Here is a 72,089-nt window from a genome sequence, read left to right on the forward strand (position 1 = left end):
GAGAGTGAATATCATGAAGTCCCAACTTGTTGCGTAGCGTCACAAACTGATCCTTTTCCAATGCCTTTGTAAATAAATCTGCCAACTGGAGGTGTGTAGGTACCTAAGATGGACTAATCATTCTGGCTTGTAACTTTTCTCAAACTATATGACAATCTATTTCAATATGTTTTGTACGTTCATGGAAGACAGGATTTGCTACAATATGCAAAGTAGCTTGATTATAAAAGAATAATTGTGTAGGAGTTGATGGTGGGATTTTCAAATCTTGTAGAATATAGCGTAACCATGTGAGCTCTAAGCATGTGTTAGTTATATCTCGTTATTCTACTTCTTCTGATGATCTTGAAACATTCGATTGTTTCTTGGACTTCCATGAGATAAGAGAATTTCCTAGAAAAATGCAATATCCTGTAATTGATCTCCTTTTGGCATTGCAACCTCCCCAATCAGAATCACAAAAGGCCTTTAATGTAAGATCATTTTTGGAATGAAATAGTAAGCCTGACCTGGAGTACCCTTGATATATTTTAGGACCCATACAACTACATCACAATGAGGTTTTTGAGGCTCATGCATGAATTGACTTAGTGTACGAAACAGAGTAGACTATGTCAGGTCTTGTAACAGTAAGATAAATCAGTCTGTCGATTAATCTTCTATACTTGGTTGGATCATTCAATAATTCACCATGTATAGGAGTAAGTTTCAAATTCTGTTTCATTGGAAACTTGTCTATGCGTGCCCCTAGAAGTCCTGAGTCTTGTAAGATGTCTAATGCATATTTCCTTTGAGACATGAAAATACCTTTATTGATCTGGAAAACTCTATAGCCAAAAAATATTTCAAATCTCCAAGATCTTTGATGTATAAGAGTTTGAGAAGGAACCTTTTGAGATGCTCAATTTCTTTAAGATCATTTCTTGTGAGAATTATATCATCAACATAAATTAAAATTGCAGTAAATGACGTACCTTGGGCTTTGGTCAGAAGAGAATAGTCATCTTTTGATTGTTCATAGCCGGCCTTTTGAATGGTTTCTAAAAAGGTGAGAAACCAATTTCTTGATTCTTGTTTGAGACCATAGAGGAATTTGTGTAGACGACATACAGTGTTCTCCCCCTATCAGTGAAGTCCAGGTGGAGGTACCATATATACTTCTTCATTCAAGTCTCCATGAAGGAATGAATTTTGGAAGTCTAGCTGGTAGGCAAACCAATTGCGTGCAACAACAACAGTAAGAAGACAACGAAGGATAGTAAGTTTGGCTATAGGAGAAAATATTTCCTAATAATCAGTACCCTCTACTTGAGTGTACCCTTTAGAAACTAGACGAGCCTTATATCTTTCAATGGTACAATATGACTTGTACTTAATTTTGTAAACCCATTTGCAACCGATGGGTTTATGTCAAACAAGAAGAGGTACCAAACTCCATGTATTATTCTGTTGGAGTTGTTCTAATTCTGTATTCATGGCTCGTTTCTAGTGAGGATCAAGAATTTATTGATCATATGAGGTAGGCTCAGTATGACCTGTAATGTTAGCTAAAAAGGTACAATGTGTGGATGATAAACGAGAGTAAGAAAGAAAATTGGCAATAAGATAATGAGTACCTGACGAGAACTTGGTGTTGGGTTTGATTGATTGACTTTTGATGATAGTATGTAGTCTTTTTGCCATGCCATAGGTTGTTTAGGATGGAGGGATTGTCTTATGGGAGGTGCAGAAGGATTTGTTGGGGTGGAAGAAGGTGTCATCGATTCCGTTGAAGGATTTATTATAATATCTGGTGCAAGAATAGGTTCAACCAAAGGTGAGGTTTCAGAATTTATAGGTTCGTCTTGTGATAATTTTGATGCTTCAATGGGTTCGACTGGAGATAACGATTGAGAAGATGTGGGCTGATGTATGTCATGGTATAGGGTTGGTTGAGGTGAAATATTAGGGGAAGATGGTGCATACTGCCAATTATTCGTGCACCCTGAAGAAAAATTTTCAAACACAAAATGTTGATTTGGTGAAGTTGAGAAAGGAAAAGTGGTTTCCAAAAATTTGACATCTCGGCTTACAAAATATTTTTTAGTATCCAAATCATAAAGTTTGTAGCCCTTTTGATCAGTATGATATCCAACAAAGATGCAACGTTTTGTACAAGAATCAAATTTATGAGAAGGATTAACAATTGTTGCGTAACATAGACAGCCGAAAATTTTTAAGTGATCAAGTGATGGTGGATGGTTATATAATAAATCAAAAGGTGATTTAGAAGATAATAATGGTGATGGAAGCCTATTGATGAGGTAGACAACAGTCAACACATGTTCTCCCTAAAAAGAGAGAGGTAAGTGAGATTGAAATGATAATGCTCTTGCTTCAACTAGAATATTACGATGCTTTCGTTCAACTACTCCATTTTGTTGAGGAGTAGAGACGCAAGTCTGTTGACATTCAATGCCTTGAGACTGGAAGAAACTTCTCATAGATAAGATTTCTCCTCCATTAGCTACCCTTATGGTTTAAACTGAAGCATGAAATTGAGTACGTGCAAAGGCAATAAAAGATTTTACTAGATTTTGTGTATTAGATTTTTTTCATAAGAAATACCCAAGTGCATCTTGTAAAATCATCCACAACAGTAAGAAAGAAATGATCCCCCGAATGTGTGGATACCCTGTGTGGACCACAAATATCATAATGCAATAAATCAAATGGATTATGACTCGATATTGAACTTACAGAAAATGAAAGTCTCATTTGTTTCGCCATTGGAAAAATGGTGCAATTATCTTTAAAAAAGAGATTATGAGAAGGCAACAATGAAGAAACTAATTTAAGATGTGGCGATGATGGATGACCAAGATGCATGTGCCATATATTTGATGGTTGAGAGACTTGGTGAGAGGTGGGTATCTTTTGCAATGGAGACATGTAATAAAGATCATCATGCTATTTATCCAAGCCAATCATTTTCTCCGTAGACATCCTACAAGACACAAAAAGTAGAAAACAACATAGCACAACAATGCAAGGCATTACTGAGTTTGCTTGCTGACATTAAATTTAAGCAAAAATATGAACCACATAAAATATTTTTTAAGGTGATATCTTTGTCGAAAGGAATAGTGCATGTGCAAGTGATGAAAGCAGTAGATCTGATGGGTAAATTAACAATTGGTATTGATGGAAATTCTGTGTGTGTGAAAAGTGTGGAATCAAAAATTATATGGTCAGTAGCTCTACTGTCCAATATCCATGGCTTATGAAATACAAAATTAATTGATGCATGTGGGAAAGAGGATAAACTTGTTGCGTTTGCATAAGTATCAACATTACCAGTAACAAAATTTTGATTCATATTAGACAAAGCTTGAGCAATTTGTTGAAGTTTATTTGGAGAAAGTCCATGTGAATAACCATTGGTATCTTGAGAATGAGTTCATGTGAAGTTTGAGAAGAATCCTGAACATTAGCCGCTGGAACAATATTTAATAAGTCACCTTGACTTCTACGTGATGGTTGTTTCCCATTTTGGTTGCTTGATTTATCTGAAACTCACGTACCATTTTTGAATTTATACCTATCCTCTGTATGACCTCTTTTTTCACAATAATTACAATGAAATTTTAGAGTCCTACAATTATCAAGTGTATGTCTCTCTCTGTTGCAGTGTTCACAATGCTTGTTTTGGATTTGTTTAAAAATTTATTTTGACGACTTTGAATAGTAGCAGCACTAGAGAAATTTTCCACTTGTTCTGATGCCATACCTCGCTGGGTTCCTTCTTGAATAACAAGCGAGTAGGCTTGACGAACGTTAGATAATGGTGACATCATGAGGACAATTGAACGGACAACATCATAGGTGTGGTTGAGTCCCATGAAAAAGTTTATTACACGATCTTCTTCTATTTGTTCAACATGTTCTTTCATCTGATTGTAAGTAGGTATAGATTTGTGCATATCTAACTCGTCCAAAAGACTTTTGGGTTTTGTAAAGTAGGCAGAAACTGTCAGTGTACCTTGCGAAAGAGATGCCAATGATTTCTAGATCTAATAAATTGCGGGTGCATTCTTTTGTGAGAATTGATCCCTAAGATCTTTCCACACTTGATGAGCGGTCTTAGCATGAATAACCCTTTTGGGTAAATCATATTCCACGGAGTGTGTATGAAAAAATCATACTGTTAGATTGATTTCATTGAGCATGTTCGATTGGTTGTTCGATTTTCGAAGGTGATTTGATCGATCCATTGATAAAACCAATTTTATTTTTGGCTATGAGGTCATGTATCATGGATTTAGTCCATGATGGATAATTGGTTCCATTCAGCTTCGTTGGAACGAGCAGGTGATTTAGATGATCTGAAGGATGAACAAAGTATGGGTTAGATAGATCTATACCAGCACTTCGCTGACTGATATTTGAAGTGCTAAAATTGCAATTTGTTGTGTTGTCATCATTGTTTGGCATTTGTTTGAAAAGTTAAAGGCTGCACTGATACCAACTTACGAAATAGAGAATGCATAAACTTAAGAAAGAGTAGTGAAATCATATAGGAAAAGAGAAATAGCTGAAGTTGTATGTTGTATTTACAGAATACCAATACATATATACAGCCATTTCTCTTCTCCTATATATATATGTTACAAATCAATTAAGGTCTAGTTCTAAAGCACCAAATTTGTGATCCATATTATGTGGGATCTAATTTACACTAAATAGGAAAGTGAATATATGATAATATAATATTTCTTAACACATTCTCTATGTTCATCTAAACAACCTTAGGAAAATCTTTTTCCAAATCCAATAGCACCTTCACACGAGCACAACTAGGCCTAGACTTATTGATAGTGGCTTGATCAATTTGTATTAGTTTACCCGCAACAACAACTAAAGAGAACAAACATTCTTTGACAAAGAAAGTGGGCAATAGGTTAGTAAAAGAGATTCACGACATGGCCATCAAAGTTTCTTCGCTAATCTTAAATCTAGAATCATATATCAATGTGAGCATTAGGTAAGAATACCCGTCTTTGCATTTGATATAGAAATATCCCATCGAAACCATACTAACAAAGCCCCCATGTTTTGTCAAACGGATGAGAATATATTTAGTATGAAATATATAGGCCAATTTGACAACTCCCCTTACAATCACATTGTTGAGGAATTATCCTTCTTAATTCTTTTAAATCACTCCAATCATGTATAAATTTGTCAATCACTGTGAATTGAAGCTCTTCAATTTGATTCATTCTATCAACCTCTTCCTCCGTCCATTTGATTTTTGGGATACCCCCAACCATAGTAATATCTCTTCTAAGACTATTATGACTTTGTTGAACCGATTTGTTGAGAAAATCTGGGAAAGAGATCTCTTTGGGCAGACTAAGATTTACCAGCTTAGGAACATTGGTACATTTTGAAGGTTATGGTGGAAATTCTGAAGCAGATTTTAGTAGACCAAACACCGAAAAAGGTTGGCCGCCGGTGGCTGAGTCATGGTTTTGTTGGGGTTTGGTGACTCTTTTTTCAGAAAAGAACTCAAAATTTGTGTCACATACCTCTGTATTTTTCTGTTGATTATTGATATACGAGGTATACTAACCACCCATCAATGAAGGTGGATTTGAATTAAAATATATCTTTTCCAAAACAAATTAATACTAATTTCCTTTTCACTCTGTATTCATCGTTCTTTTTTTCTCTATGAGGATATTTTTAAATTTATAATTACTTACAAAATATTTTAGGGATTTTTAGTAATTCTAACAAAAGAATAACTTATCATCACTTTTCTTTTACCAAACACGACAACTGTTTATAAGAAATTTCAACACTTTTATCCTAACACATAACTAGATATTCATAAAATCAGTTTCAGTATTTTAAAATACTTTTAAGCATTTAAAATTTATCAGTTCTTTACAATCAGCTAATTAATCCAAATGGGCATCCAAAGACTTTTCCATTCCCTGATCCGTGCCTCCTTACTTTAACTAAGGCTCTAGTCTCGAATAAACTGCATGCAAAAATCTCACTGAAATGCTTCAATATATGCCTACATCTCCATCGTTAACCAATACATTGTTGCCTAAAAGTTGAACTAATGAATGTATAATTCTGGTTACAATAGGCATAGACTGCCATGGCAATTTCAAGAATCCAGGGAATATAGTAGAAATACAGATAATTAAATCTAGGAAATGATTAGGTTTGTCACATGCATGTATGCGAACGACAACGCGCCATTGCTAGCCTAGGACACGTAATTTTAATTAATTAAAAGTTACAAACGACTATCGCTTTATGACATTTCTCATTCTTTGATGGGTTCAATATTTTGAAAAGTTACAATAACGTGACATATTAGACCAATGGAGATGTCTCTAAGTCAAATGCTTGATTAAGAAAAGCACTAGCTATCCACAGCTTTAAATTGCCAAAGTTTATGTCCACCTCACATTCTCTCACCTGTTTATCCATTTACACAAAAACAAAAACAAAAAAAGACAAACGATCACTATACATATATTTCCAATAAGCGAGCTAAATATGGAAAAAGGAATAATTAATAATCAACTAATATTAAAACTTACATTAAGAGTGAACGTCAAAATATAATCATTGGTAGAAGTAGCCAAGTTGGAACTTTGAACATTGAATCCAGTGAGAGACTCAAGAGCTTTGAAAAGAGAAGCTGCAATTTTTCGCCCTTTGTTGCAAACTAATCTCACGTAAAATCCTTTTTCTTCTACTTGAGTAACGTCCATCTGCAATAGTTTTTCATGTTTATTATCACATATATTTTTCACTGGTATTAAAAGAGTTAAGAAATATGTGGTTTTAGTAAAAACAGACCTTTGTTATCCTCTTGATTGTTGGATAATAGCTCGTGAAATTCATTTTCTTGGCATTTTGAAATAGTCCACTTTGATTATTGTTCATTCCGTTGATTGATGACTCAAACTCTGCTATTTCTACTTTTAGTTTCTTGGCTTTCGTTTGCAGTCCTTGTACGTATAGTATTGCATCTCCTATGATGGAGGCTTTATCCATCTGCCCATAGAAAGATTCTTCACTCAAAACTAGAGTTTAACACATCAAAAGGGTATCGCAAGCCACATCAAAAGGGTATCGCAAGCCTCTTCATGGATAAACAAATCATGCACCAACAGTGTAAAGTTCTTTATTTTTCCACTTCATCCTCAAGAGGATAAATAGTATTCCCATTTATCCTCCACTAGATTTATGTGATACATTTTTTTTTGATTGGGTTAAAAAAGAATGACGTATTTTTATATTTAATAACAATTTAAATTTACCCTTAATAAGATGATTTCTAGTCATACAAGCATTTATAACGTGCTTTATAGCATGAGTTATAAAGGTTTTTATTTTTTTATTTTTTTCTTAAACTCGATGTCAAATCAAATAACATCACATGAATTCGGACGGAGGAAGTATTTAGTAGTAATTTAATTAGAACTTAATTATCATTTTACATGTATTGAGATTGTTTAGTCACACTAATACAAGTCAAATGCTTTATAACCACACTAATATTACAGGCTCATTTTGGACAACTAGTTAAAAAAATCTTGCTTTTATTCTTAAACACAGATACTTAATTAAAACATCTTCACATAAATTGTGATAAAAAGGAATAGATCGTAATTCGTACATACCTTTGTGATATTAGGAACTAAGGATCGCAAAGCGTAAAGCTTCTCCTTCATTCTTCCTCTCCTTTTCCGTTCGGAAATCAAAGTTCTCGACCGGTCAGTCCTCGTGCTTTTTGTTGTTGGCGTTCCCGAAGTCACTCTCGCGGTTGAGGGGGGAGCCGTTGTGCCAGAAGATTCATCACAATCTTCCTCATCTTCATCGAGCTTCATTTCACCAGGAAGCGAAGTATATAGCGAAATAGGATCAGGCAAGCTTGTAGCATTCCAATCATAGAAATCCATCGATGTTGGCTCAAATTGCGCATTGGCCGCGGAAAAACAACCTGTGATATATTCAAAATCATAGTTTGGGCAAAACTTTACTATAGGGTCAGCAGTTTCACCCCTAATAAGCTCAATAAATTGTTCAAAATTATCCTGGTCCAAGAAATTAATAAGCCCAATATCGTTAATATTATTTTCCATTGGCATTATTGATGCATTGGCACTCTCCATTTTTTTTTCTGTCTGTTTATAATATTGCTCCCTCTCTTGTAGACTTTAAGTATGATGGGTGGATGGTGAGAGGTCTAGGGGGGATTTATAGATGGTGAAGAAGAAATTCTTAATTTTATGTATATTATAGTGTATGAATGGAATCGAATATAGTTTTCTTGAAGTAGTTAGAACTAATATTATATCCTAACAAGAAATACAAAACTAATACTATAACCATAGGGTTGTTGACAAATGGTAAAGACAATGTTTTAATTTAATGTACTTTCTGTTCTTAGTTTTATTAAGGCATCAAATGAACCTTCACCAGATCCGAACTAGTCCTAGTTTTGGTTAAGCATTGATGATGAAAGGGATGACGTCAAGATCTATTTTACTAATCTAAGATAAGATTCTTGTCAATTATTTATTTGTGCCTTAATTTATTAATTAGTATTAGGACTAAGACATTATTTGATATGCTCACTACTCTCACTTTGCTACTCCATGCCCATCCCTATAAGTATAAAATTTATACATAATAAGAATGACAACGAGGCGGGGGCGAATTTTGTTCTATTCGGATGCAAGGCGGGGAGGTTAAAACTTTCTTATAAGAATTTATTATAGGTGCGGAGAGGGGTGAGGGTTCACAGTTCACTAAAATTAGATATGAAATCATGAAATGCTGAATTTGTATGTATGAAATCAGCATGTAACTAATTGAGTTATTATAGAAGCCTAACAGTTTTTTTTTCATTTTCCCTAAATGTTTGTCCTATTTTTTCTTTTTTCTTTTTGGTATCACAAATGTCCATTTTCCTTTATCTAATGTTGCCAGGCGGATCCACGTGTAGTGTGTCGGATGACTTGTGATTAGGGTTTTTTTAGGTTAAATTTTGATATTTTATTGATGAATTAATGAATATAAACACCACCTTACACCACCTCATACAAAGCATATTCCTTACATGACCCAATTTATTAAAAAAAAATAAACAAACAACTAAAAACAAAACACCTAATATCTTATGATTAGGGTTCGAATCCTACTAAGTGTAACTGCAAATTATCTTCTTCTTTTTTTTGTTGGAGCACAGGCAAGCTGAAGTGCTGAACTACTACATACGTTTTTGACTCTTCTTTTTTACCTATTCAGTTTTCACTGCTAAGATTTTGCTCATCTTTTATTCATTGTTTTTCCACTTTTCTATTATTTATTAACTAAACTATAAAAATATCGTAAAAGAGTTAAAAATATCTTTAAATTATATGAAATTGGATAAAAATATTCTCATTTAATAATTTGGTCAAAAAATATTTTTATTGCTAATAGTTTGAATAAAAAATATTCTTATTGTTACATAATGGGTCAATAATATTTTTTTCTAATAAATATATTAGTATTTTTTCTTTTTAAACATATTCTACTTCAAATAAAAATACTACTATTAAAGAACCTTATCTTGTTTCTTTTCTTTTAAAATCACTTTAATTAATAAAATATGCAGGAAATAATATTTTTTTCTTCTTAATCTCATTTTAACAATTAAAATAGAATAACTCTATATACCTTTTTTAATTGATAATATAGATCATATACATAAGATCATAGTATAACCCCATCAGTAATTTTCATTTAGATAACGCTAAATAAAATTCCTAATAAAATAAAAAATATTTTTATTGCTTAATTATTTTCCCAAATTAAAGAAGGATAAAAAATTTCCAATTAAAAAAATTATAAGAAGGTAATTAAAAAGAAAAGAAATGAGCAATATATTTATTTGGAAAAGAGGCATTTTGGACCCATTAAGTAACAGAAGTATTTTAGATCAAATTATTATCGATAAGGTCATTTTTACATCAAACTATAAACTCAGAACATTTTTTGTTCAATTTCGCATAATTTAAAGATATTTTTGACTTTCTCCGATAAAAATATTACAAAGCTTCTGGAAAGAAATCTTTCTAGGCTATCAACTTCATGTTACAGAAAATGAGCCCCCATTGTCTTCAAATCTGGATCCGCCGCTGAATGTTGTATTGTTTTTTATATGCAGAATTTGGACTAGCCTTTAATTTGTGCATGTTGAAAAAGGTTGGCATGCTATGTGGGGAGGTTGAAATCTTCGTGATTGATCCACAACAGTACCGTCTCGCGTCATTTTTCATCCCTACACACATATTATTTGACAATAAGATCACGAATAATAAAGTTTTCAATAAAATCGACTTGCAAGCAATCAGATGTCAAATTTACAGAGACTTATGACTCATCATATCTCTTCACAGAACCAGCTGATTGATATACTCACCAAGAATTTTGGGCATGATCAGTTTTATAAGTTGTTGGCTAAGTTAGGCATTTCCACAATTCATGCTCTAACTTGAGGGGAGTATTGGACGATCTAATATGTTTGCACAATTACAGGGATATGTTTCCTTAGACATATAAATCAGATTATTTGTAATTAAATATAAAAATATGTTTTCTTAGATATAGAGGTACAACTTTTACACAGTACGTATAGATATGTATTATCAGTGAAATTAGTTCACTCGGATAATTTTATTTTACAATAAGAGAAACCTTGGTGCAATTGAAAAGTTGTGGTCATGTGTTATTAAGAGGTTACATGTTCATGAAAATAACCTTTTGCGGATATGCAGTGTAAGACTACGTATAATAGACCATTATTGTGGTCCGACCTTTTTTATCAAGATCCAAAAATCGAGGTCATGATGACACACATCCCAAACCCTATTCCGATGTGTAAGCTTAAAAATAAAAATCATACGAGACTCCCAAAAGGAAGTCAAGCCACAAATAAACGCAATAAAAGGACAACAACGAAATTATCCAAAAACCTGGTATCATAAGCTTAAGAGCATCTAAATACAAATCTGAGTCTGAATACACAGCTTAAGTCTCTGAATATATAAAAAACTGTAAAGGAAAGATGGACTAGCGGCGATCTAGATCCCAAGATCTCACCACCACTGATCTGATGATGATGTATCCTACTAGAATCAACTATTGTGATGGACACCCTGGCTAGTATCTACATCAAAAAGGACACAAAAGTAGGGGTGAATACAATCCACATGTACTCAGTAGGTTTAACTGACTGAGTATAAGGAATTAATCAAAAACTATGTAATAAACTAAGGAGCGCTTCCACCTGCACGCAGAAAAGTCCCACTACGGCTATGCTGTCGCCAATTTATATAGAATGGCGCAAATAAGGTAAACACATGAATACAGTTCAATATCACAATTAAAGAGTTAGAGCAAATATCACAAGTATCAATGCAATTCAATGCATTATAATGATGCAATGATATGATGGTATGATGGGATCAAGGTTGTCGCACAACCTGTCGTATACACCTACCTAGCTGTGTTGCCGAGCTGTGCTACCCATGGAGGTCTCACAGACCATATAACTCATCACAATCCCAATGTATCAACTACCTCGCCACCCAGCTCATGACCAAGGACTCATGATACTAATATCTCATCCACTTTCCACCTACTCATGGTCAAGGATACAAAAGATGTCATATTTGCTTTCTCAAAAAAGATTTCCAGAGTTCTCAACTTCCCAATGATCAATGATAATATGAATGAGGATGAATTCATTTACAACATATAAGGCATTGAGGTAATAATCAACTCAACATATAGTACAAGGTTCAAAGTTCTCAAAACTTCACCTAAACATGATATTCACCCTCAATAGACGGTAATGGGAAGGAAATACTTGGATTTAAATGTTCACCCCTTTCTCGACAATATTTCAATACTCAGACATGCTCAAAATCCCCAACTCAACCCCTCAGGCGGGCATTTTACAATTCAAATAACCTCTTCACGTTTCTAACTCAGTTAAGTCATGGATTACACTGTCTTAATCACAGATAAAATATCACATAAGGCCCCACACGGGCTACACAACACATATAATCCTCCACACGGGCATCACAATTTAACTTATCAGTCCCAAACTACACTACAAATCCATCCCAAAGTCTACAACATAGAATTTGACTAATCACTCCAACTCAGCCCCAAGAAGAATAACCAAACCTACCTCAATTGTCGAAATCTCATTCGAACGCTCTACCGGATGAACAACCTTTGAATTCAACACTTAAAATAACAACCCACAATCAAGAATGAAACATACGTGTCTTAAGGAATCGAATAACACCCATATGGATAGGTTTCAAAATCGGAGGTAAAATAATCCAAAAATTGATCATTTTCGAAAAGGGTCAAATCTGAAATTTAATTGAAAAAATATGTTCTATTAGTAATAAGAACGCATGGTTGAAAACCCCATAAAAATAGAGTAACAAACGAGTTAGAAATCACAAATTTCTTTAAATTTAGATTAGGGAAGAAACAAGAAGTTTTGGAGTTTGAAACTAAAGTTTAGGAGTTTAAATTATCAAATAATTAATGAAAAAGGAAAGTTTTAGGTTAAAAATCACTTACCCAACGATTTTACTCAAGAACCTCATCTCAAAATCGCCTCAATAAGCTCAAGAACTCAAAAATGGTGAAAATGGGATTTCTCCCGAAGCTGAACACTATTCAGGCAAGAATTATGCATTGCGATCGCGAGCTACTAACTCTCGCGATCGGGAAGCACGGGATAGTGACCCACCGTGATCGCATGCCTTCCCTCACAATCGCAAGGAACAATGAAATCACACTTCGCGATCACGTGACCTTAGGTTGTGATCGCGAAGAGTAACTTAAGTTGCACCAGAAATAGAATCTGTAGTTGAAACACGATCTCGAATACTCTTGATTTGACCCTCACAAATCATTGGGAGTCCAAAAAAAATAAATTGGATGTTCTACTACACTGAATTCGACATTTTGAATTCAATAGAATCATTAGATTTTCAAAAGAACTTTTGACAAAAATGCCCTTTAGGACCCTTTATTGGCCTAAAACTCAACTTTTGGCCTAAAAACTCAAAACGATGATTAAGGTCCCAGTGCTCTAAGTCAATGTTCAACTTGAACAAATTCGACGTTTCGGATGCAACGAAACTGAAAGAAGTCTCATCCGACGCCCGGATCTCAAAATTTTGACCCAAGTCAAACCAACCCAATTAAAACCTCACCTTTCAACTTAAGACATCAAATTAACATATCACCCCAAATCTGTTTCCGATGACTCTCTTAGACTAATTTTCACATTTTGGAGCTGATGGAACTGATGGAATCCTATTCCGAGACCCGTAACTTTTTTTGGTATCAAAAATAATATTTTAACATCTTAACTCTATAAAACTCAAGAATTTACCCAATTCACCAACTATTAAGACTTTAACACATTTAACTACATAAACTGATTAAATAACACTCAAGGGAACTAACGGTAGGGGTAAGGTGGTAATTTCGTGCAAATTTTAGAAAATGACCCTCAAGGTCCTTACAACATCCACCACTAAAAATGATGTTTGTCCTCGAACATAAGATAAAGAAAACTACATAGAGTCTAAAAAAGCTGAGGGTACCGGACCTGCATATCAGACTCTAACTCCCAAGTCGCCTCCTCAACACGCCGATGTTACCACTGCACCTTGACCAAAGTGATCGCCTTAGTCCTGAGCCTACGAAGCTGTCTGTCTAGGATAGTGTAACACCCCTTAAAATATTATTGATTCATGGATCCTTTCATTCATGAAGTCCAAATAAATTATCAAAAAACCTATTTAATTCAAGCATGAAACTTTATGGATTTTCATATCATGATTCTAATTGCATAGATTATTAAATATTTGAAGTTTAATCACCTATCTTATGTTAGTTTATGTTGTCTCTTAAATGCATTAAAAAAAATTTGATTTATGAAAGGTCCTTATATTAAGACATAAAAATGTTTTAAAGTATTTTGATTATATTATGATCTCTCATGCCTAAAAATATTTTTATCATAGTACGATCTCTCATTACTAAAGTATTTTGATCATAATTATGTTCTCTAATGACTAAAGTATTTTGATTATATTATGATCTCTCATGTCTAAAGTATTTTGATCATAATTATTTCTCTCATGACTAAAGTATTTTGATTATATTATGTTCTCTCATGACTAAAGTATTTTGATCATGTTCTAAAGTATTTTGATCATATTCTAAAAGTATTTTGATCATGTTCTCTCATGACTAAAGTATTTTTATCATATTCTAAAGTATTTTGATCATATTCTAAAAGTATTTTGATCATGTTCTCTCATGCCTAAAGTATTTTGATCATGTTCTCTCATGCCTAAAGTAATTTGGGCATAACTTTTCATAGGATGGTCCACATTAGGTGATTCAAATTTCTGAGTAACCACAACATCATTACCTACAACTTTCATGAAGAACACTTCTTAAGATTCGGAGTTTAAGTAGATCAAATAAATTGATCTTTGCAAGACATAGTGTTGTGACAGAATGGAGTATTTGTAGAATAAAATTCATATCTCGATGTAGAATGCTCCAAATCGGATGATTCTTGAACTAACTGAAACTAGACTTCTATATCTACAATTCTTATGAAGACACTAAATTCTAATAAGGAATTTATCTTATTCAAACGCAGCTTCGAAAACGGATATTCCGTTAAAAGAGATTTCATCTCACCTACCATAGAAAGATCTAGAACCATTTGACATCATCCATGACATAAAAATTCTTCATTGAATTTTCAAGATCATCCTTTATGATTATGTTTATTTATTGTTAGGTCCCTCCTCCACACCTATAAATACCCACCTTATTTCCTCATTTTATTCACCAAGCTTTCTTAAGCAACTCTTCTCTCTATATACTTCTTTACTCCTTCTCAAATATAGTTTTAGTTTTAGTAGTATAAAAATACTACTCTGGTGATTCTTATACTCCGGGTAGTATACAAAACAAACCGGTGAGAAGAAAAGGCTAGGGGTCCAAGAGTGTTCCAATTCGAAGTAAAGCTTCCGATTTAAGGTATGTAAGGCTTTCATAGCATTGGATTGAGTTCGTCCATGCACCCAATATTTAAATTCATTATAATTGAGTTATAGTTGAGTTTTATCCAAATCTTGAATTCTAAATAAATTAATTCTTCTTCTATTGATTTTGATATATTTATGCATTAATACTATTATTATTGTTATCTCTCATATTATTGGAATTATTGTTCATGACTACTTTCCCATGAATTCTAATTGATTTGATGTTCATGAATATTTTTACACATGTTTTGAGTAAAGATGATGGTTTTTATTATTTTCATTGATAAAAAGAAAGTTATATGAATTAATACTATATATGTATTTTATTGAGTTTTGAAAAAGCAAAAGAGTTGAGTTTGAATGAATTTGAGCAAATGATATTTTGAGCAAGATGTTTTAATGAGATGTAAATGATATTTTTGGAAGTATAATGATTGATGAACATGAAATGAGATGAGTTTGATGATTTAAATTAAAGTCCAATGAGACTAGATGATGAGTTTAATATGAGCACATATTTTGGGAGTAGTATTGAGCACCGAGTTGGGTAAGAGTTTAATTGACTCAAACCCCAGAACTATGTAGCCAGCGTAGGATGGAGGCTATGCCTCTTAAGTCCCAAAAAGAGGACTTTGATGAGTGGATCCAAGATAGTGATGTCCTTTACCCTGGCAAGGTATTGGATGGATGTGGCAACGACATCGCTTCGTTGTATCATCGCTAGCTCATAAGTGATGGTTGTCGATTAGAGAAACTCCCAACTGAGTAAGCATTGCTTATTACTATTATTTTTATTATTATATTTTAAACTTGCATTACATATTGATGTTGAGATGATGTTGAGTTCTGAGCTGAGTTTTCTTGAGAGGAGTTTCTTGATATCTGTCCTTACCTTCCTGCCATTTTACATACTCGTACATTCCATGTACTGACGTCATTCGACCTACATCGTTTTATGATGCAGATACAAGTGTTAGAGATCCTCAATAGGCGCATCGTTGAAGATCATTTCTTTTCGGCTATTTGGTGAGTCCTTCTTGTATTCGAAGGAACTCCTTATCCTTTTATTATTGTTGAGTGTGATGTTTCTTTTGAGGTAGCCATGGACATGTCATTGGCACCATCTAAGAGTATTAGAGGCTTCATAGACAGTGTTTGATGATGTAATCCAAGTAGTTCTCCTTAGAAACTACTTCTTCTAAGAATTATCATTTTTTTTCTTTTAATATTGATGATGACAAGCCCACATTAGTATTCTTAAGTCTTCCGTTGATGAACAAATGAGTAATAAGACCAAGTGGTTCTCTCAGAAGCCAGAGATGATTTATGAGTGCCGGCCACGCCTAGGGTACCCTCTCGGGGCGTGACAGATAGCTACCAGTTCCTCCTCATAAGTCAAATCTGGATCCAAATCTACTGCATCATAAGAAATCACATGTGACTCATCCGGTATATACTTGCGAAGCATAGAGACATGAAAACTGGATGGACAGCTGACAGTCTAGGGGGTAAGTCCAACTCATAAGCCACCTCACCCACTCTCCTCAGAATCTTGAATGGGCTAACAAACCTCGGCATAAGCTTGTCCTTCTTCTCGAACCTCATCACACCCTTCATGGGTGATATTTGAAGCCACACACAATCACCCACCATGAATTCTTAGAAACGAACCCTCTTGTCAGCATAACTTTTCTAACGACTTTGGGTTGTCAATAGTCGACCCTGACTCAAGCGCACCCTTTTCATAGCATCTCTGAGTAAGTCAGTATACAATGCATCAATCGTAACTGAATCAAACTACCTAATGGGTGATCGGCACCTACGACCATACAATGCCTCAAATGGTGCTATCTGAATGTTGGAGTGATAACTGCTATTATAGACAAACTTTGCTAAGGCCAAGTGTTGGTCCCATCAGGCACCAAAATCATCACACAAGCCCTAAGAATATCTTCCAACACCTGAATAGTCTGCTCAGACTGGCCATCGATCTGGGATGAAATGCTAAACTCATCTCTAGTCGCATACCCAAAGTACGCTGCAATACCTCCTAAAAAAAGAGGTGAACACTGAACCCTGATCCGAAACAATAAAGATAGGTACCCCATGCAAACTAATAATATCACAAAAGTAGATCCTAGCTAACTACTCCGCACTATAGCTAGTCTTCACTGGAAAAAAATGGGTTGATTTGATCAATAGGTCCACAATCACCCAAACAGAGTCATACTTACCCAATGCTCTGATAATACAGATACGAAATCCATTGTGATACTCTCCCACTTGAACCACGAGCACACATATAAGATATCAGCCTCTTAGGATACTAACTCGAATTACCCATCCATATTAACTGAGGCAAACTAAGATGAGCTAAGGTCACGGCCTTTGGATAACAATCTATAATTGGATGATAGGGAGACAACCAATCCATACCAAATATCACATTAAAATCAAGCATATTTAATAAGATCAAGTCTTCCCGATTGTCTCTACCCGTAAATGTTTCTATTCATCCCTGGTACACCCGATCTACCACTAAAGACTTGCCTACCGGGGTAGAGACACAATAGGTAGTGCAAGGGGCTCACACACATAATTTATATCCGCGGCAAAATAAATCGACACATAAGAATAGGTAGACCTAGATCTAATAACACTGAAATAGAGGGATGGCAAGCTGGGACGATACATGTTATTCCCTCATCAGAGGCATCTTCTTAGATCCACCCAATATAGCATAACATAGTCTCCAATCACCACTACCACTCTGAGAACTACTACGACCTTGTCTCGAGCTCTATAAGATCCACCTTTGGTACCCTATGAATCATTTCAACAATTGAAACTAGTGTATCACGGACAAACTGTGACCCTAGTTGAATAGAAGAGGAATCACACTTGGGGAAATTCCTTGCCTCATATTCAAACTCATCACAACAAAATATCCTGGAGGATTGAAACCTTGCTGAGGATAACCATAAGATCCACAAATATTATTTGTACCCTGAATCACTGCATGCACTTGCCTATCTTGATATCCCTAGGTGCCATGACCCAAATAACCTCTACCTCTGGATGAATGACCATTGAACTGACCTTGGCAACAAAACCTCTTGGAGCCACCTTGTTTAGCATGTCTGATACTCTCTATCCTCCTGGCATGATCAATAATACTTTAAAAAGAACCACCCAATAACACAAGAGAGGTTGTGGCCTCCCGAAGATAACCGGTGAATCCCTTTACCAACTTGCGAATCTTCTCAAACTCGGTGGGAATACTCGACATGGCATATCGAGATAACTTATGGAAGCGAGCCTCATACTATGATACTGATAAGAAGCCCTGCTCTAGTCTATCGAACTTATCTCTATAATGATCATGAAGACTATATGGCATAAACCTCTCGAGGAAACTTCAGCAAGAGGTACAACACACTCCATGTGCCTTCAAAATATCCAAATTAAACAACCTGTCCTGACACTCAATCAAAAAGTCAGAAGCCATCTCACCAGTTATACTATCAAACTTGGGAGGCAAAGATCCAATGAATCTCTCAAAATTATTTTTCTCTGATGTAGACATAGCAAAACTAGCACAAAAATAGATGAAGCCACAGATCTTGGAGGAATGTAAAGCGGGGCTGAATGGATACCTAAAATCTGATATCTAAACAATCAAGGTCTAACTGATCACCTCTCCACTTGTTTAGCCTAATGCTCCACATTATCATACTCATAAATGGGCTAGGTGGGGCCTCACTAGATCATCCTCAAGCAGGAGCTGCACATCAAGACCGGCCATTACCATTAATATGGAAAGAATAGAATAGAGGTTCATAACATTTGATATGAATAACTCGCACAAAAGGAATCAATGGAAGAAATTTCTCCTATTAGGTATCTTGTAACCTCTCGAATATAAGTACGGACGTCTATGTACCGATGCGCAAGACTCTACTAGATATACTACTCTTTAACTTATGAGATCAGTGAACCTAACACTCTGACACTAATTTGTCACACCCCAAAAACTAAGGTCATGATGACACACATCCCAAACCTCATTCTGATGTGTAAGCCTAAAAGTAAAACTATATGACACTCCTAAAGAAAAGTTAAGCCACAAATAAATACAATAAAAGGACAACAACAAAATTATCCCAAAACCTAGTATTATAAGCTTAAGAGCATTTAAATGCAAATCTAAATCTGAATAAACAATTTAAGTCTCCAAATATAGAAAAGACTGTAAAGAAAAGATGGACTAGCGGTGATCTAGATCCCAAGAGCTCACCACTACTGATCTGATGATAATGTATCTTGCAAGAACCAACTACTGCGATGACACCTTGGCTAGTATCTACATTAAAAGGGACACGAAAGTAGGGGTGAATACAATTCACATGTACTCAATAAGTTTAACCGACTGAGTATGAGGAATTAATCAAAAAATATGAAATAAACTATGGACCGCTTCCACCTGCATGCAGAAAAGTCCCACTGCGGCTATGCTGCCGCTAATTTATATAGAGTGGCGCGATTAAGGTAAACACATAAATTCAGTTCAATATCATAATAAAACAGATAGAGTAAATATCAGAGGTATCAATGCAATGCAATTCATTATAATGATGCAATGATATGATGGTACGATGTGATCAAGGTTGTCGCATAACGTATCGTATACACCCGCCGAGCTGTGTTGCTGAGCTGTGCTACCCATGGGGGTCTCGAAGACCATATACCTTGTCACAATCCTAATGTATCAACTACCTCACCACCCAGCGCAGGTACAAGGACTCATGATACCAATATCTTATCCACTTGCCACCTACTCGTGGTCAAGGATACAAAAGATGACACATTTTCTTTCTCAAAAAGGATTTCAACAGTTCTCGACTTCTCAATGATCAATGATAATATGAATGAGGATGAATGCATTTATAACATATAAGGCATGAAGGTAATATTTAACTCAACATGTAGTACAAGGTTCAAAATTTTTAAAACTTCACCTAAACATGATATTCACCCTCAATAGATAGTAATGGGAAGGAAATACTTCGATTTAAATGCTTGCCCCTTTCTCGATAATATTTCAATAATCAAGCACGCTCAAAACCCCTAACTCAACCCCTCAAGAGGTCATTATAAGTCAAAGAACCTCTTCATGTTTCTAAATCAATTAAGTCATGGATTACACAGTCTCAATCGCAGATAAAATATCACACCAGGCCCCCCACATGGGCTATACAGCTCATATATGCCCCTACATGGGCATCACATTATAACTTATCAGTCCCAAATAACAATACAACCCCATCCCAAATTTACAACATAGAATTTGACTAATCACCCCAACTCAGCCCCAAGAAGGATAGCCAAACCTACCTCAACTGTCGAAATCCCACTCAAACACTCAACCGGACGAACAACCTATGAATTCAACGCTCGAAATGACAACCCACTATCAAGAATGAAACATACGCATTATAAGGACTCCAATGACACCCATTTGATAGGTTTCGAAATCAGGGATAAAATGGTCCAAAAATTGATCATTTTTAAAAAGGGTCAAATCTGAAATTTGATTGAAAAAAATACGTTCTACTAGTAATAAGAAACTCATGGTTGAAAATCCATAAAAATAGAATACAAAACTAGTTAGAAATTACCAATTTCCTTAATTTTGGATTAGGGAAGAAAAAAGAAGTTTTGGAGTTTGAAACTAAAGTTTATAAGTTAAAATCATCAAATCATTAATGAAAAAAGAATGTTTTAGGTTAAAAATCACTTACCCAATGATTTTATTCAAAAACCTCCTCTCAAAATCACCCCAAAAGCTCAAGAACTCAAAAATGGTGAAAATGAAATTTCTCCCGAAGTTGAACACTGTTCAGGCAAGAATTGCGATTCGCGATTGCGAGCTACTAACTCTCGCGATCGCGGAGCACTGGACAGTGACCCATCGCGATCGAGTTCCCTCCCTCGTGATCACGAGGAACTATGAACTCACACTTCGTGATCGCATGATCTTAGGTCGCGATCGCGAAGAGTAACTTAAGCTGCACCAGAAATAGAATCTGCAGTTAAAATACAGTCCAAAATACTATCGGTTGGACCCTCAAAACTTATTTGGGTTCCCAAAAAAATAAACCCGATATGCCACTAATATGAATTCGATATTTCGGACTCAATGGAATCGTCAGATTTTTAAAAAGGAACTGTTTTGAAGAAAATGCCCTCTCGGGCCCTTTATTGACCTAAAACTCAACTTTTGGCCTAAAAACTCCAAATAACGATTAAGGTTACGGATCTCTAAGTAAATGTTCAACTAGACTAAATTCGACATTTCGAACACAATAGAACTGACAAAATTCTCATCCGACGCTCGAATCTCAAAATGTTGACCAAAGTCAAACCAACTCATTTAAAACCTCACCTTTCAATTTAAGACCTCAAATTCACATATCAACCCAAAATTTGTTTCCAACGATTCTCCTAGATCAATTTTCACCTTTTAGAGCTGATGGAATTCCGTTTCGAGACCCGTAAATATATTGGGTAATGAAAGCTACTTTTTAACATCTTAACTCTATAAAGCTCAAGAATTTTCCCAATTCACCAACTATTAAGACTTTAATACATTCAACCACACAAATTGAACAAATAACACTTAAGGGCACTAACGGTAGGGGTAAGATGGTAGTTTCGCATAAATTTCCGAAAATGACCCTCAAGATCATTACACCTTTCTAGAAATCCCACACATAACAAGAACTTGAGTGCATCAGGCTATCTTCTTTTTCTTTTTTAGAGATAAGTGTTGAAAACACACCTAAATTATCCCCTATTTTTGAGTTTCATACCTAAACTATTGGAAGTCATGTAAGTTTCATACCTAAACTATCACTTCTTAGTTTGAGAAGTGATAGTTTAGGTATGAAACTCATACTCCCAATAATTTACGTATGAAACTCAAAAAAGGGGATAGTTCAAATATATTTTTGACACTTATCTTTTTTTTATAACATACATTAAAAAAAGTCCCTTCAATTTACTAGGTAATTCAAAGTATTTGTGCAAGTTCCAAATTGTAATTTTAGGAAAGGGAAAATTACATAAAATGACAATCATTACTACTTTATTACTCCATATGGGTATAGTTTTATTTTATTACCGTGTGTGGGTATATTTTGATGAAATTTGCTACGGAAACTTTTTGATTTGTATCAGAATAAAAAACGTTTCCACTTTCCTTTTTTATTTCTATTATACAGTTCCCTTCCTTTCTCTCTCTATTCAACTCAAAATTCGCTCCTAAAATCTCGTAGTGTAATGAATTTTGAATTTTCACCAATCTCACTCTCCCTCCTAATTTATAATCTCTTTTCAGGTAAATGCTAAATTGTCTATTAGTTCTTCATTGTGTGTTCTTTTTTCATATTTTTTTTCAAATTTGAAAAATTTTGTGTTCTTCAGTGCTTTCATCTTTTTTCAGTTTGAAACTTCAGAATTAGTCTTTTCCAATCGATTGTTAGTGTTGATTCTCAAATAATGAATGTACAGACTCCATATATGAGAGTCACACGAGGTATACCATTGCATGCCCATTCCCCTCAAAGTTTTCCATCATTTTCTATCGGCCTAACACAATTATTGAGAGAAAATACAGTATCAATTGCAAGAAGTAAAGAGATTGACAATGCCAGATCTATTGAAGACTATGAGATCGGGTCCAAGCATAGAAACGACCTACTAAAGGTTCAACAAATCACACAACAAGAAATAGAAAAAGCTGCAAAATCAGTTGAGTCAAAACAAAAGGGCCAAGTAGATTTAAGGTCTAAAAAAAGAAATCAAAAGAAATTAATCCTACTAATAATGAATCAATTACCGAAGAGGATGGTGATGAAGCTTCAGTTGATAATAGTGAAACTGAAAGATATTTTGTATAAACCTAATTTGTATAATACTTATTTGTATACAGTTGGGGTAAACTAACATGTATAAGTGTTAATTGTTTCATATTGTTGGATACAAACAATTTGATGTGCCAAACATATTAATCCTTGTATGTTGTATAAGTCTAATTTTTGCTAAATCATATTTGTATAAAAGAAGCTATATACATTAGTTGTATAATAATATCAATAATATATGATGACATGAAACTGAAAGATCTCAGGTATTTTATATAAACCTAATTTGTATAATCCTATTTGTATACATTTGGGATAAACTAACATGTATAAGTGTTAACTGTTTTATTTTGTTGTATAGAAATAATTTGACATGTCAAACATATTAATTCTTATATATTGTATAAGTCTTTTTTTTGCTAAATTATATTTGTATAAAAAAAAGATATATACATTAGTTGTATAATAATAACAATAGTATATGATGACATATATACGGTCATAAAGTTTATTTATACATATACAATCAATTATACACTACCTAAGCATTTGTGTATAAGAATTGCTACTCCACATTATATGAAGATTTATATTTAAGATTAGTACTGGTTATATATATCTAAATGATATATACTATATATTAATTTATATTTAGTAATAATTTCAATTCTTTTTGTATGTTTTTTAAAAGTCAATTTAATTAAGCTCATTTATTTTTGTTAGATTGTTAAATTCATTCTCAGTAAAAATCCCAAGCACACTCCACACATGTAATGTTATGCAAACATTGACATTATGGATCATTTAGCAGAGTATTTATTTGAATCTCAGTTGAAGCTTTTCTGTGGTACTACATGTTTTGTTCAGTTTACTACCATAAAAAGATGTCATGTTCAAGCACAATTATTTAGGTATTTTATGTTGCGTGAATTGGAAAGTAGTTCAACAGATGGTATCCTCATCTATACAAATGGCACTAGACTATGCTTCATCCGTATGGATTTTTCTATAATTTCTGATCTCAAGTGTGATGATGATGTGTCTAGTTTTATTTTTGACACTGTTGTACCAAACAGAATTCTTAGCCAATACTTTGAAGGTAGAAATTCTATCGGTAAATAAGATCTTATTGATAGTTTTATTGGCAAGGTATGGGGTGATAATGATGATGTGTGTTGAAGTTTGTAATGTTGTAATACATTCATACATTCATTCTATCTACAGAGCCTAGTTGTTCAACAATAGACAGGATGGATTTTTATTTGGTCGAGTCTGGCAGATAATAGACTACACATGGGGCAATAGAGCATCTGTTGAACTAGCCAAAAACCTCCCTAAGAAGATGACAACAGAAAGGAAGTATTACATAATACATGGTTTCCCTCTTGCCATGCAAGTATGGCTTTACGAATGTTGTTCTAAGGTTAACCCAGAGATTGTTGTCAAGGTGTCTGACCACATTTCGAAAATTCTCGACTGGAAAATGAGAAAAGATAAGACTCGACTAGATTACTTCTTGAAGGGAATGTTATGTGATGAAGATAATCCGATAAGTCTTTTCAGATTTTTAAATTAAATCAAATATTGGAATTGTGTATGTACTATTTAAATATCTTATACTGATCTGAATCATTTATTATAATTATATAATTAAATAAGTTTTTGTATGCAAAATATAGTTAGTTATACTAATGTTATAATTGTATGCTATTGGGGTTGTATAATTCTGAGTAACACTGTATAACGAGGTTAATTTACTTACGCAGATCACTTTTTCACAATATAAGTCCTTCTACTATAAAAATTCAAATCCTCCAATCATCGCCTAAGTACATTGTGTCAGAGTCTCATGTTGATGTAGGTGTGCCCAGTAACCCTATTGACCCCGATGATGATTTTGAAGATTCTCCAAATTTAAGGAAGATAAAATTCAAAGAGAAAGTTGGCTGTCGTGCAATATCCGCGCTGAAGAAGTCAAGGCATTCTGTTGTTGCACATGTATAGAATGTATGAATAAAACAAGTTTCCAAATATCAAACTTCCCACCTTCAAAGAAGCAGGGTAAACGCACTCATCAAGCAGTTGATAAACCAACAATAAACCAACGTGTACAGAGGAAAAAGATAGATGACCCTACTGAAAAATCATCATCTAGCAGGTCGTCTGATTTAAGAATATCTCGCAATGAATTTGATTCATTCAAAAAATTGATAAGCTATATATATATATATATATATATCATAGTTAATTCTTATTTTTATTCTATAATCTTAATATAGATAAAGAAGGAGTTCAAAGGTCTGCGAAAATTGATACAAGACAACTTCACAGTTGTGTTGGAGGTCACAAATAAAAAAACACAAATTCTAATAAACCAAATGAGGTAACTGAGCAAGAAGTTCCAACATATTCACCATTCAATAACCAGCCCCATTCTCCTCTTTTTGATCCACCATCCGATCTTGGAAGCTCCAGAACAATCAAGTAACATAAATCACCCACAAGTAAAGTCTTTTTACTTATTATTTATACTATTTTATACAAAATTTATGTATATAATGTTACACATACATGGATCATGCACCATATTTTATGACTTTATAATTTACTGTTCATTTATACATTTCAACAATTGTATAAATAAATGCAGTTATACATATTGACTTGTCATCTTAATTTTCTTTATTTGCTTCTATATTTAAGGATTCAAATAATGAGGATTTGTTGCTTGATCAGATCATTTCAGAGGTTTGAATAATCATATATTATTTAATTCAATGTATACATTATCTATAAATTGCATTTATATACATGTTATTCTAACCTTTTTTCAAGATTGTTTGTCCAAATTTGCATAATGAAACAAATTAGAAGCCACAATCCATGGATGAACAAACTGAGGTCAGTAAAACTTCAGCTGTATGTATATATTTATATCTTGTTAATTTAAATCAATATTTTATACTTATACATTTTATTGTATTAACCTTCATCTTTCTTTATTGTATAGTTATATATACAGTTTATACAATTTCATATTTATAGAAGTCCCAAAGTATATTACTATTATACAACACTCTCAAATCCACATTTATACATATTAAATTATACATATACATATATATTTATTATTTCAATTTTGTTCACTTTTATTCATTAAAGGCTCCAGAATTGGATGATCTCTTGCTTGATAAGACCATTTTAGTGGTATAATTATACATTAGTACTACAATTTTAATTATCTTTAAAATCTATATAAATTGAATTTTGTATACACATTACCTAATTTTTTGTTTTTATAAGGTTGTTTTTCAAAATTTGAATAAGGATTCTCATGAGTAACCAGAATTTGTCGATGATCAAATAGATATGAACAAGCCCCCAGCAGTATGTATTTAAAAGTTTATTAGTTATTTATTTTTATTTGATTTGTCAAGTTGTTCTTCTGTACCCTCATCAGAACGGGTCGACTACTGCTGATAGTGAACACCAAAAATTATTGTCACATCTATCTGATAGTGAAAAAGACCCATCTCCAGGTGATTGTCCCAAAGAAGTAACACTGCCAGCCCCAACTAAGTCTCAGATGTATGATACTGAAGAAGACCTAAATCTAGGAGATTATCCTAAAGAAATAACTATGCCATCTTCATCTGTTGAGGAGTCTATTGTATATCCTATACCACTTTTACTTTCAATGCCCAACGCAGACGTACCCAAATCCCATTTTTTGTTGGCGGATCAATTTCTCCCAAGCCTCAATCTAGAAAGAAGCATTGTAGTTCATGAATAGTCCATAGTGGACAATCATACACCTTTACATATTCAAAGGATTAGGCACCCAGGTCCATATAACACATCGCCATACACTATTTCATTTAGATCATATACAAGTTTAAACCATTTTTTCAACAACGAATTTTATACAATGAGTTAACACTGAAAATCAACATATATATATTTCAGGGTGTTTTTCAAAGTCTCCTTCAATTTTTGGTTTGAAACATCCATTCACTGCTTTGCTAGAAGATGAGGAAAAATCTACCTTTATCAACTTCTAGAATTGGTTAAGATAAGGTTTATTGGCCAGGCATCATACCAAGTAATAATTTGATATAAAAAGTATGAATAATTTATGTACATATTTATATGTTGTTAATTTAGATCAAAGTTTTATACTTATACATTTTATTGTATTAACCTCTAAGTTAATTTTTTTGTCTTACTTTACTGGAAGAACAATGAGGACAAATACAAAAAGAATAAAACAGCGTTAAAACAGTGCTTTGATTATGGGGTTGTTAAAACTGACAACAAAAATTGGTTCTACAAACTTGCTAATGTAGGGCAATTTCTCGATGACTCGGTATAATATTTTGTTCATTATTTTTAATATACTTTTAATTTATAAATTTGTATGACTGACATACTTTTAGTTTATTATTTTTAATATTAATTTTAACATTATTATCTTTCAGCACATAGATGTGCTCTTCTACTATATGAGGAAAAAAGCAAAATATTCCACTAGCTTAGCCTATAAGTTCAGCAAAGTTGATAGCAATTTCAACAACTTAATAAGTTGCATCTAGAAAGCATATAACAATGCTGAAAATCCAGCTTCTAAGGTGAGTTTAGAAGAGACCATCCTCGAGTATATAAAAGGATACAGGATGTACTGTACTGTACCATGGCATTCAGTGGACAATATTTTTATTCCAGTCAATGTGAATGAGAGGTTTCATTGGGTGTTGATTATTGTTTGTTTCAACGAATAATGTATGAATGGTGTACGATTCAACCAGTAATGCACTGCACCATTTGTATATTCACAACGAGGTGAAGAAATATGCCCATCTCATTCCCATGTATGTATTTATGTCTGATTTTCATACGAAAAAAGGGTTGGATGTGGCCTCTCACACAAAGTATAGCGCGCACTCTGTTTTTGATTCATTTGACATTCTTTATGTCAATGGTATACCACAGTAGACTAAAGGAGGCTTGTAAGTATATTCAGTTTTTCCTCTTTTATACTATCTTGAGAAATATTCTAACTTGTTGTAAATTTATAAATTTTAGGGATTTTAGACTATATGTAGCAGCTTATGCATTACATTTCAGTTCTGGCAATGGGATCTTAGATTCATTCGATCTAGAGTTGATACGTATGAAATACGTGCAACTATTATTGTATTATGGAATGAAAAAGATTGAATGTGAAGCTATTTGTGACAGTGAGGCACCCCCAAAACCTGACAAGAGTAGGACTGATTATGATATTGGCGAAAGAATCACAATTCAGTAGAATTTAAGTTTTCATTTCAGTTAATGAACATGCACATGACATTTATGCGCTTTTGTATTTTTGCATACATTGCTTGACAATATACTTTTGTCGCTATTAAATACGTTGGTAATATTTTGAATCAACTAATATTTTTAGTGATCGCATGCAATTCATGTCTTCTTTAAATTTAATTATGTTCTTATTTCTATTCAAAATATTTTGTATAATTATAAAAAAGACACGTTGTCTCGAATCAACTTTTGAATAGACTTATCATTAACAAATTTACAAACAACCAGGCAAACAAAGAACTTGTCACGCCCCGGGAGGGTACCCTAAGCGTGGCCGGCACTCGAAGGCCATTTCTGACCTCCGAGCGAACCACCTGGTCCAGTCACACATTCATTCAATAACCTTCTCTTAGCGGAAAACTCAATTAATAAAATACTATTTATAAATTAGGGTCGAAGGCCAAACAACCATCAACTCGACAAGAAATTTTAAAAGGGGCTACTCAAAAAAACAATCCAACATTTCTACACTCCGATCTATGAAGCCTCTATATACAATTTGGAAGGTTCCCATGACAAGCTCATGGCTACCAACAATCAAAATAAAACAAGTGACATCAGAACTTATACAAGAAGAGCTCAACATCCTCCGGAACTAGGAGGACTCACCGCTAGCTGGGAGGGGGTGGGGATCTTCAACGGAGCGCCGATTGATGATCTATGGTACCTGTCTCTGCATCATGAAATGATGCAGGCCAAATGGCGTCAGTACGTGGAATGTACTGGTATGTAAAATGGCCAAATGGAAGGACATAAAGGAAACATCAATTCTATCAGAACTCAACTCAAGAGAAATAGCAACTCAATCAAGTGTCCTAGATCTAAACAAGAATACGGTTTAGACGGGACCAATCACATACCATTCGACTCAATCCGACTCAGTGTACTATCAAGACTTATGTGGGAGTTTCTTTTATCCGATAACCGTCACTTATGAGCCAATGATAGTACAACAAGCCGACGTTGTTGCCGCATCCGTTCATACTTTGCCAGGGCATAAACGAGTCAACCAATCATGGATCCAATCCAACCAAGTCCTATAATTTCAGGACAAATATTTGGGGAAACATCCGACTTTAACGGTTCAATCCCCTCCTATGTTTGGCGACGTAGTTATTGGGTTCGAGTATGGACTTTACTCTTACCCAATTCGGTGCTCGATACTCCTCCCAAGACTCAATGCTCATAAAACTCCATCCAATCGACTTAATCAAATCATATCGACAAGTCTCATTTCAACCTTGTCAACTCATCCACTCTAGCTCAATCAATCGTCTCTAAATCACATCTTTCACGAGAAATTTAAAGGCACGTTTATAGCAACATGTAAACATAACCAACCATTTCCTCTATCCATTTAATCAATCTTTGAATCTCATCACAATTCCAAGGCTTTAAATCTACAATTCAAGATAAGCATCATTTTTAAGAAAATAGCATCCTTTATCATAATCCACATAGCTAAGAAAATCAATAAAACATATTTAACAACTCATCTTCATCAACTCATACTCACACAAAGACTCTTTTGGAAGTTCTTGACTAAACCTCATCAACATAGCAAAAATTACTCTAATAGATAACAAAACTCATTTGAACACAACCCTAGCAAGAAATTCCATTTCTAAGGGCATTTATCCTCAAGGAAGGTATAGGGCTCATGGGTGGACTCAACCCATATTTTAGATAGCCTTACATACCTTAGTGAAGACTTGAAGAAAACCTTGGCGTTGGGTCTTCAATGGAAAGCTTGAAGTCTTGAAGCTCTTGGAACTCTTCTTGTTGGAAATGGAGATGAAGAAGAAGAAGAGAGAGAGAGATTTCTAGGGCCTTTCTAGAGAGAGAGTGGGGGCTGAAAATATGTCCCCAAATTGGCCAAGGATGATACATATATAATTTGGGACAATTCCCAAATTGCCCATTCTCAAAAGTTCTGAAAATAGGCTAAAAATGCACCTGGCGCGATAGTGGCGCGTCGCGCCATTGCAGCGCCAGGCCGATTACGCCTAAAATCTGCACACCTCGTAGTGGCGCGCCGCGCCAGATACCAAACTACTGAGGCATATTTCTAGCGCGATAGTGGCGCGTCGCGCCCTTACAGCACCAAGGCCATTGTTCCTGGGTTATGGAAATTAGGCTTGAAAACCCCTGCACAACTTTTAGTGGCGCGTCGCGCCAAGGACCAAACTACTGAGGCATGTTCCTAGCGCGATAGTGGCGCGTCGCGCCCTTACAGCGCCAAGGCCCTTTCCCCAGCAGTTGCAACCCAGACCCAAAATGAAATTCCTGCCGTGCTAGTTCGTCTTAGGATCGTCATATCTTTTGACTCCAAACTCCAAAATGTACATTCTTGGTGGCGTTGAAAAGAAGACTCGACGACCTTTAATTTGGTAGGTCGTGGGCCACCCAGATTGTCGTCTTTCAAAAGATAGGGTCATTAGAAGTCGATCCCTTTTACGAACTCATCCTAAAGCTTAGCCACGACGGATCTTTTGGACTTAGCTTGGTCCTAGGGGTCCTTCATGACCCCACATCACCTCTAACGCTGCTTAATTTCTCAAAGACTCATCTTACTCATGCAATTGCTTCACAATACTCGAGTTCGACCTTACACGTGTACAAGAAAGGTCCGAATCTTAGGGAAACATTTTGAGGGGTGTTACAGAACTTATACAAAAAATATTAGTATAGAAACCTATACATTTACAAAAAATAAAAGATTCAATTGTATAAAAGCACAAATATACTATATATATTTATACATATTAGATAGGTATAACAAACAAGTGTATAAACTATTAAGTTCTACATATTTGTATTGAATATTACTGAATGAATTATACCTATAAATAGCATGCATCATAAAATAATTTGTATATTCAATTTTAACTTTTTATAAAATTATATATTTATATATATATATATATTCTGTATAAACATACAAATGAATTTCGTCAACAACATCATCATATTCATTTATACATTTTTGGTTTAACCTATATACTTATACAAATATAGTTGTTCCAAGTTTCAAATTAGATTTATACGGTTATCCTTAAATAAACATCTTTACAGAAAAACAACACTTAAACGATAAGAATTATTACTGTTTAGCTTTTCCATGAATTCACAAAATCGTAATGTATCAAACAATTTATTACAAGAGAAATATTCAAAATAGAAATGCAAAGCATTTTCAATTCAACAGAAGTTCAGATTATAAAACCAATCTATCACTTGTCAAATATCTCAAGGCTTATTAATACATGAACGCATGTTATGACCTGCAACTCCACATGTACTATACATATTCTTCCACACACTCCCGAACAACTCTCTTGAACCCTTTGTGTGAGTCTTCTTCCTCGGCCTGCCAAGTCATCTCCTGAAAGGTAGAGGAAGAACTACATTATCCAATGTATTCCAGTATCACCCACACTTTAATATCAGGCAAGGGATATATTGGCGTTGTTACAATCCGATTTTGAAAACTAAGCTTCAAAAGCTTTTCATAACTTGGCAAAAATTCTACTTTAAAAATTATTTTTTAGAAAAATAGGAATTGGAGTCGCCATTTAATTTTAGGAAAATTAAGAAACCATTTAAAAGGGAATTTTGAAAAAGAAACCTTTAAATAAACCAAAGTCGGATAAGGGTTCAAACAATCCTCTAAGGAAGGTTTTATGCACCTTAAAAGATCCGCTAACATGCGGTTGACCGGCGGATTAAAAAAGTTTGGCTAATTTGAAAGAAACTTGAGTCACTTGAAAAGAATTTGTTTTAGAAATAACTAAAATTCTTTTGACACTTTTAAAGTCTCAAAATAATTCTAGTTTAACAATTTCATCTATAGTTAAACTTTTGAACTAAATAATTACTTCAAACTCATAAATGTGGACTAAAAGGACCTTGTTCAACAACTATTAAAGGATATAGAAAATTCTTAAGTCATTCTTACAAAATTCAGAAATTCGTCTAAAAAAAGACAAATTGACATACATAATTAATTCGAATAGATAAGAGAGTGAAATAAAAATAAAATTTTTGAAAATCTCTAATTTTTCCATTTGAGGATTCATCTAAGTTAATTAGAGTTAGAGTTAACCAAATTTAAACAATAAATACAATAAAATAATTAAACAAGGAGTAGAACGAATTCGGACCCTTTGGGCCTAAATTCTTTGTTGTCCAAAATGTGAACTTTGAGCCTATTTTTGCTCAAGTTCACTATGGATCATTGGGTCCAGATGTACTCTTTGGGCAGCTGCTGTTTTGGACTCAACAGTTCATTTGTTACAAACTCTTTCTGCCGAACTTCAATCATATGGGCTTTAGCCCATTTTTATTATTAAGCCTTATAATCAAACTTCCTTTGGACCAGTCTTTTAGCTTCCATTTCATCTTGACGAGGTTGACTCAAAAATTGGGTTTGACCCAATTCAAAATGCAAGGATGAAGGGAAGAGTCCATGTGGACTCGGTTACATGAGAGATTAAAATGAGGAGTATAGATTAGCATTCATCCTTATATAAATATAAAAGTTACCAATTGATTACAATAAAATATTATGAAACAACACATGATTACATTAGAAAGCTTGAATTTATGGCTAACAGGAGAGACTAGAATAACCACCTTATATTCTACTGTTTAACAAAACATTCATAAACAATTAAATAGAATAAACAAGTTTTCTCTACCCAGGAGCAAGCACAAAGATAGAAATTCATTTTAGCAACTAAACCAATAATTCATTTTTTTTATGAACACACACAAATTGCTTATACTACAGCAACTAAGATGGACCTGCTTCATTAGATATCGAGAATCAACAGTTAACAGGGCAGCAGCTAACCAAAGATTCAAGGAAGCGAGAAAAAAAATGATTAACACAATTAAAACATCTGCCTCGTATTTTGCTACTAGAATATTCACCAATATTAAAACCACGTGCTTAACATAAAGAATTTCAGACAAAGAACCTAAAGGGAAACATACAGTAACTTGAAATAAATAAGGACTTTGAAAAAGACTAAAAGACTTGAAGTTACTTGAATTTTAGACAAAGACTCTAAATTACAACTGGTAGATAACTTAGAGCCATTTTTAATCAAAATTTTTGGTGAAATGATGACCTAGACCTGATCAAATCATGCCATGCTGGACAGTGAAACACGAGCCAAAAACATGTTTAAAAAAAGATAAAATATTCATCAGGTCACCCAATAATAAGGAATTTAGGAAAGAACAAGTTAACAAAACTTCATGCTTAAGGATTTCCGTGAAGAGCCGACTAGAGAAAAAACTATGAACTCATACTTCACACATATGAAAGAACTAGGAAAAGAGATTGAATCACATATCTAGTATCTAGTTTAAGTAGAATACTTGAAGGGATCTACATAAACTGACAAATAAGTAAGGCTAAGATTAACACAAGCGAAAGAACTAGCAGCTAATCGCAAAATATGAACATCTAAAGGTTATTCATACCAACGGTGTCAAAGGCAAGTTCAAAATCAGAACACTTTTTATAAAAGTGATTGCCATAAGAATATTAACTAAAACATATGATTCAACATTTGTAAGGGAGGAGAAAACTCTAAATTAATGGCTAAACATGGCAATTGAAAGAACTGTTACAAAGAATAGAAAAGGAAACAAAATTGTATCTATTCAGATCATAATAACAAACTAAAGACTCAACAATCCATAAATAAAGACGATAAGCCAGAATTCGAGCTAAGAACTAACAGAACAATAGCTTAATAAAATAGCAAAGAAAGAGAGAAAGGATTACCTGGTTCTGGGCAGCGAATTGGAACTTGAGCTCTTAGAGACGATTCCACAACCAAAACGTAACTAGGACAGCCGAGAGAGAGGAAAACTTTTTATTATCTAATGAAAACACTTAGTTTTGTTCATTATTTTTTCAAGTAGTTTTCCTTGACAATATAGGTTTTCATGTTTTCAAAATCTTCTTTTAACATAATGTAGATAATAAAATATGCTTAAGTTATATTTAGTTAGAACCTTCATGGCCTAATTGATTTGATTCTTTCTTTAAAATTGAGCTAGTTAGCATGTTGTTAGTCACTTCTAGGATGCCCATCAATTTAATAACTCAAAATACCATGATATATTCCTTGATTTAGTTTCAAATGAGTAAATGCTTCTGTAATTTTATTTTTGGTGCATGTGATATCAATTCAAGTCAATCTTTGGACTTCATTCTTGCATATCGTTGAGTTTTGAGTCTCCTATCATCTTGATCAAATGACTGAAAATTGATACATGGAAAAAAAGGTAATATCTATGATTTGAATATTAATATTGGGTTGTATACACGGAATACAAGAAGAAAATAGTGCCGTATACACTGATATACAGTGTGTATATAATTTGATGTAAAGAAATAATGTTATATATACTGTATATACACTATATATAGTGTATACACAATGATATATAGTATGTACAGGGGAAGAGACACTGTATACAGTGTTATATACACTTTATATACACTGTATATAGTATGTATGCAGTGATATACAGTAGATACATGGAGTAAAACACTGTATACAGTGTTGTATATGCTGTATATACACTATATACAGTATATATACAGTGATATGCAGTAGATACAGGGGAAAAACACTATATATAGTGTATATACAGTAATATGCAGCAGCTACAAGGAATAAAAACTGTATACAATGTATATACAGTGTGATACACAATGATATAAAATGATATACAGTGATATACAGCATCTACAGAAAACAAACACGTGGTATATGGTCTATATACAATTCAATACAGTGTATATACAGATGCGATATATAATGGAATTGAGCTTAAGGCCCAAAATACAGATGGCCCAATAACTTAGTCCAGGCGTACAGAAACTAAGTGTTGGACCAAATTTTCATACTTTATTCATTTATATTTAATTCAGGTTGTAATAATTTATTTATTTATTTACGTTTGTTTATACTAACGTAGAAGTTGATTAGTTTGATTTAACTTAATTGAATTCTCCTAAGGATAAACCAATTCATGTTAATTTATTCTTAAAATGATTTTCTATATTTACTTAGTCATTGATAAACTTTTACTTTATATATATATATATATATACATGTATATTATAATCAAATGTTTAAGTTTTATCAATTTTTCTTCTAAAAAATAATTTCAAAGTCTTCGTTTCCTTTTAAATTAATATTTCCCAAAATTAGTCAAATAATTTTCAAATCGTTGGATAACCGCATGTTAGTGGCTATTTTAAGTGCTAAAACCTTCTTAAAATAGTAATATGAACCTCGTATCCTTTTTCTCTAAATTTTTAAGACTTAAATCTGTTAGAGTCTTTTAAATTAAGTTTTCTTAATTTCTTTAAAAAATTAAGTGGCGACTCCTCTTTTACTAAAATTGATTTTTTCTTATAAAAATGAAATTAATTTTACACTTTCTCCATTTTTCGACATAACAAGGCATACACCACAGCCCCTACGCCTACAGACATTGAGGCCGCAATGCATACTCTAGGGATCACTCCTCCGGATACAAATTGGTACATGGACACCGGTGCCACTTCTCACATGACATCCAATCAAGGAAACTAACTATCTATATATGGAAACTAAATATATACAATTTGTTATAAATCTGTCAGAATATATTACCATATATTCTAGCTATCTATATATGAAAACTAAATATATACAATTTGTTACAAATTTGTCAGAATATATTACCATATATTCTAACAACTCCCAAACAGCGGGTGTTCTTTTCTTAGCCTCCCAAAATCTCTCCCTTTTCAATGTTAACAAGTGCCCTATTTATAGTAGAAAATAGCAAATTTGAATTTTCAAATTGGAGCCGTTTAAGAGGGGAAAAGGAAAATCTTCTCCAAGATATTTTTTGAATTCTCAAAGTCTTTCAAAGATTAAGAAAATTAGGAAGAAAGGGATGACAAAGCGATGGGATTACCTACTCCTAGGCTGATTTGAGGGATATGGATGAACACAAATTTCGCTGGGCAAAAGGGGGATGATGTGGGAGAATATTGTATGTTGAAGGTGTATGTTTGTTACTGTAAGAGTATGGGTTGGGGAATTGGGCCTCAAATTGATCCAATTGTGGACTGAAATGATAGGAAATGTCCAATTAGAATTAAGATTTCAAGGGAACAGTTCCTTTGAGAAAATTTTCATCAATAATTCGAATCTGATGAATACGATACGAGGCGAATCCAAATTAACTGATCAACTTCTTAATTTAACAAAGTAAAATAATTATCAAATTACCGAAATAAAAAAAATACTATTTAACTATAATTTAACCACAAAAAGGAAATCAATACATATTTGAGTTAAAATCCATTTTTGAGATGATTTTTCAAATTACTAATAAATTAATAAATATAAAAATATATATTTTATACTTACATAAAGATAAACATTTTATAGAAAAAAGGCAAAAGTTTCTTGAAAAAGATTTTTAAAAGTATTTTTGATATTTTGAAAATAATTATTTTGAATTATTTGAAATTGAAGAAGCTTGAAAATTAATTTTATTGTGGAGGGCCAAAATTGGGTGTCAACAGGCACCTCATAAATCTTCAGGACAGTTTCTGGTTTGTATAAATCAGAGCAATATTCATCTGATGTTAGGTTTTTCAATTTCAATACAGCCCAAGCTTGTTCACATGGTATTTCTTCATAATGGAACCTACCACAAAAACATATTTTTTTTCTGAAGACACACTACAAAATTTCTGTCATCATCATTCCACATTGTGCACATATTCAGTCGATGGTACAACCTATTATCGCATTAACAAATAATAAATTAAAGCTCTATATATACAATTTTATCTTTATATTTGAAGAACAATATACAAAAAAAAATGCATATCATCATTCTTGTGCACATAGCTTCATTTTCTATATATCTTGATACTTTGGCTTTCCTTTTATAATCGTGGTTCCTTCTTTCAAATATAAGTCTAACCTGCTCCAAAAATTTGGCAACTCTCTAGCTGATACTAGTGCAACATTTATACTCTCTGTAATATTCGATGTCATAGCCCATTCTCGATGAACTTCTACATAACACCTAGCCTAATTTTCATATCCAGCCAACTCTAAGTATTCTTTCACTCTTACATCTACTTTTTCCACAGTCTCCATTAGACTATGAAATTCAACTTTTTTGCACGTCTTCGCATTTTGTAGAATATAGCAGTCACCTTTTCATGTGACTTTCTGTTTTTGTTTTGCACATTACCCCACAAATTCCACATGAAAGCATAATGAAGCACATCAATATACATTCTCATGACAGCCTTTATAATGCTCTCATTTCTATCAAACACAACACACATATTATTGCGTTTCTCATATGCCTCTTTTAGTTGTTCAAAGAACCACGTCTAAGCTATGTCATTTTCAGAATCAATCACACCGTACGCAAGTGGAAATATATGACCTATAAATCAATTCATATACAAATTAGTAAGCACATATATACACATATATATAAAAAAAATTATATATACAAACATATCTATTCAACATAAAATGGACCATACCTGCTCCATCTGTAGAAAACTTCCATCCACAACAACTACAGGTCGTCAATGTATAAATTCTTGTATAAAAGTACTCAAAACAAAAAATACGTATAAGAATTGATCATTAATAGTTTTCTTTAATTGTATATGAGATCCTGGATAAGTAATAAACATCACATACAAATAAGCAGGCAGCTTGTTGTAGGATTTTGCAGGTGTACCCCTCAAAGATAATAATGTCTTCTCTTTAGCCCTCCAAGAACACATGTAATTAACATTAACTTCGAGATCTAATCTCACATCATTTTTAATATCCGCAGCCATATACTTTCGTTTGTGATTTACTAGCTTAGGTTTGATAATCCCTCCAATCACATAACTTGTTAGTTGTTTCTGCGAATACACCTTGCCATTCAAAGGACATGTATGCTTCTTGTTGAAGGTCTTTATTTTGAACATTCCAGACTTATTAATATTCGACGCCTTCATTTGCCATTCACACTCATCATAAAAGCATTCTAGTGTATAGCTACAGGTGAATTTGAATTCAACATATCAATCCACACATATTATACTCAAATATATACAAATACAACACAATATGTGCTTATTCAGTTCAAACATTACGTAATCGCATTTGACCTCTCAATTTTATACTAAAATCGGTGTGAAATTGCATATTGCTCCATAACAAATTTGAGATTTATTTTATCCTTATATACTGGTCCTTTTCGACATACTTAAAACATGGATCTGAAATAACCTCTTCATAACCCGCTGCTTCAAGTCCCCTAAGCAGATCCACCAAATTAAAAATTGTCAATTGATTTGTCTCAAAATTGTCAACTAAATCTGTACAAGTTGACTCTGACATATCATTGATTTCAGTTATACAAATCGGATATTTATTAAAATCATTACTAGTTTTCTTGAGCATTACATACACTCTCACACCTATGTTGTTGTGTATCCACATAGGTGCATTGCTTTGTTCTACCTTCTACTGAATCTTCAGTCTCTTGCTAGTCACATCAACATCAAGTTGATTTGCAATTACATTATACAACTCTGAATATGATGCGTTTTCTTTGAAAACAATCCCCTCAATAGTATAATCAACATAGAAATTTTCATCATCCTATTTACCAGAATGCAGTACCAGTATAGCTAAGGATTCCATTTCTGTGTATTGTTGATTGCAATAAAAAGATAATACATTATACAAATCAATAAATCACACGTTGACACATAATATACAATATCTAATCTTATATACAAACTAACATATACACAACTATATTTCAACCACACTCCACACAATTGTATACGTATACAAATTTGATTACTACACAACTTAATTGTATATGTATAGTTTAAACATCACACAACTTTTCTGGTACACATACGAGTACTATACAAATGTTCAAGTGCTTCACGTTTAGTCCATATTTATACAATTTTTACACAGCTATAGTTTTATACATTTAGTCATAATAATAAATATCGAAATTGAATAATGACACATTTTTAATAAATTGATTTGATCATTTTTATATATACACTTAAGGAAGGTTTATACAACTTTACCTTACTCCACATATACAATCATAACTCAATCAAAGCACAAAACTTGAATTATAAAGTGATCTCAATATATAATATACAATCGCACTAATTTGAACTACAAGATTTCATATTCCTAAAAATCAATTTTTCAATTTACTATAAAAATTGAAAGGTAGATCTCGTGTTCCTATTTCTGTACAAATCAGCAGTAGATTTTACTCCCTATTTATTCAGAATATTCAATCTAATTTGAAATCTGATTGAAAATCTATGCACATTCATGGAGAAATTATGCACGCAATTCATTCAATATACAAAAATAATTTTTAAAATTAGATGATGAATTAATGTTATTTTCTATGATTGACTTACATGATTCGCTGATTGAGATTGCAATTGTTGAATGTTGTGAGCTTCAAAACCCCTTTTCAATGGCATGTTTGCTGAAAAAGAGGAAGGAAGAACGTGGAAAAAATTCTATTGAAATAAAATTGCGTGCAATCAGGGATTTGTTTCATATACGTAACTGATGTTTAGAGCCTTTTCAGTCATTTTAAAAGAAAAAAAACTTTTGTATAATTTTTTACTTAAAATTTAGTTTATACAATTTTAAATATACCATAAAAAATATAAATTTGTCATTCTAAGTAATTAGGCTTAAAATTTTGCCTGAAATTTTTCCTTTAGAAAATCAAGCATTTGTGAGGTTAAAAGTCTCACTAGCTTTGAAAACATTGACTTTTACTTCACTTGAAACATCCAAATCCACTAAGACGACCTTCAATTGCCTTGATCTAATAAGTAAAATATTTAATAATTAGATAGGTTGACCATTTTCATACGTAGAGAACAAGTTAAAGTCAAAGTTAACTCGAAGAGACGACCTAAAACTTAACCGTCATTCAAATTAGTCAAAACCTATATATATAGGAGAACGAAGACAAGGTTATGTGGCACCTCTCTATAACCTTCGATTCTATTTATCTTTTTTCTCCTTTTTTTGGCTTTTTTTTCTTCATTCTTTTCATTAAACAATTTGTTTATTAATTAAATAAATCTAATCAAATTTACTATTCTAATTATATCTAATGAGTTACAAAAAACCTCCATCTACTTACATTCTCTTCTTAAATAACATGTCTCTTCAACTCCTTTCTAATATTATTCTTATGAATTACCCAATTTATAAATAACAATCATCTATGGAGATGTTGAATGTTCATTTCCATTTTCTCTTTTTTTTTAGTAGTATAGTTTTTTCCTTTTTAAATTTTTTTTCATCTTTTTTCATTAATCATGTGCTTAATAATCAAAACAGAAGACATAGAAAAGATAATGTCATGATATGACCTTCACTTTGATGAAGATCATAGATATATTTTTCAAAGATTTATCATTGAGAGATGTTCACATTTATTTGATACGAGTTCATAAAAATGAAGAAGAAAGAAGTTTGATTATTTTGGAAGACTCATCAAGAGAAATGGTCATATTTATCATTGAGAGATGTTCACAGTTATTTGGTACAATTTCATCAAAATAAAGAAGAAAGAAGTTTGATTATTTTAGAAGATTCATCAAGAGAGATGGTCATATTAGTATAAAAGTTTGAATGGTTTTCAAATATTTTGAAGATTCATTAATGTATTTTTTGATTTCAATTAATATTGTTGTATTCTTTTTTATTTTATTACTTCATTTTGAACAAAGATATTTCATCATATATATGATTCCCCTTATTTCAGTAAAAAATAAATTCTGAAACTCTACAACCCAACATATTAGAAAGCTCAATTAGTAAATTTTACTCAATTAACTTTGCTCTTCTTCATCGTACTATTATGCGAATGAAGATGAAAAGATGTACGTTTTTGTTTATGTCTATATCTATTTGCCAAGTTCTAATTAATATTTTAAAATTTTGCCACGGTCGAAAGGTATATTACCTATGGTACATTTTTCATAGTTATTGGATATTATTGCCCCTAAAGATATATGATATAGTCTATCATATTATAAAGGAGGAACATAGACAAGATGATGTGACACATCTCTATAACCTTCATTCATATTTCTTTTTTTTGACCATTTTTTTCTTCCATTCAATTATTTAAATTATTTATAATATCTCAAAAAGTCTTTATATTCAATTACTCAACTTTTAATCTCCCGCTATAACATATCTTCTTTATTAGATATAACGTGCATTTAGATATTCTTTCACCTCCAATCTTCATAATTTTTAAAAATTGGGACATAAGAAGACTTTTTCTTCATTTAATTATTTATTTTATTTTTAACATCTCAAAAAGTCTTTACATTCAATTACTCAGCTTTTTACCTCCCACTATAATATGATAGACTATATTAGATATAATGTGCATTTAGATATTCTTTCACCAACAATATTCATAATTTTTAATTTTTAAAATTATATATAATGCTAAATATGGAGAAGTTAAATTTTTAATTTTAATCTCATTGGTATCCCAACAAAAAGTACGCAGGACCATCAAAACATACTATCAAATGCGCATTCAATGTAATAGAAATAAAACAATTCTTTATTAGAGAATATATTCTGACTTATTTATTATGAATGTATCATCCATCATTAAAAGATGCTAAATTTTATAAGCTTTATTATGTATAATCATTTCAAAATATTTTTTATAATACAATTAACCCCGAAGATAATGATACGATCGGATAATCTAATTACTATATAATCAATTTTTTTTTTCAATTCTAACACATATTTAACACTCGCGCGAAGCACGATCACGTTCCCCAGTTATTATATAGGCTCGTAATTCTATATCTATAATCAAGTTCCAATATTGATTTAGGTTACTAGGTCAAACTCCTATTTTTTATTTTATTTTTAAAACTAGGTCTAAAATCTTCAGTTTTAGCATTCGAATATCATGATTCTATGTCTAAAAGTATTCTCAAAATTAACTATATTCATTATAGGGTGTCAGAGAATAATTACTTGACTTCTCCAGATCAGAATCACTCCCTTTGAACAATCCTCCTTTCCTAAAATGAGAAAAGTTCATTTTGAAATTTGTCATTGTTGTTCATTTATATATGAAATATTCTTTAGCACAATCACGGTAATTGACTAAGCTCTTAGTTGTGATCGTGCTATTGAGGAATGCCAGATTTTGACAGCTTCAATTTAGATGTTCCAACTTGATTGAAATTATCCTGAACCCTCAGGTCACCTCACAAACCATTCTTGCAAATCATAATTAGTAATACATATTTAAAATTTCATCTGGGGTGAAAATACTAGAAATTAAAGGTTGAATTGTTGCATAAATATTGTACTCAAGATTGTACCTGTATATGTTCTAGTCTCTTTTGTACCGAAAAAAAACACAAGTCTCCTCACTCTTTGTTGATCAATTGGTGGCTCAAAAGAATTACCTGTAGCTCTTAAAAACTAGAGTATGAGTTAACTTGTAATTTTTCCTCTTTACTATTCCTCATTCCCAAGAAAATTAATATTTGTAGCATTTTAGATGCATGGAGAAATAAAAAGAGAAAAATAGGAAGACCTAATAGCCAATAACTATACTTATTAAAAATAATTTCTAAGGTCTCCTAAATTTATTTTCGTAAATCTTTAATTTCCTTGTGACTTACGATATCATGCTTACCTTTGTTGTTTCGATTTTTCTTTAGTAGAAGTTGAACCTATTTATTATTATAATAGAAAGATTATTATATTTCCAATATACATTCTTGTTTAACTAATGTAGCGATGTAGGTATCCCATTATTTAATTTAATGATCAAACCACCCCAAAAACCTATGACACACAAGCTGAGCTCGTGGGCGGAATTTTCTATATGAGAATCATTCATCCAATTAAGTATAAATGCTCGTGCCTGCGTTGCGCAACCAGCTGTGTCACACAAGTGCACCGTCTACCTTCATTGAGAATCAAATATTAACTAGACTTATTTAATTTAATAGTGTGATCTCAAACACAATTGGAAGAGAAAGAGGTCTTAGGCTATACTCACTTCGAAAGAAATTATTTTTATTTTGAGATAAAGTATCAAAAACACATTTAAACTATCCTCTTTTTATGAGTTTCATATTTAAATTATTGGAAGTGTGAGTTTCATACCTAAACTATCACTTGTTAGTTTGAGAAACACACCTTAGTAGTATGCTTAATACACTCTCTCTACTCTCTCTATTTTTTGAAAGAACCTTGCCACAAGACATTTCACATAGATAAAATATTCCACCTTGAAAAAATTAAATAAACTATTAATATTAGTTTAGGTATGAAACTCATACTCCCAATAATTAAGGTATGAAACTCAAAAAAGGAAAATAATTCGAATGAGTTTTTGACACTTATCTCTTTTTAATCCAAAGTAACACTGATTTTGCTCACGCACTAGACCACTTCCCTCCTCCCCCCAATCCCCGCCCTTTTGTTTTTTAAATCTTTTTAAATTTCTTTTATAAAATATTTTTAAACAATCATACCTCACCCCCTCCCCAGCTCCTTCCTAAAAAATGTTATTATTTTTTATTTTTTTAATAATAAAATTATACACACCCTATCTAACCCTTCGCTCTTAATTTATATTTTTCTCATTTTGTGTTAGATATATACATATATTTTTAGGAAAATACTTTTTCTTACTTCCATACCGAATATAACAATTTTTATTTTATTTTAAGAGAAGTCTTGCGGAAAGTAAAAAATACTTTCCTAAAATCATATGTATATATCTAACACAAAACGAGAAAAAAGAATTTGAAAATAGAGGGTTAGGTTGGGGGGGTTATGGTAAGAGAAAGTGATGGAGTGAGATAAGAAAAATATTTTATATTTTATAATATTTTTTGGCAGGAGATAATAATATTTTAATATTTAATTTTAACTAATTCTAATAATTTATTTAATTTTTGTTAAGGTGAAATATTTTATCCATGTGGAGTGTAATGTGATAAATTTTTTAAATGAAAGAGAGAATGTAATACACACATCATATGAGAGTGAAACAAAAAATAAACGTGTGTTTTTTAAACTAATAAGTGATAATTTAATCTAATGCAGATGGAGTTGTGAGTATATTAATTCAAATCCTACAATTAGATCGTTCCATAAAATCCTATTTGTTAAATTAGATCGTGATGTCCTCCTTTTCATCACCATTTAATGCCAAACCTAAAATGGCAGCCTTTACCTGGGGCAGCTTCATCTGATTATAAATTTATTTTAATTTAATATTCTTTTTACTTAAATTTAATTTGTCCTAAAAGATTGTCTCTTTCTGTTTTGATCAATTTTAAAATTTTAACTTTTCACCTCATATATTTAAAATTATGAGATCAAATGATATTTTGATACACTTAATATATATTTAATTTAAATACTAAAATTTAAAAATATTATTTATTTTTATAAACTCCATATCAAATAAAAATATGGAAATATAATAATGAATCTAAGCAGAATATAATTTGGATAAATGAAATAAAACTATGGGCTGGATATACATGAAAACACTCTACTCCATTTGTCAACTACTTTAGGAATTTAATAATTACAATCAAAGTTCAACAAAAACTGTTCCGATTCCGTTCACACTAACAAACTTTCGTTTTTTTCACAGCATATATTATTGAATTAAAAATTAAACATAGAGTGGTTCAGTACATGTCGGAACTAATCGGAGAGTATACATTCCAAAATAGAGAAAGGTCAAAACTGTCACCATGAGAATTGATATGATATAATATAATTCTTATTTATTTTTTTGGATTAAAATGTCTTTGGCGTTAACTTTTAGGTGTCGTTTGGTGTGAAGGATAGTATCAAATAATGTCGGAATTAAATTATAATACCACTTAATTTGTTGTTTGGTTGACAAGTTCATGGTAACTTATCCCGAGATTAATAATTAGTATCGAAAAAAGTTATTCCTCCTCTTGAGTGGTATAGTAATCTCGAAATAACTTATTCCGGGATAAAATAGAGAAAATGACAAAAATATACCAACCCTATTTATACATCACTTTTCACATTCATGTATATTCACATTATTTTTAATACCATATATAATAATATTTTCAATCTTCACTACTCCTTATTTTTATGATAATTCTTTATATTTTTTAATTAAAAAATTAGATTATATAAATATAATTTTTATTTATTAATTTATTTGACTAATTCTCATATTTATTTATGTTTTGATTTCTCTACTACTATATTATATATTTTTTAGTCACTTGAAAGCTTGAATTTTATATATCAACTAAAATAAAAATTTTAGTATTTTACAATTTAAGAGTGATATGTGCTTAAATGAAGTGATATAAATAATAAATCCTCTTTTACTTTAACAAATTTAAGATGAAAATTTTATTTTTAAGCTAGCTAAGATTAATATTTTATTTTTAAATACATAAATGCACACATAAAAATATTTAAGCTAAATAAGATGAAAATTTATTTTTAAGAATAAATAACTAAAACTTGCTAAGAAAATATAAAAAACTAAATAAAGTGAAGGGTATTTTTGTAAACAAACAACTTGTTCTTAAAATTTATGCAATGCGCGCATACTATTTGAATACAACAAACCAATCAATCAATAAGAAATAATTCCAGCATAACTTATCGCATCATAACTAATCTCAGCATAACTTATCCCATCATAACTAATCTCATCATAACTTATATTCAAATCAAATGGCATGTAAGGCTAGAAATGTCTTTAGAACTAACGTTTTCGCTCAAATTTGCCTTTGTTTCTGACAGTTTCTTAGAATAAAATAATTAAATATTTCTTTAATATATGGCCTAATTTGATTGGTCTTAGTTTAGACAAAATTATTTAAATAAGCAATTTATTTTATTATATTATCTAAATTTTTTTATCATTTGAAAAAATTACAAAAATTTTTACTTTCTCCTATTTCCGGATACATCACTTTATGCGATGTATTCAGTCGGATACATCACTTTACGTGATGTATCGGACGTTGAGTGATGTATTCAAAACCATGACGTGATGTATTGAGAAGTTGAGAGAAGTATCCAAAACCGAAACGCGATGTATCCGATCGTTTTGGGATGGATCCAGATTCCACCAAATTTAAGAAATTTTTGTAATTAATAGGGATAGAATGTAATTAGCTCTTAAAACTATGAGATTTGTGTAAACCCTACCTAAATTTAAGCACTTCCTTAATAAATCAGTAAAACCACTCATGACCAATTTTTTGACTTAATCAGTCTGAGAATAATATTTAAAAAGTTATTAATTGCATAATATTTTCCTATTGACCTATTTTAAATCAATTCATAATTTATTTGAACTTAACTCATAATCTGGATCAAACTAAAATCCATACTCATTTAGTTTGATTGTCTCATCTAAAAAAAATATCTTTAGCTCTGGACTAAATCATTTCCTTGTATTTGAGAAGGACTTCCTGATTAATAGGAAGGAAACTATTCATATTAATTCAAAATGTGTTATTAATTAAATGTGTTATTAATTATCTAATTGTCTTGTTCATTCTTTTTTTTTGTTCTCCTTTATAATCTCTTCGTAATTAGCATATTAGGACTCAAATCTGGAATGAATTTACGATGTTCATATTCTTTTGATTTATATTATTATCACGGGGGAAAAGGGTATAGAAAAAAAAGAAGATAATTTATGGTTTTTTATTTTGAATTTTTGATATACACACAAAAGTAAATATGTTTTAATTACTTTAATGGAGAAGTGCCTAAAATGTCTCTGAACTATGAAGTTTGGTACAATATTGACCTTTATCCACCTTATAAGTGTGAGCTGTTAGAAATAAGGACAATGTTAACTCAAAAGGTTATTATAGAGGGCCTCTTTTCCAATAAGGTAAATTGAGTGTAATATTATACCAAATTTCGTAGTTTAGGGGAACTTTAGAACCTTGTCCGATTTAAAAATTGTCTTTGTTACTCTGTTTTTTTTTAATCTTTATATTAGAAATGCAATTTTTTTTACTTTTCAAATTTAGCAAATCAAGAGAAATTTATTACTCCCTCCATTTTGTTTTACTAGATTCTTGTACCAAATATTGTGTTCATTTTATTTATCCATTTTAGAAAATCAAGAGAGTTATTTTATTTTTTTTGTCACACTCCGAGTCTACATCCTAGGCGTGACTGGAACTCAGAAACCATTACTGGTTCCCAAGTGAATCTTTGACCTGACTAACTAACTAAGCTGAAGTCTAACTCATGAAAAACATACTCAATGGGCACAATAAATATAAATAAACTTAATAATATTAAGTTTAAAACTCAAAGCTCAAATATATATATATATATATATATATATATTGAGATATGACTTAATGTTTTTAAAACATACTCAAATGAATAAACTGCACGCTGTTTGACTAGTCTATGAAGCCTCTAAGACTGACTCTGAAAAGGGTACCGGACAAGCCCACGACTACCACAAACTGATAAGTAAATAACCTAAAAGTAAAGACCCAAGAGCGCCTCCAAATGCAAAGAGGTCTCACCAAAGCTAGCTATGATCATAGTATGATCAGTTTTTTGAAATTGTCAATATAATCGAATGATTCTATCCGAGGGATCTTCCCCCTTTCAGAATTGAAATCTGATCATGAATGTTTCGCACATTGAAGATCTCTATCACCTACGTCTGCATCATGAAAAGATGCAACACCAAATTGTGTCAGTACATGGCATGTACATTATGTAAAATGGTTGAAAAGAAACTTACTCAAGATACTCAGCTCAAGAAACTCAACTCAATAATTCATGCAGTATAATGAAACAATGCTTTAAAAGATATGCAATAGTAAATGCAACTCAATATGTTAAAATATAATACTTTACTTTTTGGGGAGTTTCTCTAACTGACAACCACCACTTATGAGCTACATGATGATACAACGAACTACTGTCATTGCCATAGCCGTCCAATAACTTGCCAGGTTAAGGGACACAAACTCATCTATGGATCAAATAAAAGTCCTCTTTTTGGGACTATGAGGAGTCGCCCAAATGAACGATATGATCCTATCCTATGTTGGCTACTTAGTTTATGAGGTTCGAGTTGTTCTATACTCTTATCCAAATCGGTGCACAATACTATTCCCAAAACATAGTTTATTATGATCATAACTTAAGTGAGTGTATTTACTCAATTAACTCATTTTGTCTATTTTGGACTTAGCTCAAAACTCAATACTTCTCCACTCATCTTTTCTCTTTAAAGTAGATATGATTTCACTCAATGAATGCACTAAAAATATGTATCAAATTCTCAACTTGATCTCAAAACAGATGTTGAAAGTATTTATACTCATGCTCAAAATATGATTAAGAGACTGCTCAACTCAACTCAAGCTCAAAATATGATTAAGAGACTTCTTAAACTCACCTTATAATCAACTCTTTCTTAACCAAATAGAGAAAATAATAATTCTTTTATCTTAACAATGCATGAAATATTTAATGCAAAACTCAACTAGGGTTCATATGAATGTAAACATGAATCCATAATCTCAAAAACTCTACTCATCAAAGTATAATCAAATATACAAACTAGAATTCAATAAGGAATTATATGGATACTCAAGAATTCACTTTATCATAATTGACACTCGAACTCAAAGCTCAACTTTGACTATATGAAGATGTAGGGCACGAGAATGAACTTTGTCCAATGTTATGATAGCTTTACATACCTGGAACAAAGAATATCTAAGCGAAATTCGAAGAAATGGCTTGAAATCCTTGAACCCTAGTTCTTCTCTCTCTAATTCTTGCTCTTAAAAGATTTTTGGTGTTAATGAGAAAAAAAACCAATAGGTACTAATAAGGGACTTATTTTGGTCCCAAAATATATTGGGTTAATTTTAAGAAAGGGTGAAAAATACCCAAATACCCTTCATTAAACCTGAGAAAAGTCGACCATGGATGCCTTTCTACAGACCGTACAACACTTCACAGCCTATGACGGTGTCCGTGGAAAGGGCCACTGGCTGGGATCCTTGGAGGTTGGGTCTACGGGTGACTCTTACGGCTCTTATACCCTTCTACGAATAGTGGAAGATGAACTGATGGACGTGACTTTGGGGTCTAAGGACCCCCTTTTAACGAGTCCTGCAAATCCCTACGGATCATTGACTCGCTCGTGGAGGTGGCACTTGATCATATATCCTTGGGGGTGGGCCTACAAAAACTTCCATGGTACGTAGACCCTCTCACGGGTTGTGAACATGGCTTGTGAAAGAAGGCTTGGGGACTGGGCATTGGGGCCCCTTCTACAGATGAATTCTACGGTCCATAGAATGTTCTACGGACCGTAGAAGCCATCGTAGAAGGTCCTTAGATCTAATATATTTTTGGCTAAGTGTTGGGGGTTTCTATGAGCCTCTTCCATGGCCCGTGGTGCACTTCACAGATCCTGAAGAGTGCCTGTGGACCCCTTGACAACTTTTTTCTCTCAGCCTTTTCCCTTGGTTCTCGAACTTAATATAAGATAGAATAGTATAGAGTATTACAATATCTCCCCCTTGGGATCATTATTCCTCGAATGATGACCAAGTTAAAAATTTACTCCATGCAAGAATACAATGCAATAACTTAAAACTCAAACTCAAAAATAACTCACTCATTTTTTTCAAAACTCAAGATGGTACTAATTTAGAGATAGGAATGAATATTACCTTCAACATCGACACTAGGAGAAATGAATAGATATGAGTACTTTGCTTTCATATTCTCCTCGGTCTCCTAGTTAGCCTCCTCAATAAACTGATTTCTCCATAAGGCTTTGATTGAAGCGACCTCTTTGGTCCTCAATTTACAAGCCGTACGATCAAGAATTTGGACATGAGCCTCCTCATAGGACAAGTTATCTTTCACCCCAATTTTTTCTGTAGGAACAATGAGTAAAGGATCTCCCAAGCATTTCTTGAGCAAGAACCCTAGATGAACAATATCTAACTCTGATGGAAGCTCCAATTCATAGGTGATATTGCCAACTCTCTTTATAATCTGGTAAGGACCAATGTAATGAGGAATCAAAAATCCTTTCTTCCAAAACCTCATAACACCTTTCATGGGAAAAACTTTCAAATGCACCCAATCATTTACTTCAAACTCCAAGTCTCTTCTCCTAAATCAGTATAAGATTTCTGATGACTTTGCATAGTTTCCTACCTTTCTTGGATGGTCTTCACTTTCTCCATAGATTGATAAACTAAGTCTGGTCCTATAAACTCAGCTTTACCAGCTTTGAACCAACTGATTGGCGATCTACATCTCCTCTTATAAAGAGATCTCCTCTTATAAATAGCCTTATATGGAGCCATTTGAATACTCGAATGAAAACTATTATTATAAGCAAACTCAATAAGTGATAAGTTTTAATTTCAATTGCCTTTGATGTCGATAACACAGTCTCTCAACATATCCTTAAGAGTCTGAATAGTACGCTCTACCTGACCATCCGTCTGAGGATGGAAAGCGGCACTAAAATTCACCTTTGAACCCAAACCTTTCTGAAACGACTGCCAAAACTGAGAAGTGAATTTAGTACCTCTATTTAAGATGATAGATAAGGAAACTTCATGTAACCTGACTATTTCTCTAATGTACAACCTTTCGTAATCCTCTGCTGAATCTGTAGTCTTGATGGGTAAGAAGTGGGTTGATTTGGTCATCCTATCCACAACCACTCAAATAGAGTCATGTTGTCTGCGGGACCGCGGAAAATCTATAATAAAGTCCATATTAATTATCTCCCACTTCCACTGTATTAACTCTATATTTTGGGCTATACCACAAGTTATTTGATGTTCAACCTTGACTTCTTGGTAGTTTGGGATTTTGGACAGAAAATCTGCAATGTCTCTTTTTATACCATTTCACTAATAGACTTCTCTCAAGTCATGGTATATTTTCGTAGAGCCCGGATGGATTGAATATCTGGAGCTAGGGGCATCTGCCATTATCCTGCCTCGAAGACCATCAATACTTGGAACACACAATCTACCTTGACACTTCAACACTCCATCTCCCCATTTGGCAAAAGACATCACTTTCTGCTTATGCACATCTTCTTTCAATTGAAGGAGAATAGGGTCTAGGTCTTGCTTTTCTTACCTCAACAACTAATGATGACTAAGCCCCATTCTGAACAATAACACCTCCCTCATCAGAGACCACTAGACGAAATCCCAAACGTGTAAGTCTATGCACTTCTTTAGCCAATTCCTTCTTCTCTTTCTCAACATGAGTAGAACTCCCCATGGATAGCCTACTAAGAGCATCAAAAAAATGTTAGCTTTACCTGAATGATAAAGAATACTCATATCATAATCTTTGAGAAACTCAAGCCATCTACTCTGCCTTATGTTTAACTCTTTTTGACTAATTACATATTGCAGGTTCTTGTGATCAATGAACACATCTATATGCACGCCATAAAGATAATGATGCCAGATCTTGAGAGAAAATACTATTGATGCCAACTTTAGATCATGAGTTGAATAATTCTTCTCATGAATCTTAAGTTGTTTGGAAGAATAAGCTATACCGTAATTTTTCTACATCAAAACACAACCTAGTTCAACCCTGGATGCATTGCAATAAATGACGAAACCATTTGTTCCCTTGGGTAGGAACAACACCGGAGCAATAGTTAATCTTATTTTCAACTCTTGAAAACTTACACCATTTAAACTTAGTCTTATTTTGAGTCAACTTAGTCAATGGTGATGATATGGATGAAAATCCATGAACAAACCTTTTATAGTAATAGCCAAACCCAAGAAACGTCTTATGTCTGTTGGAGATGTGGGTATGTGCTAGTTCTTTTGCTGCCTCTATTTTCTGTGAATCAAATCGAATACCATCGCCATATATGATATGGCCTAAGAATGCCACAGATGCAAGATAGAACTCACACTTTCAGAAATTAGCATACAACTCTCGGTCTTTAAGAGTTTGGATAATAATCTTGAGATGGTTGACATTCTCCTCCTCACTTCTCGAATATATTAGAATGTTATTGATAAAAATGATAGCAAATATGTCCAAGTACTATTTGAACAATCTATTCATGAGGTTCATAAATGTTGTAGGATCTTAGTCAAATTGAAGGACATAACTCAGAACTCATAATGACTATACCTGGTTCTGAAGGCTGTCTTCGGAATATCACTTTCTCTCACTTTTAACTGATGATAGACTGATCTGAGGTCTATCTTAGATAAACAAGTGATGCCCTAAAGTTGGTCAAAAATAACATTGATTCTATGAAGAGGATACTTATTCTTTATGATAAACTTATTCAAATGCCGATAGTCAATGTATATTTTGGAGGAACCATCTTTCTTTTGCACGAATAGGACAGGAGCAGCCCAAGGTGAGACACTCGGCCTAATAAACCCTTTATCTAGAATATCTTTCAAAACTATTCTTTTAGTTCTTTTAACTCTATCGGAGCTATTTTATATAGGGGATAGAAAGAGGCTGCATATTAGGAAGAACATCATTTCTGAAATCTATCTCCCTATCGGAGGGACTCCAGGAAAATCCTTAGGAAAGACTTCAAGAAACTCATTCACTACAGGAACTGACTGAAGGGATGGTGTCTCCACACTAACTTCTCTAACTCGAGCAATATGGTAATTCACCCCTTAGAGACTAAATATTTTATCTTAAGGTATAAAATTAATCGACCCTTAGGCAAAGCTGGACTACCCTTCAACTCAATGACTGTTTCATTCCAAAATTGAAATTTGACTATTCGGGTTCTAGAATAACTGAGTCATAACAAGCATAAAGCTAGTCCATGCCAAGAATGACAACGAAGTCTACCATTTCTAACTCAACTAAGTTTGCAAAAGTATCTTTATAATAGATAGAGACCACACAACCTAGATAGCTTCTCTTAGCTAGGATAGACTCACCAACAAAAGTAGAAACATCGAATGGTTCTAAGAGTCATTCAGGAAGAATCCAAACTTAATGGCTCATAAGGGGTCACAAAATACAAAGTAGATACTCGATCAAGTAATGTGTGAACATCATGAGAAAATACTCGAAGCTTACCGGTGACAACATATGGTGAGTTATCTTGGTCATGCTAATTGGTCATAACATACAGACGGTTTAGACCTCCATCTTCTCCTGAAGTAGCCCCTCTCTGATTACCTTTATTTGGCGGTAATGCCAAAGAAGATTAGGCTTTGTTGCCCCTATTACCCTGCCTATATGATGGGTAATCTCTTATGAAATGACCCATATGGAAACATTTGTAGAACCTACTAGTTCCATCTCGGCACTCTCCAGAGTGAAGTCTACCACACTTACCAGAAGGTGGTTTGTGTAAAGAACTCTGGACCATACTTTACTAGGACTGTGTCACAACCCGGCCTAGGGCCTAATCATAACATGATAATTGAAACCCCGAAGGGCTCCAACCAAGCCTCTTGTACATATCATAAGTATAAATAAGGTAAAGCTAAAGCGGAAACATCGTAAGAGAGTCTAAACTATGAATAAAAATTTAAGAACGTCACATGACAACATAAACTCGAAATATTTGTCCAACTAGATGCCTCTACTCATTAATATGGGTGTGGGATAAGACATGTCTCTAGCTCACCCTCAATATGAAACATAGCAAAAGCCATTGAAAATAATAACTAACTCGATAACTATTCCCCGATAAATGAGGACTCACCACAAACACCGCTGGATAGGAAAGCTTAACTAGCCACGTAGATGAGTATGGTCTTCAACCTCAAATCCTACATTATGAGACAATGTAGACAAAAAGTATGCATTAGTATGTTGGAATGTACTAAGTATGAGGGTGTGACATGTAACGTAAATCATGGAATGCAATGGTCAAGTAAATCACATGATAAGATGAGGTAAGTAAAGTAATGTGAAAATCATATTGACCAAAGTATTTAAAAAGCATAATTTAAAATCATAGCATACATAAGATATCATACATATGTGGGATAGGAACCATAACCGATAATAAGACCATGCGAGTTATAACATGGAATCCCGTTGTCTCCCCATACAATAAAGAAAAGTAGAATCTACTTGCCAAGGACGACTCTACCCTGTTAGGCGGGTCATACATATGCTATATGTGGATCCAATAGCTAGGCAATGAAGGCAACTTATGGTGGCAAGTAATTTATGGGACATGAGGCTGCTACTAAGGCTTTTGGTAGGGCCCCCACCTCAAGTCCACTCGGTTCTAAGTCAAATCTCACCGAATAAATGCATAGCATAGAAATCATAATTACATATATCATAGTCATGATCATAGGCTTGAAATCATAGAGTAGCTCATTTTCATAACATACTTGTAATGTGAGAATTATCTTTTCATCATTACAATCACATTTGCATAATTCATATCGTTAGGCCTTAGGTCACCACATAGGGCCCTATGTCACCTTTTAGGACTTAGGTCACCACATAGGGCCCTATGTCACCTTTTAGGATTTAGGTCACCACATAGGGCCCTAAATCACCTTACTTCATAAATTACATGAAATTCATACCTTGAACTTAGAGTAGAACTCAATTGCATAATCAATTGACTTTGAAAATCATGTAATTGACTTGAAAACATGCATGATCATAAACTTTATATCATCCCATACATAATTCATATAGATGATATCCCTTGGAAGTATAATTCAAAATACTCATAATTTACATCACGAACCCTAGAGATCAAAATAGGAGAATTCATGGAAAAACTCTTCAATTTAATGCAATAACCATCAACTTATATCAAAATAGACTCATGATCATACTTTGAATCATAATTCATGCAATAGGAATAGAGATCATAAAACCCATAAAATACCATACTTTAATTTGATAAAAAATCTTGAGAAATTGATTGGGCTTCATGGATGAAAGAAGATGAATCAATACCTATATACCTTAAGTGAGAAAATCAAATAATTTAGAAGAACTTGAGAGTTTTGATGGAGAGCTTGAGTGAATTTAATTGAAGTCTTCAATAGAGCCCTTGAGAGTCTTTTGTAGAGAGAGAAATATTTGAGTAGGTGAATTGTAGAAGAATGAATAGAGTTAGAAGTTTAGGTCAATTTATAGAGCTAAATTAGGTCCTAAAAACGTCTTGGTTCATTAGCTAACAATTAGAAAAAGTCTAAAGTGACCTTACTAAAAACTGAATTCGGCAGAAAACCATTCCCAGGTTCGCTATGTGTAGGCGAGCAAATCCATGATGCAGACTTTTGGTGCACCATATTGATTTGCGCAGTTCCTTCAAGAAATCTATCTTTCAATCTACGAGTTCTAAAAATCCACCGAGACTATTTTCCGCAGATTTTGAACCCCTGGTCAATATTACGAACTCAAATTTTCCAAAAAGATTAAGGATAATGCATTACATGAGCGGCGCATTTCCAATGCATTCTTAAGGCGCTTATGAGCATTTTGAGGGATATTAAAGACTGAGAGCCTTGAGCTCTAAAATTCTGGTTACCTTGAGACCTCTGGTCATTTTGATTATTGGAAGAAGGTGCACTTGCTGAAGATGGTGCATATCCAGAAGACCTCTTCTAAAAGAAGGAACAATTACTATTACCACTATTTTGATGGTTGCCCTCATTACCTATGGATTTGGCTTTCTTGATTTGATGCTCCTCTTTATCCTTCTTCTTATTTTCCTCATCTTTTTGAGCATTGTAACACCCCCTAAAAATATTGTATATGATATTTTAATTCTAGTTGAAAATAATACAACTTCTGTATTTTGGGCATCAGTGTTTTTAGGATTGTCCAAATTAGGTGATTCAAATTTTTATAGAACCCCAATATCATTATCTAAAACTTTTGTGAAGAACAAATTTTAAGTTTTGGAGGTTAAGTAGGTCAAGTAAATTAATTGTTGCAAGGCATGGTGTTGTGATGAAATTGAGTATTTGTAGAAGAAAAATTATATGTCAATGCAGGATAATCCAAAATGGTTGATTCTTGAATGAAATGAAAGTAGACTTCTAGAGAAATAATTCATATGAATACACCAAATTCGAATGAGGAAGTATCTTATTCTAACGCAGCTTCAAAAAAGGATATTCCGTTAAAAGAAAGTTCATCTCACGAAAGATCTAGATCCATTTGACATCACCCATGACATTTCTCCATTTGACATCACCCATGACATCACAATATTCCATTAAAGTTTTATATTTTTCTTATAATTATTTTAATTATTGTTAGGTCCTTCCTTTACACTTATAAATACCCACCTTATTTTATTATTTTGTTTATCAAGCTTTCTCAAGCAACTCTTCTCTCTATACACTTATTTGCTCATTCTCAAAATATAGTTTTAGTTCTTATTAGTGTAGAAATACTATTCTGGTGATTCATATACTCTGGGTAGTACACAAAATTCTTCGACGAGGAAAAAAGGCTAGGATTCAAGAGTGTTCATTAAGTCATTCGATTCTAAGTAACGCTTAAATTCCAGGTATGTAAGGCTTCAATGAGAGTATTCCTTCCACTCTCATGCCTAAAGTATTTTGATTATATGTTAAATTATATTTTTTTTCTTTAAGCTTTACTTTAAGTTATGTGGGTGTTTACCCATGGATTCTTTGTAACGTTCCTCAAAATGCACAAGTGCCTTAAGAAATGCCTTGGGAATAGGCCTCTCATGTAATGAGTTATTCATAATCTCTTTGGAAAATCCGAGTTCAGAATATCGATCAGAGGGTCAAAACCTGCGGAAAAAGGTCTCGGTGGATTTTTAGGACCCGTACATCGAAAGATAGATTTTTGAAGAAACTACACGAAATAGAAAGGTCCACGACAGGTCCGCATCGCGGACCTGACAAGTATTTTTTGGCGAGTTGGGTTTTTAATAAGGGTATTTTATACTTTTCTCTAATTGTTAGCTAATGAACCAAGACGTTTTTAGGACCTAATTTAGCTCTATAAATTGACCTAAACTTCTAACTCTATTCATTCTTCTAGAATTCACCTACTCAAATATTTTTCTCTCTACAAAAGACTCTCAAAGACTCCATTGAAGACTTCAAGTAAATTCACTCAAGCTCTCCATCAAAACTCTCAAGTTCTTCCAAATTATTTGGTGTTTTCACTTAAGGTATGTGGGTATTGATTCATGAATTCTTTCATCCATGAAGCCCAATCAATTTCTCAAGGTTTTCTATCAAATTAAAGTATGGTATTTTATGAGTTTTATGATCTCTATTCCTATTGCATAAATTATGATTCAAAATATGATCACGAGTCTATCTATTTTGATATAAATTGATGGTTATTGCATTGAATTGAAGAATTTTTTCATGAATTCTCCTATTTTGATCTCTAGGATTCATGTAAATTATAAGTATTTTGAACTATACTTCCAAAGGATATTATCTATATAAATTATGTATGGACTGATATAAAGTTTATGATCATGCATTCCATGATTTATGTTTCATGTCACACCCTCATACTTAGTACATTTCAACGTACTATTGCATAATTTTGCCTACATTGTCTCATAATATAAGGGTTGAGGTTTAAGATCATACTCATCTACGTGGGTAGTTAGGCTTCCCTATTCAGCGGCGTTGTGGAGAGTCCTCATTTATCGGGGACTAGTTGTTGAGTTAGTTAGTGTTTCCAAAGACTTTTGTTATGTTTCATATTGAGGGTGAGCTAGGGACATGTCTTAGCCCCCACCCATATTTATGAGTAGAGGTATATAGTTGGATAAATGTTTCAAGTCTATGTCGTCATGTGATATTCTTCATTTACTATTCATGATTTAGACTCTCTTATGATGTTTTTTCTTTTTACTTTACCGTGTGAATGCTTATGATATGTACAAGAGGCTTGGTTGGAGTCCTTCGGGGTTTCAATCGCCATGTTATGACTAGGTTCTAGGTCGGGCCGTGACATTCTTCCACCCATGTAGTTCAAAACTCTTTCAACTAAATCTCTTGATTTAAAGTAAGAATTTCTTATGGGTAATTCTTATTTCTAGTTAATAGCATGAATCATGGCTAAAATACTAATTATTGGTCTATTTTGATGCAAAATAATTTCATATGTATGAATTGATGGTTTGCAAATATTTTCTCTATTTAGCTCTTTAAAGGTTGTTTAAATTCATGGCGGGTTGTTTAAAACATGATTTTTAATTGATATTTATGTATAATTTCATTTACATTTATGTTTGAAAGTTGAAGTGATTTGAACCACCTAGTTTTATTATGTTTTCAATGAAGTTTAACTTGAAAGCTTTGACTCCAAATGAATGTTTATGAAAGCAATATCTATGATCAAAAGGGAGTCTTATGAAATGAAAGAATGATGAAATGATATGAATGATGGATTCTTTATGAAATAAGGACAAGTTTTGCATATTTGAATTACCAAAGGTTTTAATGAGCTATTCTACCGAATATGATGTTTTAAATTCTCAAGCTATATGCTATGACTATTTTGAAGTATAAAACTATTTCGTGCGATTGACTTAGAACCGAATGGGTCATTGAGGTGGGATTCGATAAGAGAATCATAGTAGAAACCCTTTGTCTCATTAACTATGTGTCAATATAGGAGCCCTTGTAGTCTTAGGCTAATAGATCTACAAATAGCCCTTAAAGTTAAAATTAAAAAAATGAATGAAGTTGATGAAGTTCTACCAGGAAAGTAGTCTCTCTGGCCAACATAGGGGTTATGTTGGATTCCATGTAATAGCTCGCATGGTCTTAAATGTTGGTTATGGTCATTTTTCAACAAAATGAATTTTTTAAAGGATATATATATGATTTATTATGCATGCATTGCATTATGTTATATAAATGTTTTAATGTTTCCTCAATGTTCATGCATGCTTACATACTTAGTACATTCAAAGTACTAACACATATTCTTTTGCCTACATGATATCACCATATAGGGACCAATGCTCCTCCTCGTTCTCCTCCACGTGGCTATTGAGATTTCATTTGAAGGATACTTTTGGTGAGTTCCCATGTTCTGGGAACAATACTCCTTTATCTTTCTAGCTTATGATATGTTGAGATCTTTAGACACTTACTATGACATTTCTTTCTATTATGATTGAGGGTGAGATAGAGACTTGTCTTAGCCCCATTAAACCTAAAAGTTAGAGGTATTGTTGGACATATGTAAGTTGAAGATTTACTATTATGATTTTCGCTTGTTTATTTATTTTCATTACCTATGAAAGGCTAGAATAATGCTAAGAGGCTTGTTTGAGGTACTTTTGGGTTCCTCATTTGCCATTTTACTTCTAGGCCCTAGGCTTGGATCGTGACAAACTTGGTATTAGAGCCTGAGCTTTTGAATGGTCTTTGGAGTCCAACATACTGCATCAAATAGGATCTTGTTCATGGTTGTGAAACACATCATAACTATGAATAGGAGACTATGGGACTTTTAGGAAAGTTTTCACTTTTTTCAAATTCATGTCGTGCCTTAGAGTGTCCTAAGCTTTCCTTTAACTAACAACCCATTTCATTTTCTCTATATAATAACTAATGGAAGAGCACTTCTAAGAACGAGGGTTGATAATGAGGACCAAGTTCTTCCAGTTCCCAATGCCCCATATCATGAAGAAGGGGTAACCCATGTCGAGTTTTGCAATATCATTACGTTGTTGGCTCAAGTTGTAGCCAACCAAAGTAATCAAGGTGTTCATTCTCCCCAAATTCAAAATTTGACATCTAGGATTCAGGATTTACAAAGGATGAATATGCCCGAGTTTGATGGTTCTAAACTAGATGAGGAACCTATAGAGTTCATTGATGAGGTATACCGGATTGTGGCTATCATAGGTGTGCCACCAAATAAGAAGGACGAGCTAGTGGCCTATCAATTCAAAGGTGTGGGTCGAGTGTGTTAAGAATAATGGGTTATTAAGAGGGATGAAAAAATAGGGCTGATAGGATGGGAAGAGTTCAAAGGTGCATTTCTAGACCGCTTCTTTGCATTGGAGCTAAGGTAGGCCAAAATCCAAGAGTTTATCAACCTCCGTCAAGGGAGTATGATCATGAGGGAGTATGCTCTCAAATTCATTAAGTTGTCAAAGTATGCTCCATTCATGGTCTCCGATCCAAGAGATACAATGAGCAAGTTTATTTTTTGGTATCTCATATTTAGTGTCCAAAGAGTGCAAAATGGCCATATTGGTCAAAGAGATGGAAATCTCTTGGTTAATGACTTACGCAGAACAAATTAAAGAAGAGAAGCTGAGCAAGAGATCAAGGGGGTTCAAAAATGCTAGAGTGGATGGTGGAGGGTTTAACCCTCAAAGGTCCAGTTATGGTAACAATGGAAAAGGATAAGGTGGGCAATGGTTTATGGGATAAAGCTCCACCAATACTCCTCCTCCAAGATTTAGCAAGGACAAGGGTGCTAACCCAATGGTTCTAAGAGAGAATGTTCGTGCTCAAACTTTCCCCGCTTGCAAAAAGTGTGGAAGGACTCACAAAGGGGAATGCTTAGCCGGCTCTAATGCATGCTTTAAGTATGGAAAGTTGGGCCACCATGCTAGGGATTGTAGAGGTGGTAGTGGTAGGCCCCAAGGCCAAATTGCTCTTGGTCAACAAGCACAAGGAGATGTCCAACGCACCACCGCTTTTATGCCTTGCATGGGAGATGAGAGGTTGAGGACATACCCAATGTCATTATCGGTATGTTAAAGGTATTTGCTTTTGATGTGTATGCACTAATAGATCCAGGTGCAAATTTATCATTTGTTACTCAATTTCTTGCTAGTAGGTTTGATGTGTCACCTGAAATATTATTAGAGTTCTATTTGGTGTCTACCTCCGTTGGTGAGTCGATTATTGCTAGAAAGGTCTATAGGGGTTGTTCCGTATCTATCTTGCATTAAGTTATTCCTTGTGATCTCATTGAGCTTAACATGGTAAATTTGGATGTCATTTTTAGGATGGATTGGTTACATGCATTTTATGCTTCTATAGATTGTAGGGCTCATCGAGTCAAGTTCCAATTTCCAAATGAGTCCGTTATTGAATAGGAGGTCCATCATTCAGTGGTAAAGGGTAAGTTCATTTCTTATCTTAAGGACCGAAAAATGATTTCTAAGGGTTGTATTTACCACATTGTGAGGGTTAGGGATGTCGACTCTAAAAGTCCTCTTCTTGAGTCGGTTCCCATAGTCAATGAGTTCCCCGATGTCTTTTATGATGACCTTTCTGGTGTCCCTCCCAAAAGGGAAATTGATTTTGGTATCGATCTCCTCCTCGATACCCAACCTATCTCTATTCCTCCTTACCGGATGGCCCCGACAGAATTGAAAGAGTTAAAAAAATAATTAAAGGACTTGTTAGAAAAATGGTTCATAAGACCAAGTATTTTGCCATGGGTTCTCCCATGTTATTTGTGAGAAAGAAGTATGGGTCACTTCAAATGTGCATAGACTACCAAAAATTAAATAATATGACCATTAAGAACAAGTACCCACTCCGTCAAATAGATGGCTTGTTTGATTAATTGCAAGGGGCAAGTCACTTCTCCAAGATTGACCTTCGGTCCGACTATCACCAACTACTGGTGAGAGAGTGTGACATTCCCAAAAATTCTTTCCGAATAAGGTACGGTCTCTTCGAGTTTGTGGTGATGAGTTTTGGGTTAATGAATGTGCTTGCGATGTTCATGGACTTGACGAATAAGGTGTTCAAACCTTACCATAATACTTTTGTGGTGGTCTTTATTGATGATATTTTAATTTACTCTTGGGGTGAGGAAGCACACAAAAATCACTTAAGAGTTATGCTTTAAACGTTGAGGGATAGGCAACTGTTTGCAAAATTTAGTAAGTGTGAATTTTGGTTGAAGGAGATGGCATTTCTTGGTCACGTAGTATCCGGTGAGGGGATCAAGGCTGATCCTAAGAAAACAGAGGCAGTTAATAATTGGCCTAGACTATTGTCTCCTTTATATATTAGGAGCTTCTTGGGTCTAGCCAGTTACTATAGAAGGTTCGTCGAAGGTTTTTCTTCCATCTTAACTCCTATGACAAAATTGACTTAAAATAAAGCTAAATTCATAGGACGGATGAGTGTGAGAAGAGTTTTCAACTTTTAAAGATCGACTTACCTCCGCTCCTATTTTGACTCTACCATAAGGATTAGAAGAGTTTATAGTTTATTTTGATGCTTTAAAGATTGGTTTGGGTTGTGTCTTAATGCAAAATGGCAAGGTCATAGCATATACTTCTAGGAAATTAAAGGTACATGAGCGTAACTACCCTACCCATGACCTTGAATTAGTGGCCGTTGTTTTTGCTCTGAAGATTTGGAGGCATTACTTCTATGGGGTGCATGTGGATGTGTATACCGATCATAAAAGTCTTCAATATGTGTTCACCCAAATGGACCTTAATCTAAGGCAAATGATGTGGCTAGAACTCCTTAAGGACTATGACATGAGTGTGTACTATTATTCGGTTAAAGCCAATGTGGTTGTCGATGCACTTTGTAGAGTGTCTATAGGAAGTGTGGCCCATGTGGATGAGGGGAAGAGAGAGTTGGTAAAATATGTTCACTTATTGGCTAGATTATGGTTGTTCAAAATAGGTCCGAATCCTTTTTGGTGGTGGATGTTAAATCAAAGTAAGATCTTAACCCTATGTTTATCTAGTTAAAGAAGTTGGTGAAGGAAAAGAAGATAGAGGTCTTTTCCCAAGGGTGAGATGGGGTGCTATACTACAAAGGTTGGCTATGCGTTTCGGATGTTGATGGTCTAAGGAGTTTGATCATGATGGAGGCTCATAATTTTACATACTCCATTCATCCCGGTTCGACGAAAATATATCGAGACTTAAAAGATTTCTATTGGTGGGGTGGCGTGAAGAAGGACATAGCAAGGTTTGTTTTTGAATGTCTGAATTTCCAACAAATGAAGGTTGAACATCAAAGACCGGGTGGCCTAGTTCAAGACATTGAAATCCCTACTTGGAAGTGGAAAGATGTGAATATGGATTTTATAGTGGGTTTTCCTCATACCCAAAAGCATCATGATTCGATTTGGGTAATTGTTGATACAATGAATAAGTCAGCTCACTTCCTACCGGTTAAGACTTCCTATAGTTCCAAAGACTATGCCAATTTGTATATTTAGGAGTTGGTAAGGTTGCATAGTGTGCCATTATTCATTATTTCGGATCGTGGTACCCAATTCACTTCTCATTTTTAGAGATCATTTCAAAAGAGCCTCGATACTAAGGTAAAATTGAGCACCGTACTCCATCCTCAAATAGATGGGCAAGCCGAAAGGACAATTCAAACACTAGAGGATATGTTAAGGGCTTGTGTGTTGGAGTTTAAAGGAAATTGGGATGATTATCTACCGCTCATAAGATGACGCCATTTGAGGCTTTGTATGGGAGATGATGTAGATTCTCGGTTGGTTGGTTCAAAGTAGGTGAGATGACCTTGTTGGGCCCCGATTTGGTACTTATTATTTAGATAAGGTGAATATCATTAGAGAAAGGTTGAAGATGGCTCAAAGTCGTCAAAAGTCCTATTCCGACATTAGAAGAAGAGATCTTGAGTTTAATGTAGATGATTGGGTGTATCCGAAGGTTTCACCCATGAAGGGTGTGGTTCGGTTTGGTAAGAAAGGGAAATTGAGCCCTAGGTATGTAGGGCCTTATAGAATCGTGAGACAGTTGGCAAGGTTGCATATGAGTTTGAGTTGCCATTGAAAATAGCCATGGTTCATCTGGTGTTCCATGTGTCTATGTTGAGAAAATGTGTAGGTGATCCTATTTCCATTGTACCTTTGGGAGTAGTGAATATTGAAGAAAACTTGACCTATGAAGAAATTTCGGTTGAAATTCTGGACCGGCAAGTTAAGAGATTGAGGAACAAAGAAGTTGCATCTGTTAAAGTCCTTGGGAAGAATCACCAAGTCGGAAGTGCTACATGGAAAGCGGAAGCAGATATGATTAAGCGATACCCTCATCTTTTTCCCTCTACTATGTCCATTAAGTTGTCCTTTCTCAATTACTTGAAAACCTTGCATTTCAACTTTTCTTGTCATATGCATGCAAAATTATGAAATATGTTTCGAACGATATTTTAAATTGCACTATTGCATTAATAATGGGTCATTGGTTTAGACTCTAATCTACTCAAGCTATGTTTTATCTCATTTGAGGACGAATGTTCCCAAGGGGTAGATAATGTAAAACTACCTAAAAAGGTTATATATGGTGTTCTAATTGTTGATAAACATTTTTAGGGGGTGTTACATTATCTTCCCCTTGGGAACATTAATACTCGAATGAGATAAAACTTAGCTTGAGTAGAGTAGAGTGTAAACCAATGACCTATCATTAATGCAATATTTCAATTTAAAACATCATGCGAAATGTATTTCATAATTTTTCATACATATGACAAGAAAAGTTAAAATGCATGAGCAAGGACAACTTAATGGGCATAGTAGAGGGAAAAAGATAAGGGTATCACCTAATCATATCTGCTTCTACTTCCCATGTAGCACTTTCTATTTGTTGATTCCTCCAAAGGACTTTAACAAATACAACTTCTTAACTTGCCGGTCTAAAATTTCAACTGGGACTTCTTCATAGGTCAAGTTTTCTTCAACATTCATACTTCCAAAGGCACAAAGGAACTTGGATCACCTACACACTTCCTCAACATAGACACATGGAATTCCGGATGAACCTAGGCTAACTCTAGTGACAAATCACATTCATAGGCTACCTTACAAAAAAAGGCCTTAGGGCCCTATACCTTTATATCAAATTCTATTCCAAGTGTACTACCCCTTACTACCATATTCAACAAACCACGAGACCTAATAAAGAAATACCCAATACATCATACATTCACCCACATGCCATCAATACCACATTTAAGCCTAGTTCTATAACCATTCTAATACACTCATTTGAAAGTCTTAACAAGAAGTCATCAATAGCCTACTACAATCACTCACGTATCTACAACCACGCATTCAATTCTATCATTTTAACCACTTTATGACTCTCTTGAAGTCAACATCACTTAATAATTTTCATGCCTACGTTAGCATCTCTACATCAAAATTTGCATTAAATCATACCAAGGTCACACCAATATATTTTTAACCTATCTAATGCACACAACAAGATCCATCTAGTTCTTCTTCCATGTCTATAACCTTAAATAAAATAAGCATGCCACTATCATCACTATATGGAACACCCACTCTCTCTCTATCTATCATGAATCATCTAATATCATTAACAGTAGAACACACAACCGACCTTGATAACTCGGTACTCCATCTTCCCTTTGTGAGAGAACTTCAATCTTCTTATCAACTACCTATTTCTTTAATTTAATTAAGGTTGGACCCATGGCTTGCCTTTCTTTTACATCTACCAATGATAATTCTGAACCATTTTGAATAAGAATACCACCTTATTAATATCAATCCCCCTTTAGATTGGAATTCTTCTTGAAGGCATCTTCTGAAAATCGCAAAGAACAATTGTTAGGAGGGGAAATACCTAGAGTATGGTCTATCGCACGACATGGATCATGAAAGAAAGGAAACTTTCCTAAATGCCTTATAGTCTCCTATTCATAATTGTGGCGCATTTCACATCCATGAACAAGACCCTATTCAATGTGGTATGTTGGACTCCAAAGACCATTTAAAAACTCGGTCTTTGATACTAAGTTTGTCAAGACTCAAGCCTAGGGCCTAGACGTGACATGGCGAATAAGGAACCTAAAAGTACCTCAAACAATCCTCTTATCATTCTTTTATCCTTTCATAGATAATGACAATAAATAAACAAGAGAAAATCTTAATAGTAAATCTTCAACATACATATTTCCAACAATACCTCCAATTTTTAGAATTAATGGGACTAAGACAAGTTCCTATCTCACCTTCAATCATAATAAAAAGAAATGTCATAGTAAGTGTCTAGAGACGACAACATATCATACGCTAGAAAAATAAAGAAATATTGTTCTTAAAATATGGGAACTCACCAAAACAAGCTTTCAAATAAAATCTCAACTAGCCACGTGGAGGAGAACGAGGAGGATCATCGATCCCTACATGGTGATATCATGTAGGCAAAAGAGTATGCATTAGTACATTGAATATACTAAATATGTAGATATGCATAAACATTGAGGACATATTAAAACATTTATGTAATATGAAACATAATGCAATGCATGCATAATCAATCATATAGATATTATTTAAAATATTTATTTTGTGGAAAGATGACCATAACCGACGTTGAAGACCATGCGAGCTATTATATGAAATCCAACATAACCCCCTACGTTGGCCGGAGAGACTAGTTGCCTAGTAGAACTCCATCAACTTCATTCATTTCTTTAACTTTAACTTTAAGGACTTTCATGGATCCATTAGCCTAAGCCTACAAGGGCTCCTATGTTGGCACATAGTTAATGAGATAAGGGGTTGCTACTAGGATTTCCTTACCGAATCCCACCTCAATGACCCATTCGATGCTAAGTCAATCCCACAGAATAGTTTGATACTTCAAAATAGTCATAACATATAGCTTGAGAATTTAAAACATCATATTCAGTAGAATAACTTATTAAAACCTTTGGTAATTCAAATATGCAAGAATTGTCCTTATTGCATAAATAATTCATCATTCATATCATTTAATTATTCTTTTATTTTATAAGACTCCCTTTTGATCATAGATATTTCTTTCATAAACATTAATTTGGAGTCAAAGCTTTCAAGTAAAACTTTAGTGAAAACATAATAAAACTAGATGGGTTTAAATCACTTCAACTTTCAAAAATGTATGTAAATGAAATTATGTATAAATACTTTGAAATCTATTATTTAAAAATCATGCTTTAAACAACCCACCAGGAATTTCAAGAACCTTTAAAGAGATAAATAGAGAAAATACTAGCAAACCATCATTTTATGCATATGAAACCATTTTGCATCAAAATAGACCAATAATTATTAGTTTAAACATGATTTATGATTTAAGTAGAAATAAGAATTATGCATAAAAAAATCTTACTTGAAATCAAGAGATTTAGTTGAAAGAGTTTTAGACTACATGGGTGAAAGAACCCATGGACAAACACCCACACACCTTAGAGTACAGCTTAAAGAAAATATACATAATTTATCATATAATCAAAATACTTTAGGCATGAAAGTGGAAGGAGTACTCTCATTAAAGCCTTATATACGCTAATATAAGATAGGTAATTAAACTTCAAATACTTAATAATTTATGCATTTGGAATCATGATATGAAAACCCCATAAAGTTTCATACTTGAATTAAATAGAAGACTTTGATAATTCATTTGGGTTTTATGGATGAAAGGATTCATGAATCAATACTCACATACCTTAGATCCAAAGCTTTACTCAGAATCGAAGGACTTAATAAACACTCTTGAATCCTAGCATTTTCTTCTCGCCGGAGCATTTTGTGTACTAGCAGGAGTATATGAATCACCGAAATAGTATTTCTACACTACTAAAAGCTAAAAATATATTTTGAGAATGAGTAAAGAAGTGTATAGAGAGAAGAGTTACTTGAGAAAGCTTGATGAACAAAATGATGAAATAAGGTGGGTATTATAAGTGTGAAGGAGGGACCTAACAATAATTAAAATAATTATAAAAACAAATCTAAACATTTAATGGAGGATTGTGATGTCATGAGTGATGTCAAATAGAGGAATATTGATGTCATGGGTGATGTCAAATGGATCTATAGCTTCTATGGTTGATGAGATGAATCTTCTTTTTATGAAATATACTTTTTTGGAACTACCTTTGAACAAGATAACTTCCTAGTTAGGATTTGGTATCTCATATGAATTATAGATCTAGAAATTTCATTTTATTTTGTTTAAGAATCAACTAATATGGAGCATCCTACAGTGAAATATGATATTTCTTTTACAAATACTCTATTTTATCACAACACCAGATCTTGCAAAAATTAATTTATTTGGCCTACTTAGCCTCTGAATATTAATATATGGTCTTGGTAATGATGTTGAGTTACTTAGAAATTAGAATCACCTAGTGTAGACAATTCTATGAAAAGTTATGCCCAAAATATAGAAGAAATATCATTTTCATCGAGAATTGGAACACCATATATAATATTTTTAGGGGGTGTTACAAGAACGATAGGTTTATCCTTAAAAAATCTCGAATTCTGTTGGCAAGAAACAACTCTTAAGAGCTAGAGCTCAAAAATGTGGTATTCTAATGAATAGACTGTGCAGCCATTAACTGAGTGAGCATAGAGATAACTCCCATAAATTCAGCTTCTAAAGCCATGGTAGGATGAGTAGTGTGTGGAATCTCTTGAGTCCTATTCTCGACCTCATTCTCATTCTCAGTAGCTCGAGCTCGATTCTAGGACTGCATTGCAGATGATTGAGGAATCTCATCCTCAGTGATGTTCCTCTAACTTAAGGTTCTTTTGAAAGATATGATCTGAAATCGTGAAACACACGAATTAGAAGGAGATTCATAAATTCTATAACATGAACTGGAGTATGAAAGAAGTCAAAAAATTCCTAAAAGCCATGTAGCCTCCTCATTATAGATGTGGCGCACTTCACACCTATAAAAAGGACTCTACTAGACTCGACTTCATAGACTCCCTAGGACTCTTGAACTCTATGCTCTGATACTAAATTCTTTATGCCTCGAGTCTACACCCTAGGCATCGCCGACACTCAGAACCCATTGATGGTCCTAAATGAACCCTTGACCTGGTCGACGCACTAAGAGGAAGAGTGACTTATTGAACTTAGTAGTCACTATAAATGTAAATAAACTTAATAATATCAAGTTTAAAAATCAAAGATCAAATATATATATGAGACATGACTCAATATTTTTAAAATAGACTCAAATGAATAAACTACACGTTGTCTGACTATTTATGAAGCCTCTAATACTGACTCAGAAAAAGGATACCGGTAGAGACCCATGGCTACCACAAACTGATAAATAGATGACCAAAAAGTAAAGACTCAAGAGCGCCTCTATAATGACCCTCCAAGTCATTTTCTTCATTCTTCATTTTTTTCAACATTTAGAGCTTTCCTGCAGCAACCCCAAGTTATTTATGACTTGCCGTCAATGATAGTTTGGTCACCTGGTCATTTGTTTGGATTTTATGCCCATTTCCCTAATTTGGAGCTTTTATAATTTAAAAAGTTGACTTTGGTCATAACTTTAGGTAAATGACCTTTTAATGGAATTTTGATGGTTCCATCAGCTCTGAAATGACCAAATTAGACTAGTAGCTTGGTCGGCATGAGTATCGATGAAATAAATATGAGTTTGAGGCCATTTGAAGCTTTTGCCTTTAAAATTTAACCTATAGTTGACTTTGGTCAACATTCTTAGAAAATGCACCCGGATAAAAATTTTGACAGCGCGGTTAGCTTTGAAATATCGAGTTTGGTCTAGAATGACCCTTTGTTCGCTTCCTGAGGCTTCCAATTTAATCCCAAGGCTTGTTGTGGAATTTGGCTTAAAATGGCACCTAGGTGTATGCCAACTTTCAGTTGTATCAAACTTGTATGGAAATTTCGACTGCACCATTGAGTCTGCAACATCGAATTTGATAGAGTAGCATATCTCATTTGCACGCAAGGAATTTTGAACGAATTACGAGCACCCCATCGAACTATTTGAACTTGGTGAAAATCAACTTTTTAGCTAATATCTAATGCAGCCAAAATTATTCTCCACGTTCACCGAGGTCTAGAAAATTGAACTCCGCATTCGTGGGACATGGGGTGCATTTGCGGAGATGAATGTGGTTTGCCTCCACTTTCGCTGGGCTTGGGCCACGTTCGTAGAGGTGCGAGGCTTTTACATCCAATTTTGTAGGCCTCTGGCCATGTTCGTGAAGGCCAAGCTTTTTGACCTTCATGTTTGCGGGCCACGTAGGCCGCGTTTGCGAAGGCCAAGACCTTGGCCTTTTAATGAAAGTCCAAGGACGAAAATCAGCCACAACCCTTCATTTCAAACCTCTATTTCTCCTTCAATACAAGCTCATATTTAACGATTTAAAGGTTTAAATTCAAGAGAATTTTATGAAAAATCTGGTGGTGAGCTCAGAACCTTGAGGGGAGGCTTCGTGTGAGGTAAATTTATAAAACTAGCTACTGTTTTAGTCATTTTCGGAATGAAATTTTTTTGAATTTTGAAAGATTGTATCTTGGCCATTTTAGCTCCACTTTTAGTGATTTTGAGGCTAACTTATGGTTTTTTTGCAAGGAACAATGTAGTATTCTTGGTTTGGGTTGTGGAGGTGTCGTTTGTAAGAAATTACTGATCAAAAGATGCTGCCATTTTCACCTTTTTAGTTTGAATTATGAAAATTTTGTTGCATAATTGTCTTGAGGTATTTTTCCACCCCGAATTATGTTGTAAATCGATCCTTGAGCTTGGGTGCTGTTTAGAACCCATTTTTGGGATCAATTTCTAAATTTTGAATGTGGGTCCCACATTTCTCATTTTGGATACTGAAATTGTTTTGTCTCCAATAATTTTTTATTTAGTGTCAAAACGATCGTAACGACATTGTGATTCTAATTTTAATAATATGGAAATGTTCTGAGGCCATTTGGTAAGGGAAAGCTCGGATTTCGTGAGTTGGAGCTCGTGCGGTCGGCTTACAAGTAGGCTACAGTCTCCCCCTTTTGACTGAACTCTATTAGATATCGTGTAATATATTTTACATGAGACTTAGGTGAGTATTTTTTGAGATTAGAATTGTCTCATCCGATTCTCGTTTCTTGTTCCCAGGTGAGCTTTAAGCTAGAGTAGTCCCGTAATATCCTTAGATTAGGTTGTGGCCTTGGTGGTGGTGTTGAATTATCCTTATTATCTTGTTTAGGGTTGATATTGATGGCCTTAGGCTAGGTTTGAAACTTAGGTGCTTTATCAGGTGTTCATTGCCCTCTTAGTAAGCCGTAGCTTCCAATAGGGCTTATTATGGATATGATACCCTTTATGCTAGTTTTTGAGACCTCTGCGCTTGTCATAATTATAGGTTTGGCTTAGCTTTGCCCTTTGGGAGCTGAGGTGCCATATTTTTGGTAAGGCATTGATCCTAAAGATATTTCTCCCCCTAGTGGATTGTGATCCATTCTCAATTTCTCACTATTATTCAGCTGTAGGCTTAGGATGCCTCTATATCTATTATCCATTGATTGGGCTCGAGGCTACGCTCGAAGAGCTATTATGTCCCAGGTTAGTCCCTTCTAGCCCTGACTATGTGGTTTAGCTCGATGTTACTATTTTTATTGCGTATTTTTTGTATGAATGCTGGTGATGGCA

General features: G+C 33.5%; 2 protein-coding genes and 1 pseudogene across 2 annotated transcripts; all 3 read right to left on the reverse strand.

Moving 5' to 3' along the window:
* Positions 1 to 6,181: 6,181 nt before the first annotated feature.
* On the reverse strand, positions 6,182 to 8,417 carry LOC129900263 (transcription factor FER-LIKE IRON DEFICIENCY-INDUCED TRANSCRIPTION FACTOR). Its single transcript, XM_055975194.1, has 4 exons — positions 7,695 to 8,417; positions 6,868 to 7,065; positions 6,606 to 6,779; positions 6,182 to 6,480 (listed from the first exon to the last, which is right to left on the reverse strand). The coding sequence occupies exons 1-4, from the start codon at positions 8,184 to 8,186 to the stop codon at positions 6,376 to 6,378; spliced, it is 969 nt and encodes a 322-aa protein (XP_055831169.1). The 5' UTR covers positions 8,187 to 8,417; the 3' UTR covers positions 6,182 to 6,375.
* Positions 8,418 to 31,699: 23,282 nt separating this feature from the next.
* Positions 31,700 to 37,554, reverse strand: LOC129901330 (uncharacterized; annotated as a pseudogene).
* Positions 37,555 to 50,418: 12,864 nt separating this feature from the next.
* On the reverse strand, positions 50,419 to 50,999 carry LOC129899826 (uncharacterized). The gene is made up of 2 exons (XM_055974837.1): positions 50,848 to 50,999; positions 50,419 to 50,803 (listed from the first exon to the last, which is right to left on the reverse strand). Exons 1-2 carry the CDS (start codon positions 50,997 to 50,999, stop codon positions 50,419 to 50,421), a joined length of 537 nt encoding a protein of 178 aa, XP_055830812.1.
* Between the last annotated feature and the right edge of the window lie 21,090 nt (positions 51,000 to 72,089).

This window comes from Solanum dulcamara, chromosome 8, assembly GCF_947179165.1.
Source record: "Solanum dulcamara chromosome 8, daSolDulc1.2, whole genome shotgun sequence".
Lineage (NCBI taxonomy): Eukaryota > Viridiplantae > Streptophyta > Magnoliopsida > Solanales > Solanaceae > Solanum > Solanum dulcamara.

Coding starts and splice junctions, on each gene's coding strand:
- LOC129900263 (XM_055975194.1), bottom strand. CDS start 8,186: ATGGAGAGTGCCAATGCATCAATAATGCCAATGGAAAATAATATTAAC. Junction 7,066..7,694: donor TAGTTCCTAATATCACAAAG/GTATGTACGAAT, acceptor TTCTATGGGCAG/ATGGATAAAGCCTCCATCAT. Junction 6,481..6,605: donor TTTTGACGTTCACTCTTAAT/GTAAGTTTTAAT, acceptor ATGGATAAACAG/GTGAGAGAATGTGAGGTGGA.
- LOC129899826 (XM_055974837.1), bottom strand. CDS start 50,999: ATGGCTCCATATAAGGCTATTTATAAGAGGAGATCTCTTTATAAGAGG. Junction 50,804..50,847: donor GTGAAGACCATCCAAGAAAG/GTAGGAAACTAT, acceptor ATACTGATTTAG/GAGAAGAGACTTGGAGTTTG.